Below are 58,536 nucleotides of genomic sequence, written 5' to 3' on the forward strand. Positions count from 1 at the left end.
AAATAGTAAATTCTCTGTGAAGCAAATCTCACCTGCCCAGTTCCACGATATCATTTGGGAAGAGGCATTTTGCACTGCAAAGGCAGCCGGGGTTCTAAGTGGTTGCAGCTTGCGTCTGGGAGAAATCCTGATCCGTTTGGAATTTTAGCAGGCAGAATCCCAGTCTGTGAGAGATAAATGAACGCCATGTGTTGGGCAGGAGGCACAGAGCCTCTAGGAATAAAAGTTTTGGAGTGCCAGAAATCCCAGAGACAGAGCGGGAGGGAAGGGGGAGGGGAAAGGGCTGGGACCATTTAAAAATATTGCCTACTCCGTTCGCACCAGTTTTCTCCAGCCCCGGTGTTTGCTGGAGCCGAGCCTCCGGTGCCTTCCCTGGCTTCGGTCCTGGTTGCTGTGATTTTTCGCCGGCCGTGGCCCCAGCCGCCCCGCTCCAGCTAACACACCCCAACTCTGTTTCCCTGCCCGATTCCCGCCCCCGCCCGTGCTAACACACCGCACTCCGTTTCCCTGCTCGGTCCCCACCCGTGCTAACACACCGCACTCCGTTACCCCGTGCCATCCCCGTCCCCGCCCGTGCTAGCACACCGCGCTCCGTTACCCCGTGCCATCCCCGTCCCCACCCGTGCTAACACACTCACCGCACTCCGTTTCCCGTGCCATCCCGGTCCCCACCCGTGCTAACACACTCACCGCACTCCGTTACCCCGTGCCATCCCCGTCCCACCCGTGCTAATACACTCACCGCACTCCGTTTCCCGTGCCATCCCGGTCCCCACCCGTGCTAACACACCGCACCGGGTGCCGCCGGCCCGCGCTCCGTGGCCCACGTGTGGCCGGGCAGTTGCTCGTTAGGTTCAAACAAAAGCCCCTTCCGGCGGTTCCGGGGCGGGGCTTCGCCCCCCGACCGCTCTAGGTTTGGAGGACCAAATCTCGATTTCCTCTCTTAACACTTTATCGACCAGGAAAGGGAGTTGGGGCCATGACATAGTCAAGATACCAAGAGCAAGCTAAAGATGACTGTTTCTGCTGTGGAAAAAAGAAAAAAAAAGTGCTAAAATCTCGGATACGTGAGGCAGACACGCGTGCTGTTCATAAAAAGAGGCACGTGAGGGGGGCTAGGTCGGTAAGTACGGACATTCAAGACCCAGGTGTTGGCATCTGAAGCCCACCATACTTGGCTACTTGTGCAAAAAAGAGAGCTACGATGACATCAAGCCGTGAGGAGGGCCATGTGACGCGGCACACTGAACTCTAGCAGCACACCTGCCACCGGCCGACCGCCTCCGGCAGCCGCGACCGCGGACGCGCACGGGGACCGGACGCGCCGTGACGTCACTGCCGGAAGCGCCTTCCTGCTCCCGGAAGCGCCTTCCTGCTGCCGGAAGCTCCCGCGGGCGCTCGGTGCCGGTGCCGACCATGAGCAAGCGCAAAGCTCCCCAGGAGAGCCCCAACGAGGGCATCACCGACTTCCTCACCGGTAGGTGTGTGCGCTCGGTCGGTTCCGTGGGTGGGAAGGGCCGCGGCCCTGCTGCTCTCACCGCGGTTCTCTTGCAGAACTGGCCAACTACGAGCGCAACGTCAACCGCGCCATTCACAAGTACAACGCGTACAGGTACTGCCTCCCTCCCGCCGCGCCCCCGTTCCGGGCTCCAGCCCGCTCGGGCGTTGACCGGCACTGTTTCGCAGGAAAGCGGCCTCTGTCATTTCTCGATATCCGAGCAAGATACGGAGCGGGGCTGAAGCCAAGAAGCTGGTAGGTGGTCGTGCCCGGGTTGCCGGCGGGAGGATCTGGGACAGCCGGAGCGGGGACGAGGTGCCGGGGGTTCCCGAGAAGCATGGGGGCAGCCCCGCTTCTGCCAGCGCCTCTTTCCGGTACCCGAGCCAGAGTTCGAGGACGGGTTGTGGCCACTTTGGGGGTTTCAGAGCTGGAACTGGGCATCCCATCTGTGTCTCTGCCTGTAAGAATATCTTCCCTCTTTATTCTGTTGCCCTTTGTTAATTCAGAGATCTTGAGCAGCAAGAATCAAAGCCTGGTTCAAACTTACTGCTTCGGGGTAACTTGATATAGCCGTTGCATTACAGTGTTTATGCTGTTTACATTGTACTCTTGAATTCTTGTGCTCTTTTATGATCCAGTAGAAGATCTGAGTGGTCTTGGGTGCCCCGTAATTCTTTTTTGGTAGTTTTCCTTGCTTCCCATGTATAATGACTTCCAAGTGATTTTGAAGTTAATCTGTTTGTATTCACCCCCCAATATTTAGGATGGAGTAGGTGCTAAAATAGCTGAAAAGATAGATGAGTTCTTATCCACTGGAAAACTACGCAAATTGGAAAAGGTGGGTTTCTTTCTCCTGTTCTGTGTTTCTCAATGGTTGCCTTTCTTGATAACTTGGAAGGTAGCCTGCTTGCTCTGCACATTTCTGTTGTTGTCCTGGAGAGTGTTAGGAGGATGAACGCAAGGGTGCATGGTAGGTAGAAATCAAGAATTGAGAAGCTCAGCCAAAGCCTCAAAACTGTCTATTTATGAAAATATTTTAGCTAACACAATCAACATGTGCAGGTCTTCTATCAGGAGTGGAATTCTGTTGCTGGAAGGCTGTGGAGTTTTGTGCTTTAGGCATGCTGTTAGCCTTTGTGTGGCTAGTTGGGCAGTTCTCAGGCTAGTTAGGTGTGGTGTTATTGTGATATGCTGTACTACCCTTGGTACTGTTTTGCAGTGACTTATGGTGAACCTCCAAAACAGAGCCTGACTAAGCTGTTTTATCTTCTCAAGACTCCTTTTTGTTTGTTTTTTTTATTGCAAATGGAGTAAAAAAGATTTGGGTTGCCTTGTTTTATTTTTGTAGATTCGACAAGATGATACAAGTGCTTCTATCAATCTCCTGACACGAGTTACTGGCATTGGGTAAAAGTTTCTCGGGGTGTTTTTTGGGTTTTCTTTTTCCCTTCTTCTGTTCATTTGATAGACTTATGAGCAGAATTTGGGTGATTGCAGATAATGAAGAGAATGAACCTGAGCTGATGATGTAATACCCACACTGACACACACACTGTAGTTGTGATTACAGGATTGAATGAGACAAAAGGGTATGTAGAGTCATGAGTTACACACTTTGTGGTACAAAAGTGGAAGTGGGAAGCTCCTGTGTGTGCAAGCTGAGAGGGGAAGGAGAGAGATGTGGGTCAAGAATGGAACTGTGAAAGTCCAAAGTGGAAGTGAGACTCTGGCCTCAGGGTTTTTGTAGAAGGAAGAACAGAGCCTCGAAGCGGGCAACAAAACAAAAACAAGGAAACGAAAAAGCCCATCAGAACTCTGGTGCAATGTTATCATGCATTTGGTATTATTGTCTGAACCAATATTGCCTATTTAGTGTGATTTAATTTTTTACAATTATGCGTTACTGTATAGTTACATCAGTGCTAAAAAACGTGCAGGCCGAGCTTTGGATCTCTGCTGACTGAAAGCATAAGCTGAAAATGAGTATGATGAAAAGATATAAACATCTCAAGTAACCTTAGTCTCGGCCTTTAAGAACCTACACGGTTATAATTCAAATATCCTGTTCAGTGTTGTAAGATTCTTGCTGTTCCTGATGCCAGATTGCCTTGTCTCCTTGCAGTCCTGCTGCTGCTAGGAAGTTTGTCGAGGAAGGAATTAAGACTTTAGAAGGTAAGCTTAAATATGGGGCCTTGGTTTACATTCCAGGAATCTTTTTTTTTTTTCTGTCAAGCTGCCTCTTCTACAGTGATACTGTGGTAGAATATATGCCCTAGGCTTTGAGGAGGGTGTGTGTGTAAGATGCTAGAGCTAGTACACAGGCTTAAGGCATTTTGTACATAACCAAAGTAAAGTTATGTGCAGGTTATGTGGAAGGTGACGAGGATTTTGGTGGTTTATTGAGTCTCTGTTGGAAGTGCTCTGTGCGTTTGTGGTCATCCTATCGGGTGTTGTTAAGGTAGTTTGAAATTCCCTCCTTTGAGTCTGTAGTCTCGTTACCTGTTCTTTACATGCATCATCTTTGCATCGGTGGAAACTTACTGAAAGATTTTTAGTTCTTGGTTAACTATTTTGTATGGATTCTTTTTTTCTAGATCTAAGAAAAATTGAGCACAAGTTGACCCATCACCAGAGAATTGGGTTGAAGTAAGCTTTCTTGGGTACAAGTGCTTGGTGTTTTCAATGACTCCTTCAGACACCAGGCTGTAATGGAAGGTTACCCAGACCGAGTAAGGTTGTATTCTCTCCGTGCTCTACATGCTTCTCAACAGTTACTTAGAGCTTTTGTTTCATTGGGGTTGGAAGGCTTGGTCTCCGTTCAGAGGCAAGTTAATATCAAGTGACTTCCTAGTTAGCTCATCTCCAGAGAATCACTTTAGTGAGGTTGTGGTGTTGTTTCTCCACAATCTGCATAGAAGTGGCTCGGGCTGTTTTTTTATGAGCTGTGAACAAGGTAAGACCTTTGCATGTCTCAGCTTGAGAATGCCGCACAGAGTGTGCTTGTCCCTGAGTATTCATTAGCTTAAATGCTGTTTGTTGAGTGTCTCTTTGGTGTGGTAGTTCTAGAAGAGCTATAGCCGTGTTTGTCAGAAGCTGCAAGTGAACCAAATAAAGCCAGATGGTGTTTCACTTGCCCTCTTCTCCACAGTCAAGCAGCAGGCTGACAATCTGAGTTTTACAGTGGAAGGCAAGTATGTCTGGAGCTGTGTTTGAGTTGCGAGCTTCCATTTAGCTCCTTCCAACACAGGTCACCTCTGTGTGAGGGACCGGTTCTTCCTGCTCGCTGATGGGCTGAGTTTTGTCAGGAACGTTTAGTATTTTCAGAGGACTATGTAAATATTAAGCAATTGGTTATATGGTCATACTCCTCCCACCTCATAGCAGCTCTGCGTATACAATGGAAACACTGAGACCACGTTCTGAGCGTTGTTGGGAGTTTTTACCTTGCGAGATGTTTTCTAAGATGTTTGATGAGAGTCAGGAGCTTTTTGTGACGTGGCAGAAGTGTAAGTTAGTATTCTTTCCTCTGATATACATTTAATTGACTCAAATTTTAAGAAGTTGCTCCCACCACTCTTTCAGATACTTCTGTTTTTATATTTGCAGATACTTCGAAGATTTTGAGAAGAGAATCCCCCGGGAAGAAATGCTGCAAATGCAGGTAAGAATCCCATTGTTAAGAATGTGAGGTACTGATGGCCAGTGAATGAATGACACCTCACACTTCTTTCCTTTTTACATAGGAAATTGTGCTCAAAGAGATAAAGAAGCTGGACCCAAACTATATTGCTACAGTCTGTGGTAGTTTTAGGCGAGGTTGGTACTCTGTGATCCTGTTATTTTTATTTTGGGGTAATAAGCAAGACAAGTTACTATGTATGTTCTTCTCCACAGAGTCTATGCTGGAACCTGGCCTTTCCTGTTAGTATTGTCTTGAGTAGCTAGTTCAGTGATGAGACACCCACCTAAATCCTTGCTTCTCCACCCTTCCCCCATAAAGAGTAGTATGTTGCAATGTAAATCTTTCTGTTTTTAGATTATCATCATTTGTTCTTCATTGCTACAGAGTACAGCAAGGAATTCTTGGATATTTTCTTTGGTATGGGGAATATAAACTTTTTGATGAAAAAACAAGATTCTTTTACTTTAAGATTATTTTTTTGTTTGCTAATATCTCAAATAGTGACCATTTTCTGCTAGAAAAACATGTTTGCAAGAAGAGGTAGGATGTATGTTCACCCAAAATTCGTATACATTGCCACACACAGAAGGATTTTTCTTTGCTTCTTTCTTGCCTAGGTGCAGACTCAAGCGGCGATATGGATGTTCTCCTAACCCATCCCAGTTTCACATCTGAATCGTCCAAACAGGTGTGTTTCTCAGATTGTGGATCAGTACTGTACGTTGCATATAGTCTTAGACTTGCGTTGCAGCTTTTTGTGGTTTTGTATTTACTGTAATATTGAACTTTTCTCTTGGATCACCATGTTTATTTTGAAGAGTTACAATTACTTTTGAGAGCCTTGAATTATGTTGCATTTCTCTTGCAGAGCTAGTCAATATGCTTATTTTTACCCTTCCGTCCTTCCTCTTCCTGTCACATGTATTCCCCCACCCACTTGAATTCGTGTGCTTTTATAGTGCAGAGCTGTAAAGCTAGCTGGTAGACTGAGTATCTCTTTATGTAGCCATAATCATTTAGATGATAGCAAACTGTCCTGCTGCCCTTGTAATCTTTAGGTACTAACTCTGAAGTAGTATTAATGACAGTGGTTTTTTTTGCCTTGTGTTCTTTTTATAGATTCATTGTTTAAAAGCTGAATTAGATTTGCCATTTCCACCTAAAGGCAACCTCACGCTGGGTATTGGTGGAAATTGTTTTTATGTTGCACAACTGTAATTTTATTAGCTTTTTCCCAGTATTATTGTTACATTTTTTTTCTGTTTGGGTCAAATTTTATCTAGAATAGTACATGTAATTATGATCATGTCCAGTACTTATACAAGCCTCTGTCTAGCAAATATGCTAGGTATTATTGTTATTTGTGAAGTAATTTCTTCTTTATTATCATTGTTCCTAGTCAAAACTTCTGCGTCAGGTTGTAGAACAACTGGAAAAAGTCCACTTTGTCACAGATATGCTATCTAAAGGTGACACAAAATTCATGGTAAGAGCTTTTTTGGTGGCGAAGGATGTTGTGGAAGAGTTCTGTAATCCTTCCTGGTGCAATAAAAATTTAAGAAGCAGTTATATGCTGCATTGAGCAACAGTTCTCATAACAGTGTAAAATAGTGATTTGCTGTATTCTGTTATCTGGCTATTCTAGTAAAATATTTATTCAATTCAGCTGGGATTTAACTTTGCTTTCCAGCATGACTGAGGATTATTTAGAGGTTGTTTAGGGGTGGGGGAGGTAAAGATGGTTCTCAAACCTGTTCAATTTCATCTGAATTTCTCACTTGCCTTACTTCCTCACAGGGTGTCTGTCAGCTGCCAGATAAAGAAGATGGAACAGCCTATCCACATCGGAGAATTGATATCCGGTACACATATCAAAACTCCCCACCCACACCCCTAGTCTAGCTGTCTGCTACAGAATAGGCATTTGCATCAATTTTTGCTTTCAAATCTCTACTTCCATGCTCAGGACGTGGAATTTACTAGGTTTCTAATGCCTTTGCAGAGTGGCAGCCACAGGACAATTGCCAGTAACTACTGGTTATTAGCAATGATGCTGTGCTTCACATCATGGTATTCTATTCAGATTCAGAATTGTGTCCTTTTTTGTGTCATCCTGCTTTGATGTTGATTCTCGGCAGGAGTGAAAAGTACCATAACCAGGTAGTGGCTGAGCACCAGTAACTTCTGGGTAAGGGTAGATATGCTGAACCTTTCTTTCATATGCAGTTCCTTTCACTCTCGCATCTGGCGTGTGGGAAAATAAAATGTATGGAGTTGCAGAATCTAGATGCATAAATACAAAGTAAACCTACTTGTGTCTGAATGCCTGAATTCTAAATAGCTTGTTTCTTCTTAGTTAAATATTTGTTCTAAATCTTCACTTCTACTTTTTTATTCTAGGCTTATCCCAAAAGATCAGTATTACTGCGGTGTACTGTATTTCACAGGAAGTGATATATTCAATAAGAACATGAGAACTCACGCTCTGGAAATGGGCTTCACAATCAATGAATATACTATACGCCGCTTGGGTGTTACTGGTCAGTCTGGGCTTTTACACAGAGTATTCTTTCTAGTTATGTACTTTGTGTGATCTCCTTCAATTGGTTGCAATGTTTTGGAAATACTGATAAATGCTGTAGTTTGTGAAATTTTTCACCATGTCCCTTTTTTTGTATTGGGCACCATTATAGCAAGAAGGGGCAGCCTGCTTACATATAGGCAGCTCTGTGGCACAAAGTTAACTCTGGGCCTCCTAATCTACTTAATGTCTTACCAATTTAAAGATTTTTTTTTTCTGTACTGTGCACAGCACATATTTGGTTTCCTACTCTTTTCACAAGGTATGTCATGTCCTTCAGTTGCTTTGCTTTGGAGGTGACTGTATATACCCACAATTATAAATGTATTGAACTGCATAACTACATGGCTCCAGAGTTGATTCATACCTTATTTCCTTGGACACTAATAAGAATCAGTATGTAAACACTATGAAAATTTCTCAGAGGGTCGGGAGGTCATTCTGGGTGGGTTTTTTAGGTCTTCCACCTACAGCAGTTTTGCCTTAATCTTGCAATGCATTTGTCATTTCTGAATGGTACAGATTTTCCACCTTTCAAATAGCCCGTGTAATTTGCTTGCAGGAGTCGCTGGCGAGGCCCTGCCAGTAGAATGTGAAAAAGACATCTTTGACTATATCCAGTGGAAATACCGAGAGCCAAAGGATCGGAGTGAATAACTAACTGCTTGTCTAGGTTTCTGGCCTAGAGAGATGTTTTCGTAGCTTCTTGTGAACATGTGAAAGTGCATAGTCTTACTTTGGATGTTACTTGAGAAACTGTGTATTACTGATGCTTAAAGCAAGTCTGTGGCACTCGAACAGAATGTGAAGATAAATCCTGTGAGATTTCATTTTCATATAGCTACAGAATAATTTGGGTTGCTAGGGACCCCTAAATGTCATGTAGTCTAGTCCCCCTGCCATGAGCAGGGCCATCTTTGACTAGAGAAGATTGCTTAGAGCCCAGTCCAATCTGACCTTGAATGTTTCCAGGCATGAGGCATCCAGCATCTCTCTTTGTATCTTATATAAATGTAGATGCCAGAATGAAAAAACAGGCTGTATCATGAAGTACTCCTAAAGAGTACCATTTTCAACTACTGTCTGTATCTCCTCATAGCTGTGTTAAGTGTCTTGGTGCAACGCTGAAGCTTGTGATGAGTTCTTCCTGTGTAGTTACTTCTGAAATCTTTCGGTATGGTCTATATGCTAAGGTGGGCATTCTCCTGTTGCATGGGACCTGTGAATTTTGTTACTAGAAATGTTGTAGTACTATTGATTGCAGTGCTCTGTGTTTCATTTGGCTTGGTCTGATTAATTGATGCACTGCTACCACTCCTGTAGATTCAATCTGCCCTTTTTTATATGCAAACCTGTCAGATCTTATTTTATACCTCCCCTTTAATTGTTGGGAAAAGTAATGAGTATTTTGGATGTGAGATGAGGTCTCTTCAAGTGTGCATGTGTTTGGGACAGGGATTCTGTTGGTAAACTTAAAACTTATCAAAGTAATAAACTACTAGCTTCCATGTGTTACAGACCATGAGCGTGGAATATATTGCTGCTACTGTGTTTAAATACCTTGTAGCAGTAAGGCAACTGTATTACAGAACTGCAAGCTTGAAAAGATGAGACTTTTGTACACAGTCGATTTGACTAATGCTAACCATATAATACCTCTCTTGGTTTCTTAATGCCTAAGTTCTCTATTGGCATCTATGAGGGCAGAGAGGATTTTGTATAGACTACTTAACTTGAACCTGAATCATGAAACAGACATAATACTATTTCTTATTTTTATCTTATTTAAGCCTGCAGAACAAGTACATTTTTAGTTTGTTCTGATACAAGGAGAGTTGATCAATCTTAGTAATAGAGATTATAGGCTAATGTTCTCATTTATCCATTTCTTTTCTTCCATTTTTCTTGTTGGAAGTTTTAATTATTTTCTGGGAGTGTTCCCTGGTGCTAATGCATGCAACAGTATGTAAGGTAACTAGAAGTTAACTTGGTACTATGTGAAGTATTTTGATGACTCATTGTAAAAATAAATAAAGCTGATGTATTTAGTATTCAGTAATCAGTGGGAATAAACAGTTATTTCATGATGAATATGTAATGGTGTTTGGTTACTATTTTATTAGCTGTAATTTTAGAAGATCAAAAAGCAGTAACACATATTTACCATGTTTGCAAATGTTTCCTGGGCAGCACCTGGCATTACACTGATGCATTCTCCAACAGGTAGTCCGGAAGACTGCTTTGTCTTGGGCCTTGAGATGGAATTTGTTTGCTTTGCAGTCTCTCTGCATAATGTTGTGCATTCATCTATGTGCAAAAAAAAAAAAAAAAAAAACCAGCTTAAGAGAGCTTGCTTGTTTTTTGTGAACTATGCAAGTGTACATTGTGTCTTTTTTTCTCTCCTTTCCCTCTTTGCTCTCTAGATCTGTTGACTGGCTTTTCTTTTAGACTTGTAACTAGACTGCAAGATTTTTGATAATCATGGGAGGCAATAGCTGTGAACCTTGTCACAGGGAATCTGCATAACTGGGCATGTACTATAGTCTTGCTTGGGTGCATAGACAATCTTATTTATGTGCAGAATAACAGCTGGCCTTTGTCAATGATACTTCCTGCACCATTCTGTCAGTATTTGGTTTTGTCCCAGTTACCAAGTCTTGCCTTAGGATTGGGTGGGCCTTCCTTTGATTCAGGGCTTACCGGGGCCTTAAGGGGTTTGTCTGTGCAGAAGTTCCAAACGGGGCTGACAATGAGTTAAGGAGGTTTTTTGGTAAGGTAGATGAAGGTTTTGCGAGAACCTTTAGTGCACCCGCTGGAGTCTCATACCGACTCCGACAGGCTGGGTGAGGCAGGGCTGCCCTGTAGCTCCGTGGGAGCGGAGCCTGCGGCACTGAATACCGCCGCAGGCCTCCTCCATCCCTTCGAAGGACAACTTGTAGCGACCGCCGAGAGCGGAGGCGGCTCCGGCTGCAGCGCTGCCTTTCGTGGCGCCGGCAGGAGGCCGGGGCGCGCGCCGGGGCGCGCTCCCGCGACGCCGCCACGCCTTGACCGCGCGCGGGGCGGAGCGGGGCCGCGCGGCGGCAGCCAGCCCAGGTGGGCGGGGCCGGAGCCGAGGCGCGTGCGCAGCGGTGGCGCCGCGCATGCGGACAGGGGGCCGCCGAGAGCCGTACCCGGGAGCAGCGCGGGCGGCAGGTAACGCTGGGGCCGCGGAGGGGGCCGGGGCCGCGGCGGGCCGGGTGGGGTCGGGTCCCGCGCCGCTGTCCGGCTGGAGCTCAGTGCTGTCCTCTGGGCCTCAGCGAGGGCGAGGCGGGCGTCCCCGAGTCACCTTGTCGCTGCGCGGCTGGGCTAGAGGCCCGAGGGGACGCCGGCCGCTCGCTCCGGCGGCAAATCCTCGTCCTCAGGGCGACTGGCTGCCGAAAGGGCAGCCCCAGGACGCGGGCCGGCTCTGTCTCTGAGACCGGGCGACCGGAGGTCTTGCTAACCGCCTCCGGTTTCTCGGTTGGGAGGCACGAACTTGTGGGGCGGCTCCGACCGAGTGTTCCCACGGCGCCGGCATTTTGCCAGGGAGAGGAAGAGGCGCCGGAGCGCGCCCGCTCCGTTACCCGTTGCGTAACGCGGGCGGTGCCGGGGCGGGTGCGGCGCTCGCGCTCCCGGGGCCGCAAAGCCGCCGCCCCTCCGTCTCCGCCGTCAAAGGTGCGGATCATGATAATGCAGCGTTCTGTAATGTTTCCGTGAGGTACAGATCCTCTAAACCCACAGGTATGTATAGAACCGTAGAATATCCTGAATTGGAAGGAATCCGCAAGGACCACCGAGCCTGTGTACTGATAGATACATACTGCGGTTTAGTTATCAAGTCACTGCACAAAGAGCGTTTATATACTATGCTATGTAAAATTGCCCAGGTGCTTGATTTTAGGAAGGGCTGGCTGTCTGCAAGCACGACAGTAGTGTTGCATTCACGACAGAGAAATTAAGTACACCAGTAAGCAACTAAAATGGTGGAAGACAAGTGATAACTCAAGTACTTCCATATGTTTTGTTCATATCATTGCTTTTAAGATTAGTCTTTCAGTTTGGTATAAATAAATGGGAGATCAGAGATTTCTGGTGTTGGGTGTTGTAGAGAAGAGTATGAACAAATGTATCAGCAGCAGGTATGGCAAAGAATTGCTCTTAAATGAAAGGAACATCTTTGATAGCTCTTCTCTTTGGGAGCAGGCGTGCCTTTACATTTATGCAAACTTAGTTTAGAAAACAGAAGATGTTTTCCACTGGGAAAGAGTTTGTCTACTTCTTTCCTGCAGACTGTCTGACGCAAAATCCCTAAATTTTGGTAACTAACAAAACGTATCATCTACGCTGTGATATTACGTGTCCATCCCTTTGAGCTTTGTCCTCCGACATAGTTGCAACAGTATTAGGAAATGTACCCCTATGAGCAAATTTAGTTTTTGCTGCTCGGTGTGAGCAGTGCAGAAATACATCCCTGAAAAAGCTTTCTATGAAGTCATGAGTGCAGGTGGAAGTGACAGCTTCTTTCCTTTGGAATTGTTAACTATTGATCTCATTTACCACTTGAGGTCCCTTTCAGAATGGGTCTCATCAAAAAAGCAATGTTTCCTCGTTATCAGAACAGCAGTAAGGCTCCCCTGAGTTCCTTCTGCAGTGTAAGAGTGTGAGACCAGCATATGTAGTTGAATGTAACAGCTGGGGTTTGGTGATTCTAAATAATGGATTGGCTTTCATAAACTCTTTGAATCCAAGCTTATTTCTGACAAAGCAAGGATGACTTTGATGAACGTTCTTCGTAGATCTGACAGTTCCGTATTGGTGACGTACTTGGAGACTATTAATCATAGATATTTATTAATGCTTTGGATATAGTTTGGATTTTATGCTGTTACAGCTAAGATTCTTACAGCTTCCCGTACATTTCAGATCCAATGGCTGTCCCACCGTCATACAGTGACTTGGGAAAGTCTGCCAGGGATGTTTTCAACAAGGGATATGGTAAGTAAGATGAGGATGGTTTGATCACCTTTCATATTTTTTTCTTAGGTATCTTGAAAATGCCAGTAAGAACATGAGTACATCAGAGACTCCCTAATACCTTATAGGAGAAAATCAGCAGAGCCCTGGAGCATCTAGCCCCTTCTGATTCTGAACTTTGGACACATGTGTTATGAAAGTACTGCAGTGGCAAAGAGTTTGAGGAGAAAGTTACAAGTTTGACCTTGATATGCACTCCATAACAGTCTTTTTAACCTTCTGATTTTTCTATTTAGAGTTATTACATCAGGGATACTGATGTAGATTGCTGTAGGAGACCATATGTGGCAATAAACAGATTCCTGAGGCAGATTGATCTTTATGTTACTCAAAATAGCCTATTGTTAAAGCTGGAGTGCAAATATTTTCACAGTATTTGCATTTGTCCCTTTTCTGGAAACTACTAGAAAGTGTTGATTTTTTTCTATCTGATTCTGTGTGCAATAAAGATTTCATTTGTATCCTAAATCCATATGCTACATAAAACTTACATGCGCTGTGGTCTGGTCTCTCCCACCCTGGAGTTCAGGCTTTGCTGAAAATCAATTCAAGTTCCCTGCTTCAGTGTCAGTTACTTCAAGCTTTTTTACCTAGTGCAAGGGCCAGATATTTCCCTAGTTTCAGAGCAGACAGTAAAGGAAGAAAGGAATAGCACTTCTGTATATGGTGCTCATTGAAGTAAGTTGAAACATACGTTTTTCGGAGTAGAGGAAAAGAAAAATTTCCCACCCTGCAATCAGAAATAAAATCAGAAGAGATGGTTAACTATATCGATGAGTCCTAGACTGGAGGTAGCTTACAGAAGGTGGAGTTACTTGATGATTGGTGTCTGTTATGACTGTAAATGACAAGGCTACTTACTTTAAGTTGTCAAAATTCCTTCAATCATTCTTCTCATAATCCTTGTAACCCTCAGTATGATCAACTACTGTTTAAACATGAAAATAGACTGTTTCAGGCCAGTGTACCCTACTTGGCATACTTTGGCTATGTTGAAAATAAGCCTTGTTTGTCTCTTTCAGTGAGACAGGCACTGTGTGCTCTTTTATTTTCAGGATTTGGAATGGTCAAGTTAGAGGTGAAGACCAAGTCTTCCACTGGGGTGGTAAGTATTGGGGGCTTTCAACATCAGCAGCATAGCAACGGAAGGACAAATTCCTGAACTGGTAACAAGTATTAACTTGCTAGCAGGTGTTGCTTCTCTCTTTAATTTCGCATTTTAAAACTCATAGCTGACTGAGATATTTCTGCAGTAGTATGTAGCTGATGTAGCAGTACTTCTTTTCCTGTGGCATACAAGAATTTTTACATGCCTTGTTGTTACTTTCCTCCCTGTTCCACTGACGCATCTGAAACATGAGTTTCTTCACCTTACGAAGCTCTCATTTCTACTTAACAAATGCAGTTGAGTTCCCTGCTATTACTAGTTTTCATAGGACTTTTAGTCCAGAGAGACTTTTATCCAAAAGGTCAAGGGACAAATAAGCACCAGAGTTTAACTTAACTTGGTTTTCACTCATTTCTGCTGTGCTTAAAACTCAAGATGTAATTAAAACTGAGAATAGTCCTTCTGCAGCACCCTATATGTAGAATTTGAGAGCTTAAGTAAGGTTTAACATTCCAAGTAACAAGAATATTCTGTGATCCCCATTTTAATGATGGAGAAGTAGAGCTTCCTCGCCATTTCACAGGAGGGGTGGCAAAACCAGGAATCTAGGTGTAATAATTTTGATCTTTAACCACAGGCATATATTATTTACTAGATAATATTTTTCTTACGCTGACTCTGAATTCTGCACGTCTTACTGCTCAATGCTGTTCTGATTGGTAAGACGTGGTGCTTTTAAGCCTTTGTGATCGTATTTTCCTGAGCTCCCGCCTTTTCTTGCATTCCTGTCGTGCAACTGGTGTCTTTACTTTTGTATTACTGTATTCTGTCTCAATTGAGCTTTAGATGATAACTTGCATTGTGTACCAGGAATGTGTGGGCACGAGGAACTGTGTGGTGTCCCTACTGTGGCTCCCTCTGCTTATTGACATCTCTTGATAGGCAGTTTTCCTGGCTGGAAGTTTTGATTCTCAAATAATACGCTAATGAGTTATGCTGTCTTCTGATTGTGATGGAACATGAACAACTGTATTAATTTCTAAAATGGGCTTTTTCTTTTCCATGCAATATTCTTTGGATGTTTTTCCAGTTGGTAAGAATAGTGACTGTTTTGACATGTTGGCTCTTTATTGCTTTGTCTGACAAGGCTTTCTGTGCTGCATACTAACTAATTAGTAAACTGTTGAATTGTTTTTAGTTGTGTTGCTATTCGCATTGTACAGTGTGTCCATAGCTCTAGATCTGCCGTATGATCCATGTGCGTAAAGCCATTTGCAATCTTTGTCCAACAGTTCACACCGAGAACACTGTAAAAACAGCGAGTGGGAAAACAAGATAGATATGGTATTGGTACAGTTGTCTGTTGCTTCAGGTTTTGAGCTTGTTAGTGTTTCTGATGAGGATTCTGATGCAACAAAATAGAATTTTGGGGATGGAGATGAAGTTAGGAACAAAGCATGAGATCTAATTCATGCAAAGATACTCATAGTACCTCTGATTGTTATGACACAAACATTTGGGTGTTTTCCCATGGACTTGGAAAACAACGGTGATACCTGTAGACTTAGAGAACCATAATGATCGTGTCTATTGATTAAAACTGCTTCATGGATTGCAAGTGGTTTTGCCTGCTAAATGCATGGCATTCCTGTAGATGCCAGCCACCATAAACTAGAAGGACAATGAGAAACTACGCTTAACTGCTGATGCAGTCTGGCGTGTGACGTGGAGCCAGAATGAGTTTGATTCTTCAGCCACAAAAAGGTCAAGAAATTATGGAGAGATGTTCCAGTTTTCACAGATAAAGACTGATGGCAGCAGACTTCTGTCTCTGTGGCAATCTGCTTCCAGAACCAGATTGAGTTCTTGACGCCTGACAGAATGCTTTGGCTTTTGATCTATATGACAGTGCAGGGTTTTTTATTTCCTTTGGCTTTGAGACAAGTTTTAAGGTCTGTCCTTTGCTTGATCTGAGAAAAAAACCAAACTTTTTTAATCAGTTACCTGTTCCAAGATTAGAAGAAAGTTACATCTGAATTCTGATGCAGGTTTGAGATGTCTTTACAGTGAATTTGTGGAAGTCATGTAAGAACGCTGCATAGCAATTATGTCCTATAGTAGTCTTAACACATCCTGACTTCTGTCACATGTTTTTGTTAGCTGGCTAGATGTGTTTTAACTGCTGTGCTGTTGCAGTAGTGCATTAGCTGAAGTGTCCCCCTCCTGCCCCAGCAGCATCCCTCACTGCCCCAAGCTGCGTGTAAGGAATGTGACCTGGCTTCCTAGCACTTCGCAACCATTTAAAGGCAGTCTTTGTATCCTTGTGTGCTCTGCAAAGTCCAGAATTGTGAAAATAAAGTACATCCAGGAATACAATCCTGGAATCAGAAGGATGTGGAAAGTCAGGGTTCCAAAGCTTGGGTATGTTGGGAATGGATCCCGCTGTCACTTAAGCACTGTATCTTTCAATATTTAAACTTTAAGAGAGACAAAACTTGTAAATGTAGTGACAGATTATTTATCTTCCTTCAAGGGAAATGTTTGAGAGATGAGGATAATAAATGAGAGCAGTTCTCAGATGCTTCTTAAAACCTTGCTCCTCACACACCTTGAGCTTACTACTGTGGCAATATGCCTGTCCACTGCTTAATAACTCAGCTGTGCATGAAACACTGAGTAGGCTATCTCTTGAGCTGTTCCAGGAGAGATGTACACTGAGACTTCAAGTCCACTAAGTAACGGGAAGCTCTCATTTGTGGAGGACTGACCGAATAGCATATTAAAAAATCCATGTTATACAAAATTTAAAGCTGTTGCTTCCATTACACTACTCAGTGAAGGACCAGAGACATGTCAAGGTGATGGGGTCAGGTTACTTTCTGATACTGTAAAGGAGAAAAGGTGTACAATTTGAAGGTGCCATATGAAGAGTGACTTAGTTTCTGGAGTTACTGGCTGAGGTAATGAAAAAGAAGTTGTAAGGGAAAGTACTAATATCATTACCAGAGTATATGAAGAATATAAATGACAATGGCATAAATGCTACAGGGAACCACAATGTTAGGGTGCAGTAGTCGGTATGAGAAGCACTGGTTCTCCAGAAAATGTTTTCACTGCTGAGACATGGCGGGGGGAAATTATTACAATGAAGAAAAGCACAAGATGTTTGGAGAAATGTGAGGAAAAACTCCTTTTTTCTTTTTGCTATTCATCTAACAGTGTAACTTGTAGTATTGCTTTTATTAAGGGGGTGCAGATTTCCAGGACTCCAACAGGTGCTTTTTCATTCACAATTGGGACAGTACTAGTAAGATGGTAAAGAGAACTAGAGGCGATTATGAAAAAAAATCCAGGAACATATATAGAGCTTTGTATCCCAAGCAAGTATCTTTTTATATCTGGGTATGGAGTCATGTGAGGGTGCAGAGCAAATTGTGGTATGTTCAAATAACTGGCACTTTGGTAATGAAAGTCAGAAAAAGGATTTTTTGATGGATAAGCTTGGGAAAAAGTGTGGTAAAGTTAAGATGGGGGAGCAAATAAGCAAACTCCCACAGTGAAAAGTAAATGAAGGTATTGGGTCTTTGTGTAATATGGCTTTTGGCAACTTAGGCAAGTTCCAAAGCTCTATCAGTACACCTCAATAAAAGAAATATTCAGAACAGAGATGCCAGAAGGAGTAGCATGTTGTGATGCAAAAGAAATAATTTTATGTGGGGGGTAAGGAAGAGGAGGAGGATGATTTTGAGGGTTCTTCCAAAAGGCCTGAGGGTATGAGTGCTGGCACTTGACAAGTGGAAAAATTGAATTTAATTAAATACAAAGTGTGGTGAAACTCATGACGCTGTGATTAGCTCACTTGATTAGAGCATGGTGCTAATAATGTCAGGGTTGCGGGTTTGATTTCTATATGGGCCATTCACATAAGAATTGGACTTGATGATCCTTCTGGGTCCCTTCCAACTCAGACTGTTTAGTGATTCTGTGATATTGTGCTCTTGACAGGAATTCACCACAGTCGGTTCTTCCAACACGGACACAGGCAAGGCTTCAGGCAGTCTAGAGACCAAATATAAGGTCAAAGACCAGGGACTGACATTCATCCAGAAGTGGAACACAGATAACACACTGGGAACAGAAATTTCTGTTGAGAATCAGGTAAGATCAAATAGATACTTTGGAAATGTTTCTGCAAATGGTATGAGATGGTATTGAGTTGAACAGAAAACATTGGAGAATTAAAATTGCACGAAAGTATCTGGAGTATTAAAAAAAATTATATGTATTTGCAGAACATGCAGGCTGGGAGTGGGGGTGCTGGCATTTCCAGAGCCATGTGCTGCTAGTAATGATTAGGGGTACAGGTACTGCAGTTGCAGGTGTGGGGAATTACCTAGCTGGTTGAATGAGCCTAACTACGTAGAACTGTCACTGCTGCAGTCAGGCAGGGAAACCAAACACAGGTCTTGTAATTTTAAATGCTTTAATGTATAAGCACTCAAGTTTGGCTGCCTTGAGATTGAATATATTTTGTAAGGTTGAAGAGAAAGATGAGTGCTGCTTGGCACTGCTTGCACAAAGGGCTGCTCTCAAAACACAGTTCTTTTTGACGTTAATAGGTTTATGTCTTTCACTTAATGCCTCGAGTATAAAATAATGATGCCAAAGATAGTAAAAATTCTGTGGTGCCGTCTGCCATGTGTGGGCATTCATGTTTGTACTTTTACCTGTGCTTTAAAATGGAAAATGCTGTCTAGGTAACAACAGAGGTGAGGGAAAATGAGATAGGTATGTGCTTTGGCCTGTGAAGAAGTACTGTCTCTTAACAGAATATCTGTAGATTTTGAGAGAGATTTTTGAGCTACTGTATGGACTGTTTGAACTATAAAGAATAAGTAAACATGAAGTGAGTAGTGTTCTTTCTGTCATTATTCTGTGAATAATTTTCTTGTTGTCAGCACTAGATGTTTCATCTTCCCATATGTAAAAACATACCTACAAAGTCTGTGCTGTTAAAGGACTTCATTGTGGGAAGAAAAAGTCCTATTTTAATCCTTCATCATGCACCATCTTCAGATTTTGTTGTAAATAATGAGAGAGACATTGTGGTTGTATCTTTTTTTCTCTTTAGAGATGAAGTAGTGTTCTAGTAGTGGAATATAGCAAATTATGTTTCAACTGATTTTTGAGCAACTGTCTATTTTTCTTTGCAGTTGGTTGCAGGGTTGAAGCTGGCTATTGACACTACATTTGTACCAAACACAGGGTAAGCATTTTCTATTACCTTTATCTAAGGAATTCTGGAATTTCCCATAACTTCTAAATCTTCTTACTCTGCTCATTGTGTAAAAGCTCAGCATTTATTGGAGAAGGTTTTGCAGGCAGTGGATAATACTTAAATCAGAAGGACAAGCTCTGCTTGAAAGCATTCTTCAGCTTTTTGGCCAGTGGCAAATTTATTGTTTTGCAGCAAGTACTAGATCTCTCAGCTGTCCCCTTAAACAACTAGGTCTCCATGGTGTTGACAATCCTAAGGCTGTCAACTCAGTAAAACAATTTTTTTTTTTTATGCGTTTGGCCAGATGTCTGTGCACAGTTGAGTGAGGAGGTAGAATGGGCAGTGGAACAGCACTTAGCTGTCTTTCTCAATTCTCATGTACTTAAATTTGGTAAGTAGTAGAGCAAAGGAGGGGTGTTTATGTTTGAATAATGCAAAAAGAGATTGAGACTGCTCTGCAAGTAACGATTGACATTACTTTATTGTTGGAGAGAGCCTGTCAGAAGAATCTTGAGTTTGAAATACTGCTTGGATATGAGGAATTAGAAGCTAAGTCAAAAATGAGACCCCAGGCCTAGGTGTGAGCGACAGGCAGCACAAGTGTTCTGCTGTGTCTTGAGTGAAAGAGAAAGGAGGTTGGGGAGAGAATTAAAGAGGCGGTAAAGTTTTGTCATAGTTGAGTTTCAATTGGTAGCAAAATCAACAGAGACACGCATTGGAGAGAGGAAGAGGTATCACAAGAGAGACAGAAAAAGGCAGACTAAGTGGATGATGTCTGGAGGATGAAGAAACATGTTTTCGGTAGAGGAGACTGGTACCCACCAGTGAAGAAGGGAAAGCAAGCACAGCACAAGGAAGCAACACTGGAGAGAACCAAACAGAAAAATTAATTTAAAGACTGCTGTTGCTGCAGGTTTATGGATGCTCCTGAAAGAAACTGATGTTGCCATGATGCATTACACTTGCTGAGAAGAAAAATTTGAAACCAGATGGGTTTTTAAAGCATTAGGGAGAAATGATTTTGTCTTTCTTGCTTCTTGAGGATTGTAGGGAGTTTGAGGTGGTAGGGAGAAAAGTGGTGCCGTGTGAATATACATAACACCATTATCCTTATCCAGTGCCCTCTTTGGCAGCAGTTGAGTTCTGCGTAGAGATTACAGTAGTTTCATTAACTGGCCTTAAGGGACGTACATATTGGAATAAAACTACTCGCATCACATACTTGTATACTAGTGTGGATAAAACTGTGTTTTTGTCTCTGCAGGAAGAAGAGTGGAAAGTTGAAGACCTCCTACAAAAGAGATTATATACATGTAGGCTGCAATGTAGACATTGATCTGTCTGGACCAACCCTTTATGGCTGGGCAGTGTTGGGCTTTGAAGGCTGGCTTGCTGGCTACCAGATGGCTTTTGATACAGCCAAGTATAAGACTACACAAAATAATTTTGCTTTGGGATATAAGGCAGGAGACTTTCAGCTGCACACTAATGTGTAAGTATTATCTGAGCCTAGACAAACATTCTCAGAGAGCCGAACTTTAGGAATAGTTAGCAGCAATGGCCTTAGGTCAAAGGTGGGTGAAGGGAAGGGTGTACTGACTTGTTTAAAATTAATTTATATCCTGTATTTTTATTTCCAGTGCAACTGGAATAGGGGCAATTTGCCAGCAATTGGCTGTCTTGATACCTCGTTTCAGAGTAATTTTGGGGCTTGTACATCTAATATGGTGATGTAAAGGCACTTTATGGTAATTTGTAATTAAAAGCTCTGAGCTTTAACTTCTCTTATGGCATGAGACAAAACTGCCTTCAATTAAACTCTACCTTCTCACATCAAACAGAAAGTTTCTCCCTCAGAGATGCCCAAGTTGAAGGAGAAAGTCATGTGTAGCATTGTGTTTGTTTCCAGCTGTCATCACTGCATAGCTCTAGTCTTGGCATTCAGATGGCCTGAGATGCTTTTAGGATGGTGTATTTAAACAATTGTAATGCAACAGCATTGTTTTCAGTCTTCTCATTCCAGTAACTGAAGTCTCCTTTATGTGTTACTGTACACTGGCTTACTTGAGACAGACCGCCAGGTTATCTGGGTGGGTTGTTGTGTTTTTGTTTTGTCAGAACTGCACACTATAGGTCTCTGGCTGTTGGAAAGTCTTGCTCAATTCTGCAAGCAAAACATGTTTTGTGTAAAAAAAAAATAGGAGCAGGAGTCTGCCAGCTCCACCTAGAAAAGTAGTGAGCCTGTGTTCAGGGATGTATTGGATCTCTTGGTTCATTCTGGGAGATAATGATCAAATGATTATGGGGAAGGGTTAATCTAAATAGTTACTAAACAAGGCAAGGCTTGACACACTTGCATCTATTACAAACAGGAATGATGGCACTGAGTTTGGTGGGTCTATTTATCAGAAGGTTAATGATAACATTGAGACATCAGTCAATCTTGCATGGACTGCCGGCAGTAACAACACACGTTTTGGTATTGCTGCAAAATACCAAATGGATGAGAAGACTTCCATTGTGGTAAGAATTTTATTAGAGAAATGAGTGTTTCAAGCTCCCCTAAATACTGAAAATTTGTGTTAAGAAGCAGTTACTTTAACTGGTTACTGTGGAAGTACGGTGCATTGCAAACTGTGGCTTCTATTGTGGTTCAAAGTTGAATTGGGGCCTCACACATCATATTTGTGAAATTATGGGAGAAAATAAGAATTTTGTCCATAGTGAAATAGTCTTACTAGTGTGCTTGGAATAGTGTGCTAGTGTGGTGCAAAGTGTATTTTAAGAGGTAACAAAAGGACACAGTGTCCTTTTAATTCTTAAATCCATAATGTGAAGTCATATTATAGTTAAAATGGTGGAAGTTCAGCTGAACTTACAGCCAGAATTCTCCTGACAGTAAGTTAACCCTTGAAAGTCAGCTGATGTGTATGTTTTAATACTAAGAACTGATACAGCAAGCATTTATGTTTCAAAACAACAATTAATTCCTGGATCAATGAACCAAAATTAAAGATGATCAATACTATTGTGAAGAGCTGAAAACACTAATGCAAAACAGGGATTGCATATTCATGTGTTTCTAGCTCATTGGAAGAAAAAATCATTCCTGAGTGATATGAACAAGACAGGCTCTGAGGGATTGTAATAAGTAGCTCTTTAACAGATACAAAGACATACTAGAGGAGGCAGTGATGAACAGCATGGCATTTTGCTTAAGCTGGAACCTCCCTAGAAAGGAAAAAGATTGGAATATGTTTCTAATAAGAGACTGGTCTACAAGTAGCTGAAGAGCATAAATGCATAAAGCCACCTTCTCAGGGCACTGGGACACTTCTGTATGAATACTTAAAACACAGTTTATAAATACTGTGATTTTTTTATTTTCTTGTAGGCTAAAGTGAACAATGCCAGCCTCATTGGAATTGGTTACGCTCAGACCCTCCGACCTGGTACGTAATTCTCACTGGTAGCGTCAAATAGTATTAAGTACTACAGTGTGGTTTAATCCACTGTCATCTTAAGAACAGAACAGATGAACAAAGGAGCTAGAAGTCTTTATTAAGATTAAGAGAACTAAAGGATGTCTATGTATGCAAGTTCCTGTGGCAACTAGGCCACATTAGTGAGGTCAAGTACCTGAGGGGGGGAGACCACTCTACAGGGAGCTCGGTGTATGATGATTCTCATGACTTGCTTTTGTAGGTGTAAAGCTGACCCTCTCAGGCTTGATTGACGGCAAGAATTTCAGTGCTGGAGGTCACAAAATTGGGCTGGGATTTGAGCTGGAAGCTTAACACAGCTTTAAGTAAAACAACTGGTGGTGCTCTGAAAGATGAAGGAAAAGTGTACCCGGTGCATTTCAGCCTTAATACTACTCTGAAATGTGAAGAAGTGTGAACTTTCTACTCTTCCCAAGAATGACTTTAACCCAATGCTGAAGTCCAGAGTGTGCCAGCACAACAAAGGAAGACACTTGAAGGCATGCATGGAAGTTGTGATGTTTGTGCCACATTTCAGTTTCCTGTATTTTAAATCTGTTCCAAAAAAACCCCAAAACAAACAAACCCACAAAAAACCCCCAAAAAACAAACAAACAAAAAACCCCCACAAAAACAGAAGAAAATCTGACCTCTCCCCATTATTGTATTACATTTTGCATGTCCTATACTTCACAGGCTTTTATAAAAGGAGGTGCTGTAGTGGAAGTTTGGGGTTACATCAGAATGAAATAAATTGGTCACAGTCAGAACATAAGGTTGGTGTGTGTTCCATCCAGCTGGGTTTCTTGGTCTTTTTGTGCAACTTTAAGCACGGTTGATAGATAATCTGCAGATGTTCTGTTACAGAATACCTGTACACTGAAGATTTTCTTCTCCTGTGGTTTCTAGGATAACATTCTTACACCTCTCATGTTTTAGAGACCTGCACAGTGAAAGCAGCTTTTTCCATTATGTTATTGAGGGCATCAAAAAGAGCAAACCAAAAGTTTACACGTTTTAGATAATTTCGTTCCCATAGAGGAAACAAGTATTAGGTAAGTACAACCATTACACTTAAAGAAAAAAAGTGCAAATCAGCAAAGTTAAGAAATTAAGTTCACAGTTCAGTAGAAAGGTAACATCTACCACTGACTGGGTACATGTTCTTGTCCATTGTTCATGAGAAAGCCTAAAATGCAGCAAAATAGCCACAGGTGAGGCCTAAGGGAAGATATATCAGGATAGAGTATCTGCTGTCTTAAGGCACAACTAACATTTTCCAAGCAGCATCTTTGTGAAAAAGTGTCTGAGAAGTGGATACTAAAAGCTAGGTTGTATGTATCACATAAGCAGTTGGTGACAGTAGAAGGCAGTTGATGTTCCCTTCTGAGAGGCAGCAGCTTTTCACAGTTGGCTTCCCAAAGTAGCATGGCTTCAGAGGCAACCAAAGTGATTTTACATCTGGGTTTGTTCTGGACTGTTTGTTTCTTCTACCTGAAGCTGCAGCCAGCTCCAGTCTAGAGCCTAGAGAATAAATGAAGTTCAACACTAGCTTACAGTTGAGCTTTCTCTAGAATAAAGGGGAAGCATGCTAAGAGTTTTAAAAAATTTACTGTGACCAAGCTGGTCAGTCATTTCATGATGAGCTGTGTGACTGCTGTCAAGACTTACCCTACTTACACTCTTCAGTATTTCACTCTCTTTAAAATTCTGCATCATTTAACATCCCTGCCCACCACTGTACTGCCACCCAATCGCCCCAAATTTGCATGGAGTTTTCAACATTATTTTCTACAACAGCTAAGTGCTTTGCCCCTCTTTTACTGTTCAGTGCAACAAGTTCCCAGTACACGGCTCCCAGTCCCGACAAGCAGAGTATGTCAGTCAGCAGCTTGTGAGGGAATAGGTGTTTCCTATCTTGCACTCTACTCTCCCCTTGTCCAAGAGTAAACTGGAGATTTCAATTAGCTGTATTAGTGGTGGCAAAGTTGCACGAGCAGAACTTTGAAGCCATGCCCTTCTCCAGTCAACTTACAGAAGAATGAATACATTACCAAGAAACTCTGCTCTTGATCCTTCATTGTGTCATGCATCACGTTTTCTAGCTGGTTACAAAGTTTCCGAGATTCCAGCAGTAGCTCCTCACTGAAGGAGACAATTATTACACTATTAATTTCTATGGCAATTTAAAGAGATCCTGCCTCTATCATTAAGAAGTATTTCTGGTAGATACTCTGCAAAACACCAGTGTTGGTCAGGTCATAGACTTAAAATTCATACTGCAACTTGAAAAGTTGGTGCCAACCCTTGATTTATTGGACAGGGGAAAGGAAATATATCCCAAGATGGGATTGGGTTCTTATTAGGTGGAACCACTGTTGCTAGAGAAAAAGCTCAGAATAGCCTATAAACTTAAGGATGGGACAACATGCAAATAAACAAACCAATGTCTCTCATTCCAGGTGGTGACTCAGTTTCTTTAAGCAACTCAGAACTACACATGCTTGGTTACAACAGTCTCCTCAAATGATACAGCTTGACTACTATGACCTTACATGACAGTGCTTCAACAGTTCTTGCTGGCAGTGTACTTCCAAGTAAGCCCACCCATCTCAGATTTAAGGAAGAAAACCAAAAAACCATCTTTATTACTGAGGCAAGGGGAAGTGAAGCTATACATCATTCCTCATTTTTCATAAGGAAGTTCTGCAAGCTGCAGGAAATCTAACTACTAAGTAAACCAAAACTGCTGATGATGTAAGCTGAACACAAAGTGTGAAATACGAGAAACCCTGTGTGCCATTATTTCACAAAGCAGGAAGCCCAGCTTTGTAGTGCTGGCATGAACAGCTGAAGAACTCCAGACTTTGCCTCACCTTCTTCTTACAGATTCTGATAAATTATATGTTCCAGAAGGGACCTGCAGCGGCAGCTGACCCGAGCCACCAAGACGTGATATGTTCATGCTCTCTGGACTGCCAGTAACAGGACCACGTACTTTACTCTGAAGAAAACACAGAATATTCAGAGTGCAATATTTCCACTAGTTTTCAGCAGCCAGGAATATGAGACAACCTGGAACTTGGCTTTAATACTAATTCAAACTAAAGAAAAGAACCATAGGACATACTCAATTTACTATTATTTCAGTAACCTGTTCTACACACCATATTCTTGGGTTAAAGTGGAGTTCTTATTTTACTTACACAAGCAATTTTCAGCAAGTTCCACAGTTCTTTCTGTCGTTTCTCCTGAAGCCTAACAACTGTTTCCTCATCTTCACTCATCAGATTCATCACTTTCTCCACTTTGGGGAACAATTCCAAAGCCTTCTGTTTGCAAACTACGGTTTTGCTATTAAAAAAGAAAAAACTAATCAGATCATACATGGGCCACTGCAGTAAGAGAACATTTCTGAAGTTACTTATTTCCTGTAACACGCAGGGCAACATCTCCTTAGCTATATGCATTGAGTTTTAAATCTCCTCTTGCTGGGAAATGTCTTCTCTCAACTCTGAATAAAATCTACAAAGCTCACCTGAGCTGAGCATAAATGACTCGAACTTTTTTTTCAAAGGTCTGGATTGCCTGCAGGAGCAGTCGTACTATTTCCTGGCTGTCACCACTTGTCCTCTGATCTGGAATGAGAGTCAGTATTGCACAGAAAGGTAGGCTTATAGGACAGAGTAAGGAGTTTCTTAATGGTTTCAATCCTGAAACTGATCCAAAGTTCAGGATATGTGAGTTTGGGTGGAATGAATTACACTGAATTCTAGCCACCTTCTTCAAAATTTAAAGAACTTTTTGAAAAGGAGAGTTGGGGCTGTATCAAAGGAACAGCCATGTCCTTCCATCCTTCCTACACAGAAGCAGCAGCATATACTTGTGGCAACAGAAGAGAAGAGCTCTAGAGGAGTTTTGAGAACAGCTTACAAAGCACCAAGAAAGGAAGGCTGGCCTAGTGTGAAACTGACTCCCTGACTCCCCTCTCGAAAGAAAGGCAAGTCCAGGAGAATCCATGTGCTGCTAGTGTCTGGGCAGGGCCTAGAAGGCAGACAGTCTTCTTAGTCATCAGTACTACATCTCCAAACTTACTATCCGCACAAACAAGCTGACCTTGAGCTAAAGTGTCTTTTACCTCTTGGCTTCTCTCTCAGTCTTCGGTACAACTCTCTGGCTTGTTCTTCTCTAGAAGAAAAAAGCAGGGAAAAAAAAAAAGGATTTCCAAAGACTCAAAATTGAGAACAAATAGTTTGAGAACTCAAATCTTTTGTACACCTGTCTGCCATTTCAGACTAATGAGAGATGAGTCAAAAACCATCTTTAGTGTTAAAGTCCTCCCAGTCCCCCATAATTTGGGGTGGAAGAAACAGCCCTTTCATTGTCCTGTAGTGAGTAAGCTTAGCTAGAAACACTCCTGCATCTGAAGCTCAAGGTAGTTCAACTCACAAATCCTCCAGCGTTCCTCCTTGTTTACGACCTAGTGGGCTTCTCTGCAGGTCCACAATGTCTGTCTGCAGGGCCATCATCCTCTTCACTAACTGGTCCACATCATCCTCCTGAAAGCACGGCAGAACATAAGCAACAGAATAGTCTCATATGTAGAGACACTACCACTCACATTGGTTCTTCCTTTCTTATTCATATTTCTAAACACACCAGCAAGATGCAAAGAGCAGCCTTGGCCAAAGACAAATGAGAATGTGAGTCATTTCAATTCAAGGTAAAATTAGGTTGGTGCTCTTGACTAAAACAACTTCCAGGAAATTTTCGGGGTTTCCCCAAGATTTCCCTTTTTCCCCTAGGCCTTACAACAGAGTGAGCTTCATGTAGTACTAGTAATGGACAAAAATGGTGCCACGTGAACCAAAGCAATGTGAAATCTGGAACTGGTCCAGACACAAGGAGTTTGTATTTAAGGCAGGGACAATGAAGAAAAAGGGGGAGGAGAGAGATAATAAAAACAAGCTTCTTTTTCTTTATGATAAGCAGTTAGATTTAGAAACATACCCGCCCACAAAGTTCCACAGCTTGCTCCATCTCTTTCCAGGCAAACAGCAACTTCTCAGAAGCTACAGGAATCAAAGAAGAGTGACTGGTTTTCTCAGGTTCACAGAGAAAGAGGTAGATGTTTTTGTGAGGATAAAGGCATGAAAAGACCTGTTTGCCAGATGCTATACTCACCAATTCCAAATTCAATCTGCTCTTTATACTTTTCCAGATCAATTTGGATGCTTGTTTTAAAGAAGTCCAGTTTTGCTTTCAGCTGCTGAGAAAGGGAGGCCATAGAATTCTTCATCTTCGAGAGGGTACTATTGTAACGCAACAGATTCATCCTGCATGGACAAAAAGGTCCTATTAGAGTCCAAAACTAAAAATTCACCAGGCTTCCACTAACATCCAAAGTAGATACTTGAGCTAGCAGTGAGGACAAACGCAGTTGTGCCAAACGGCTAACTCTCAGCTTTTCATTAATTGCTAACAGCACCAATCATGGGCTTCCCCATTCCAACAGGGTTCCATTTCTGTCTTCCCTTTCATCAGAGCACAAAGACAGAGTTAAGTGTTCTAGAGAAACTGCCACCGTACATGGCTGCTCGCTGCCCCTGCTGAAGCCGGTTACAGTCCTCTTTCAGCATCCGGATTGTGTGCCAGATCTGACCCCACACTTTCCGCAACTGGAAAAAGTGAAGATTCTTCTTTGGATCCTGAACTGAAAACAGAGGAGGCAGGGGAAAGGGAAATGTACATATCACCATGAAGCACGAAAGTTGTGTTACCACAAAACTGACCAAAGCACTGCTCCTTTGAGGGGCATGCTACTGCTTACAAAGCCTAGAGCTGGATAATCCCTGTGCAGTTCCCCCAGTATATCAAAATCAAACACTTCCTTTTTTCAGTTATTCTGATAAATTGAATAAATGACAGTCCATTTTACTGCTTCTTCAGTCCCTATATGCAAAAGCTCCCTCTACTCCCTGTACATGACACAGACCACAGAACATGGACACTCCTCTCAACAGACCCCTCCCCTTCACATTCATGCCAGAGGGAAGTCCTTACGGATGCAGTCAACACTTTCTGGATGAGGACGCAAGGCCACCTGAGCCTCATAGGAAACCTTCTTGTTATCAAAGAGGAAGAGGAGGTCTGTGTCTGCAGCTGCAGTATCATTCACCTGCAGAAGACAAAAGACCCGACTAGGTTTCTCAGGAAAAGCAAACTCTGGTAATACCCTAAACAGAATAGTCCTCCTCAGCTAAACACACAACACCAAAGGCAATAGGGTGCCTACACTCCAATGCCTGTTAGGTCTGTGAGGATACCATGATAAAAGCACGCCACAACAGCAGGGAGTGCCATGGTCCCAAAATGAGAGCAGTGTATTCTGATTCACTCAAAAGCAAGAAAGGGAGTATGCAGACTCACCTTGCTATCACCTATATGTTTAGTGACCAACTTCTGAGAAAACAATGCAAGTCCTGCTTCCTGCAGTAGTTCCTGGTCCTGTTCTGGAATTCCTGTATCTGACTGAATCCTGGCCTTCACACTCTGCAGAGTCTCTTCCTCTGTCACAGGGTAGGTGTGCACAGTTCCCGTAACCATGTTCAAAACATGAAGCAACTACAAGAAGAGTAGCATGGCATGAGAAAGGCTGAAGATACATTGGTCATGCTGAGCAGTGATTGAAGGACTGAGACAATGACCACCAACAAACTGTTCAAAGCACTTGGCAGACTCAAGAAGTCACTTCACAGCTACTTCCTAACATTATGGCAGAGCTCTTGTCCTTCATCAGGTGGGAGAGAAGCCACATGGCAATTAAATAGCTTCAGCTGTAGAATCTTCTATCAGAATATGGAACTAAGCATGCACAGAAGCTATTCACTACTCCCAAGAAGCTCAGGGAGTATTTGTCCTCAAAGAAGCAAGAGGAAAGCGCCTGTCACTGTCAGGAGACAGCTCTACGAGTTTCTGCCTCACTCTTCCTCCTTAGTTTATGATTCAAGCCTCTCCTCTCATAGGCTACAGGCAACTACTCTCTAGAAAACTTTTCAGGGTCATACAGACCTACTGCTTACCTTCAAGTTCAAAATGTCATCCAAAGCTTTGAAACACCCATTGGGTCCATATATAGGATCTGTACCTCTCTGACGTGGGTGCCACATTAACATGAGTTGCAGCCATTTCTCCAGCCTCCCGGACAAAACACTGAGCAATAAAAACCAGAAGGAGATCAGAAGAGGTAAAAGTGCATTTCCAGTAACCATATGGCCTGTTCCATGTGGGAGGACTGACAAAACTCCCTTCTCCCTCCAACAGTCCACCTCTCCTCATCAAAAATGAGTATTTAGAAGGCAGAAACCAAGACTACATGAGTCTGACAAGTGACAGTAGTACTGCCTGTGTTATGCACTCAATTTATTCACAGATTAACACAGTAAGGCATATAATATAAACTTGGTCCTTTTGCAGAAGAATCAGTTTATCTCAGCACAGCAATTTCTAGTACTCACCTGTTTAGATTGTTCGGGCAGGGCAAACTGCTAGAAAACTTGACTTCTCCGGATAAATCTTCTGAAACAACAATATCCAGCTCGCTCTTCTGACGCACTTTTGTATGCCTAATGTAAGCAAGTGCAATGGTGAAATAATTGCCTGCCTTTTCCAGCCTGCATGTTAGTAGGCTCTTAAAGCTACTCCTGACAGATATAATACTGATGCCACTTTGGTTTCTGTTATCTGCCCTGCAGGAGTCAGCCCTTATCCCATAGGGAAAGTAACACGAATGCTGAACTTGCTCAAGTGCGTCAAACTCCTATGAAGGAGGTCAGTTTCCATAAGGGCAAGGAGCATAGGGATATTATCCTCAGAATCAAGGGACCACACTTCTACCTCCTGTAAACATGCCCACTCATCACCCAGCCACAGCTCACTCACCATTGCACTGGCTGCCAGTTGGGTAGGAATGGTCGGAAGCCGGTAATGCACTCAAAGGCAAGTGTGCCAAAGCTCCAGTAATCCACTGTCACCGTATACTTCTGCTGTTCCAGCAGCTCTGGAGCCTGATACAGTTTACACACATGAGACAAAGCCACCCAGCTCTTCACTTTCTCTATCCCTTAGCATCTCATTAACATTTGTACCAATGATTAAAGATATTACTGAACGGTGCCTCTCAATGCGCTTTAAGACCCTCTTGGAGGGAGCAGCACAGGTTACTGGCATTCCTGCTTATTTATAACAGAAGTAGATAGCAGAAAACCCAGTGTCAGCAAAAAAGCAGTCACATTTGCTAGCTTCAGCACCACAAACACACCCCATATCACTCAAGTACTTAATCCCAGCCCAAAGTTTGATAACAGTTAATCTATCCCACTAGAAAGCAGTAGCTGCTCTTCTAGCTGAATTCCTTCCTTACCAAGTACTGCAGAGTCCCAACAAAGGATGTGCATAGGCTACCCTGATCCAACTCCTTAGCATAACCAAGGTCAATGATTTTGTGTATTAACTGAAACATAACAGAGAACAAGAATGCTAGACTGAAGTCCTGTTAAAAGCACATCATACAACAGAATAAAAAGGGTCAGGTGTTCAAAGCTATGCAGGAAAAGTGTCAGTGAAGAGATAGAGGCAGAAATGGGAGGCTATTTGTCCTGGGGTGATGTTACGGTGCTTGTATCCCCAATCGCATGTTCTGTTTAAGTGAAGGTTTGTTTTGTCTGCTTATCAGCTGTCTCCCCTCCCCCATCGTCTGTGCTTAGGGGAGGCTAGGTTTGCTGGCTCTTGCTGGCTTTTGCTTTTGCTTGCTTGGCTTGCTGGCTTTGGCTTTGCTTGCTTTTGCTTATTAGCTAGTTTAGTTACGTAGTCCAATTTCTTTCCCTGGACTGTTTTTTTTTTGTTTTGTTTTGTTCTTTCTTTCTTTCTTTCCCTTTCTGAATACCATCTGAACCAGTTCTGGATCGGGACCTGGGAAACACCAAGGAACACTGAGAGTCTGCAATTTGTGATTTGCAGCAGTCATCTCCAGCACCGGAGACCGATAACTGGCCAACCACTCACAGGAGAGATCTTCTGAGTTTGTCATCCTCTCAGAGGGGTGAAAGAGTTTTTTTGTCATCTGGGGCTGTTCATTTTCTTTTCTTGTGTTGGGGAGTGTTTTGTTTGTTAAATAAACAGGTTTTTTCCACTTTTCCTCTGAGGAAATTCTTCCTGAACCCAGTGGTGGGGGGAGGAGTCGCGGGGGTTTTGTTTTCTGGGGGCTCCTTCCGGAGGTTTTCCCCAAATTTGCCCTAAACTAGGACACTACTGTAGATTCCTAAAACCATAATGAATTTGAAGGTGTTGTAGCACACTTAGCAGTTATGTGTCTAGCTCCTTCCCATCGTCGGTCAATCAGTACAGTCTGGTTCTTTCCTTAATAGTTGAAAGTCAAAATGTCAGAGGTGTTAGCAGATGTCTAATACAATGTCTCAGCTTTACACAGAATACTATTCATCCGAATAGTATTCAGTGACCTGAGACAGGCATTATCCTGGACTGAATGCTCTTGCAGAGGGACTGCATGAAGCACACACATGCTTACTTGTCGTGCAAGTAGAGACAACTACTTCCTGCTTACCCTCTGCTCTCCTTGCTGCAGCACAATGTTCTCTGGTTTCAAGTCTCTGTGGATGATCCTGTTCTCATGAAGGTATCTGAGAGCAGAAGCTGAGACACCGAAAAAGCCAGTTGTAAGAGCATAATTAAGAGTACCTAGCACAAACTCAGTAAGGATTCTGTTCTATCTAGTAATAAGCACGGCTTTCATATCAAACCTTGTACAACCAAAAGTACAATGAAACACTGAGTGTAAGGGGTAACGTCAGCATCCAGCATGATAGAACTTTGGATACAAGCTGAGTTCTCTCCTGGGTGTTCCCTCACATCCTCCCTGTAAAATGTAGTAATGCTGGCTAGCTTCCAGTAGGCAAGGACCTCCCCAGACTCCCAACACTTTTGGAAGGTGATCAAGATCATAAAAAGTCAGTCCGACATGGAGTCCCTAAGGTCACTACTGTATATTTGGAGAGTGGATTCAGGACTAAAAGGGTTTCCATAGCTCAGACAACTGAAGGTACTGCTACCACTTACCGATGTCAGATAATAAGATAAGAATAGCTTCTTCCCGCAAGCCACAGCAATTCTCCAGCTGGTTCAGGTACTGCAAGTAAGCAACAAAGAAGGTAAGTCTTTCCCTCCTCTATCCTGAGTGAGGCCCACAGCCCCACAAATTCTCAGGGATGCAAGAAGTTTCAGCAACAGCAATTAAATTCTCGAGAAGGACTGTGACCAGTGGTAGCAGCAATTACGACTCTGCGCCTTGATTTAATTGCACGGAGGATAAATGAGCAGACGAAAGAAGTCACTGTCATTCTCATCCTTCTATTTGTTCCAATCTATCTTTGCCATTTCCCCTGTGCCTGACAGTATTAACTCCAATCTGAGGCCTAAGGTCTGTGTTTTAGCTATGGATTATAGCAAAGGTCAGAAAAACCTTAGGATTAGAACTCTTATGTGTTATTTCTTCCTATGACAGACAGGATTCAATCACTTTCAGGAAGGGTACCACCTACAGATGCACCTACCCTACAATGGTCTTGGCCATACCCACATACTGTTGCACATCCCTTACGCTTGCCCTCATTCTTTATATGCAAGCTTCTCATGGTGTCACTTGCAACCAAAAAAATACAAAGCGTTTCACAAAGCACTTAAGTCTTCAAAAGCTGAACATAATATCAAGGACCAAGCCACCAACACTGGTTGATGCCACAAGTAGAATTAGGAAGCATCATGATGTGAAAGCAAGGGTTTTAAGGGAAAACTTCAGTGGAAAACCTAGGATCAGATTAGAAGCCGATCCATTCCTTGATTACCACCCCAGGAACTTCACCTTGCGGAGGTCTCCGCCTTGGCAGTACTCCATGGCCAACAATGGCAAGTCATTTGGTGCGAGCTTCTGCATCCCTTCAGGGACATCACGGGCAGCCACCACATTGGGATGGTTCAGTCTGTGGAACAAAAATTAGGCAAGTACATGTGATATTCTTCAACTGCTATACAGCATGCTCCCATGCTCACTGTCATCACTCAAAGTCCTACATGGTCATAAATCCGTTTAGAAACTGAATTAGTGAATTCTAAAGGTTTGCATCTTTCACGGATCTAGACTCATTCCAACTCCTGGCATTTCACATGCAAGACAGTGTGTTTCTTCAACATGTATGCATCATAGATCTGTCTAGAAGGTACGGCAACAAGCCTTGCAAAGGAGTGCAAGGGAGTCTGTTACCACCGTCCAGAAAAGACTCAAACTGCATTCAGATCGCAGCACCCGAAAATGTTAATCCAACACCCCAAGGGACTGCCTCAGCACAGACGTTAAGTCAGGCAAAGCAGCGGCTAAATAGCAGCTTGTCGTAGCGCCGAGGGCACGGCAGACGAGCCGAAGACGGCAGTGTGAGACCCAAGAGTCTCACGCAGCACAACGTGAGGTTTTCTTACGCGTGAACTTCCAGGCACTTGCCGCCGCAGGGGACCGGGCGCCTCCCGGAAGGGAATCCCTTGGCGGCCGGCGGCCGAACGCCTCTCGCACCATTTCCCTGAGCGCACCCGTCAGATCCGCGCTCCAGGGCCGTCTCCGCCAAGCGTCGCGGGGCACTGACGCGACACCGCGCAGCGACCCCTCCGCCTGGCCCGGCCGCACCGCCGCCCCGCCTCACCTCTTCATGATCTGTATTTCCAGAGCCCAGCGGTCGCGGTTGCGCGGGCTCAGCTCCTGCCGGCACTGCTTGATGGCTACCTGCTCGCCGGTTTCCTGTGGACACAGCAAGGGTTGGGCTGAGCGCGGGTCCCGAGCCGGGGCGCCGCGGGCCCGGCCGCCTCCTACCTTGTTGTGCCAGCGGATGACGTTGCCGAAACCGCCGGTGCCGAGGCGCTCCCGCATCTCCCAGGGCCCGCAGGTCAGCGCCTGCAGCGCGGGCGGCCGGCTCATGGCGGGCCCGGCTCCGCTCCGCGGGACTGCGCTTCCGGCTCCGGCGCGAGCGCCCGCCCGCCCTTAAAGGGGCCGCGCGGGGCCGGCGTTCGGCCCGGCCGGGGCCGCCCCGGCGAGGAGCGGGCGAGTTGCGGTGGTCGCGGCCGCGGTACCGCATGGAGGGGGACGGGATGAGAGGAGAGTACAGCTCGTGGGCTGTGTAAGTAAAATTGCAGAGTTGCTGTCTTCTTCCCACAGCATCTCCAAAATTTGCCAATCCGGAATGCACCATTTGCGTTTCCCACCGCACCGGCCGAGCCAAAGCGCTATTCTGGGCATGACATCGGGTTTGGATACTTCTTCCTTCTGGGCTGGCTGGCGTGAGGTGTTTTGGTGCCATTGCAAAGACGCACAACAGCACGGGGGTGGAAGGTGCACTCCAAGACCTACCACAGCTTGAATCGCCCGCGCTGGACCTGCCAAAGCCGCCGGGGTCCCTCAGGGTGACATGGGCCTGCTGTGTGATGATATCACATGATGTCATGATGTCACATGCCTGTCATGATGTCACACTTCGTCACTGATATTAAACAGTCGTGCTGCAATTTTCCCGAGGATCAACTTAGGGAAAAGCCAGTAGATGGTGCTTGAGAGAGCAGACACTTTTATTGCTGGCTTTCCTAAAAAATGTTAAGCCCTACAAATGGCACCACACTCTGTAGACAGCTCTATAGTTGTCCTTAAGCTGTGGAAAGCCAGGAAATAATTTTTGAAATCTTCCCCCATGGCCATTAGTTTGTTAGCATCTTTAATCTAGAAGTCAAATGGCTGTTATCCTTAAAAAATAAAGTAAATTAGCCCCTGCTCACTGAACAGTGTTCAGTCTCAACAACTGGAAGTCCCTTCTGGAAATGGCCAAATGCAGCTACACTCAAATCAGATTTATGGCAGTAATGTTATCACCAGCACTGTGACTCTTGTAGAAATACATTTGATAATCTTGACATAGATCATGCAGAGAAGAGCTAAACATACAGAGTACGCAGTGTTTCGTCCTTACCATTATGCAAAATAACCAGCGCCGTGCTTTCCAAATGAAAGCTGCTTCCTGACAATGGAAGTCCCTCACATGCTGGTTCTTATGTCTTACACTAAATTCTGTCAGGAACCTGATTGCTTGTGAATCTGCTCCAAGGTGGTAGGACATATTGCACCACTGACTGTTTTTGTAACAGTACCCCAAAATCAGCTCTAAAACCAATCACCACATTTATCTGCCACACTTTGATAACTGAATACCTCATGGCCACATCCTGTGAGTAGAATTTTTCATTTTCTAGGTTGAGTAGGATCAGTAAACATTTAACTCTGGCCCTCAACATGCTGTTCCTTATTTCTATCTAAAGTTCATTTGAAGTTTTGTTTATTTAACTTGCAAGCTCTCCTGACTCCTTCTTCTCCCATGGCTCTGTTCAGGGCATGCTTTGCTCCACATGCCGGTCATGTCCTCTCTGCCAAACATCTTAATTAGGAGTACAGCACACTACACTCGTCCTTGAAACGGGAATTTCTCATTATTAGGACTAAGTCTACATACTGCAGACTTCTAATTATATTACAAATAATACAGCTGTGCATTCACAACACTCCTAGAAGCATAATGGGACAAGAAGTATCCAAGTATCCAAGAAGTATCTATTCTGTCATTGAACAGCAAGGTGTTCAAAGGGGAAAAATTATTTTGAAGACTGAATCTGCCCTCTGACTCGAAAAGAGAAATAACAAAAAAACCCCTGGCCGTAAACTCCAGCATGCCAGCAAGCAGCTTTCCTCCCGTCCTGCACAGGCTCCCTCCCCGACAATCCGGACCATCCCCTCGTCATCCAGGGGAAGGGGTGGGATGCTGCAGCACGGCCCACGGCCCGGGGAGTCTCCACCCCCTCGAGTGGCGCTACGAGTAGGACAGAGATCAGAGCAGACACACAGGAAACACAAACCCAGCGTGGTCTGGAAAGAAAAACATCCAGAGAATACAGAAGAGAAAAAGCAAAAAGGTAGGCACTACTCTGCACCTGTTTCAAAAAGGGCATTTCCTGTTTCAACATCAATGGCATTGTCATTAAATACTATTAAATATTATTATTTAATAAACCCCACTGAAGCACCATGATAGTTAACTAACTGAGCTATTGCCTTCCTGCTTTTGAAGAGATTCATAGTATGGGTAAAGCTGCTAACTTTCAAGTTGTTTCAAGAAAGCTGAAGCTTTCCAGGGAAGGGGCTGACAGCCTCAGGCTCTGACAAGTTAAGCAAGGATGAGTCTCCTGCACAAAGGACATTAGCAAAAGAACTTAAAGAAAGAATTATGGACAAATATCTTGATAGTAAGGTAAGGAGACACAGAAAACTAGCTGCAAAACCAGAATTTATCTAATCTTCCCAGGAGGAGACCAGACTGTGCCTTTCACCTCAGGTTCCAAAGCACGATAATGGAGGGACACAGGGGAGGAGGAGGAGGGTGGGTCATCTTCAGATCTCCCTAAATATGCTTCTCTTTAAATGTGGCCAAAACCACAGGAAATACTGAGAGTGATTCCCAAAACAAAGTAAGACTTTGAAATACTCATTTCCTCCAATGTCTTCAAAGACTACAGCATCTTACTTATGTTTTCTTTTGGATTTTTAGCTCTTTCCCCCAAAACCAGATCTGTTTGTTATATTTTTACGGAGAAAGAGTTCAAATCTGCTATTCATCTGCTCCATTCAGAAAAGGCATACAGAAATGCTTTATCCAGAAGGGAGGAAAAAGCATCAAGGGTCTGCAGTCTGTTGCTTCAAGATAGCTGATCATCATCAAGAAAGCTATTAGTGCTGTAGATTAGTGCTGTAATTTGGAATGGACACATGTCATTGGAAGGAAGGAGAGCTGCTTTTAATTTCTGTATCTATGGATGTGGCACTGAGGGACAGGGTTTAGTGGTGGATCAATATGTGACCCAAAGATAAAGCATTGACTAATTAAGGTGACATACAGAAAGATGCTGCAACAAATAAATGAGAATATCAAAACAAATGCTAGCCTGCCATACTCTGCCTTTTAAGCAAAATCATACGATAATAGGAGAGGTTCTTGTGAATCTTTTCAGTCTGACTTGCAACTTAAGTCCCTTCTTTTTGCAGCCCAGTGATGAGAAATCACATCCTAAACTATCCTGTTGTACTCCTAGTTCTGCTTCAGAAACTGGACTATTTGTGCCTTCTGCTTTGAACAAATTTTAAAACAGACAGAAAAAAATCTCAATGACAAAACTACTAAAAAAACCCACAAAGTCTTTCTACATATTAGCCTTGCATCCCAGTTTATGACTCATCTATCATACTCCAGTTTCACCATCTGTTATCCAGCTGCATTCTCTGGCTTTATATAAACAGGGTCTGAGCTACTGATTTCTGGAAGTAGTTGTTTTCTCAAATAATTGGGTTAGCTTTCTGCATATAGTATAGATGATAAAAAAGGTGATGGTGTGGGCAACAGTGCCTGATTATTCCAAATACTTGGAACTTAAGGACAATCCTAGAGACTGGAAATTAAATTGTATCTTCTTGCCTGTGTCTTGTGCTTACTGCTGTATCTCACTCCCAACTCTTGGTTTGGATAGGAGGCATTATATTTTAAAAAGGAGAGAGAAAATGGACTTCTGGTGTGGGACTTTTTCAAAGCAGGGGGGCTCCACCACATCTACATCGCACCTTCACAATGTCCCACTAGGGATCAATGAAGGTTCTCTCCCAAGACTACTGATAGAGGAGTCAGACTGTAAATCAATTTGGAGAAAGTAGAAACTCTTCCTGGTGGATGAGGAGGGCTTTGAAGTGTAAAGCTGCTGAAGGACTAGAGGGAATAATGTATGGTTGTGACTGCACAGAAGTGATATACTTAAAGATAGTGCAACAAATAAATGAAAATATCAGAACAAAAGCTAGCCTGCATACTCTGCCTTTTTAGCAAAATCATATGATAACAGTAAAAACTGAAGGCTCAGTCGGGGAGAAGCAGCAGAACTGTTGAAGATAAGAGATAGCAGTACTGTCCTCACCTATCATCAAAGAAAGTCATTTTGCCCACACATCCTCTACACAAGAGAGAAGCCTTCACTGTAACTCAAAGCAGCAGTCGTACAAAAAATGCAAATCCTCATAAACCACTGTTACCACAAACTGACCCTTCACCTGATGTCTGTGCCTCTGAAGGAGATCTCTTAAGTAGGTGTCAGTAATCTGAATTTCAGCATATTCAGATCACCACTACACTGCATCGTCAGACAAGCCCATCTCTCTAGTAGCACACATGGTATTGTTGGCATCCTGCAGTTTAGGGAAAAAGTACTTGGAATTTACTTCTGTCTTATCCCCCAGGAAATACCCTCTCAGTTTCCTTTAGACATCAGAGAGTGTGCTTTAGCTTATCAAGTTTCTAAGTTTATCAAATAAAAACACATCTGGGTCTAGCCCGGCAGACCCTGGCAGGAAGACCAGAACAGCTAGACCAGAAAGCTGAGAGGCGCCAAGTCAAAAATGTGTAAAAAGAATGTTCATAATTTAAAACTTTCATTTAAAATTACACCTTGAACTCCATTTATACTGTTAACCTCCTTTGTTCAATATCTTACTTTTTATCTCTGCAGATAATTTGAGATTTGGAGCTGATGTGGAAGACACTCAGAATGGAAGGCAAACTCTCATGTCTCCTTGTGTTGGTGGGAGCAGTCATGACTGCCCAGTGCCAGGTAAGAGGCTAATGCGTTATATAGTTCTCTTGCCATCTTCCTGTATTTTCAGCAGCATTTCCTTACCGTTGAGTCCAGCTGTCTTGCATGAGGCAGAAGAAGAATCTGCTTAGCTCACTAGAAATCAGAGGAAGAAAAATGGTGCAAAGTGGTCTACCTCTTGGTGTGGATATATTATGTGTTATCCTGTCTGTTTTTTATTTCAGTAAGAAAGTCTTCTCCAGGTATTCTTGGTGTAATCCGTTCACTGTCACCTTTCACTGTTAATAAGATTTCCATTGTAGCCAGCCATTCCTTTTCCATGGTCATCATCTTCATCACTACTCTCACTTAAAACTGGACATCACTGGTTACCCGGTCCCCTCACTTTAAGCCTCACACTGCACACAGCTTGAGTAAATGGTACACAATTGTAAAATATTTACTCCCTTTCTCAAAAAATTGCTATCCAACCCATCCTTCTTCTTTTTATCTTCTTTCTCTTCTGGCCTAATCTAAGAAGCTTTCTAAATTGGTTTCTTCCATAAAACTTTATCCAAAATATTTCATTTCATTGGCTGCAGGAGACATATCTCCTAAAGATAATCAAGCTATAAAGTCTTATGGGGAAACTGCATGTCAGTGAGCAAGAGTAACTTCTTGTTGACTTTACCTTGGAAATTATTTGTTTGAGCCTCCTTCAAATAGCTGACAAGCTTTAGTTAGCATTTGTAATGTGCCAAGAGCACATAATGACTTCACACACGATGTGAGTACAGCACATCCTAAGTTCACGCCACTCAGATGACAAGCAATCACCAGATCATCCATGGCAACAGAATGATTCACAATTCTTAGGAACCCATACCGAGTTACTAGAGGCACTTTTCACTGTACTGTCTGACAAGAGGCCAGACAGTTCCTCAGAGCTTCCCTGATTCATATGACCTCAAGAAAAGGACTGACTCTTTGAAGGTACTTGTTCTCTCATCTTTTTAAAGAGAGCAGTTACTCAGAGAATTAACCTTCTTTGCTTGCAGGGCTTACACCTGCGTTTCAAACGAGGAGCCAGATCTAGAGGTAAGCTAGGCTAACTAAAACCATATTAACTGGACCATTATGAACATGGGAGGGGAAAGCAAATGATGCTGAGGAAAGAGCCTGAAAGTTTTTTGTCATGGTTATGTGGATGAGAGATTCAGAAGGCAAAATACCAGACTGTTAATACCATCTACAACAAAGTTTTCCCCTCCCTCTGCTCTTCTGGAAAGAAAAAGAGGCCAGTCAATAGTGGAACAGTACATCCAGCAGCATACCAGTGAGAGAGATGGGACAATTGTGGTCTGAGAAGGAAAAAAGGCAACCCATTAGACTGATGTTCCCATCACATATATTCTTATCCTGGAAATACAAGGGAGTTCTTTGGCTCAGCCAGGTCTTTTCCCTGAATCTCTAAAAGAGGATTTCCTTTCTCCAATTACAGCCATTTGCACAGATAATTCATCTGCAGAAATTTACCAACACAGGGGGACCTGGCTGAGGCTTTCAGGGAGCAGAATAGAATACTGTAGGTGCGACAGTGGTCGGAGTCATTGCCACACTGTACCTGTCAGAGGTAAGTATGACCAGTGAAAAGGAAATGGTGAGAGATTGTCCGTCTAATCATCCTGAAGAAGAACGCCACTGTCAGGGACAGAGTTACTGCATAGAGAATCTGTCTGGGAATAGAAGAGGATAGAAATTAAAATACCAGTGTACACTGTCTTGGGCAGAGCTCAGTGGGACTGGGCAAGGGGCTGAGAAAGTCTAATAGAATATATGGAGAGAATGAAACAAAGAAAGAATGGAAATGCTACACAAAAAGGTTGTAAACACATGGCAATAACAGGTGAGTAGGGAAAAGCAGAACAGGCTAAAGGAAAGAAAACGAACAGGAAAAAGAAAGATGTGTATATATTGCCAGTTTCTTGCTTCTGTGAAATCTAACAGTATTTCCTGGCTTTTGCTTATTCCACAGCCTGCACTAGAAATAAATGCTACAATGGAGGCCAATGTTCACAGGCATATTACTCCCCACAGCTCTTCATCTGCCAGTGCCACCAAGGTTTTTCAGGGAAGCAGTGTGAAATAGGTGAGTATACTACATCAACTGCTATGAACAGTACTATTGGTGTTAGCTATGCAGTACCCAAGGATGAGGTACCCAGAACCTCCTAATGTAGCCTGGACTCTCTATTAAGTTGTCTTTTTTTATTCTAGAGCTAATGCTACAAAGAACATTTAAGGACACCTATGTGTCTCTTAATGAAACTCTGAATTCTGTAACTGAAGACCTTCATATACACTTACAGCCTGCCTGACAGGGCATTTTCACTGACTTACTAGACAAGACATCTGAGAACCAAGTTTAAACAGAACAGAGACTGAGGAAGCTGTCTGGGAAAGAACTGGCATGCTGTCCTTACATTTTGTTCCCTTTTGTTCAGATACTCAAGTTAAATGCTACAAAGACACTGGAGTAACATATAGGGGTACCTGGAGCATGACAGAGAGTGGAACTGAATGTTTAAATTGGAATAACAACGCCTTGGTGAACCGGATGTACAATGGCCAAAGAGAGGATGCTGCTGAGCTGGGATTGGGCAATCACAACTATTGCAGGTGAGGGGCTGGTGGCACACAGGTCAGAGTCACAGGAATCAACCCATTCTAAGAGCCTGGAGCAAAAAAATGGCTGCTTGCTGTAGTCTGATACCAAGCAGGGAACACTGCACAGGTGTAGGTATTGTGCTGCCTGTGAGCAGTAAAGACAACGTCTGTAGACATACCTGAACTTCATATCTTCCTAGACTGGGTGTTTATGGCCAACTACAAAATCCAAGTATCTCTCACGCCACAGTCTTCCCCTTGCTCCTTCTCAATCCTCCCTAAACTCCATTTGCAATTCAGTTTCTTACAGCTTCAAATCCTGATCAAAACTAAAAATATCATGCTTCCTGTACATGACCTAAACTGCACAAACATGCTGTCCACTCCTGCTAGCTACTGGCCATCTCATCTTCACCTCAATGTACTCCACAGTTTTAGAATTGAAATAGGAATTACAGCAACTTCTGATGGTTCAGTCCACATCTTCATTGCAGAGCAGGACTGAGTTAGGGAATTAGATGCCTACAGGACACTGTTGACAATAGCTTTATAATGATTCATAATACTGTTAACTCTTTCAGAAACCCAGACGAGGATTCCAGACCTTGGTGCTATATCTACAAAAGGGGAAGGTACACCTGGGAACACTGCAGTGTGCCCCCCTGTTCAAAAGGTACATACAAGGGACAGGGAATGGACTTTGGAATGTCCATTATTCACTGCATATATAAGGGTTCTTCGTGGACTTGGGCTATTTCTGTAGCCTAAAAAGTTGAGACTCTCATATAATTTTTAGGCTGTCAGTATTTATGACACTGAGAGAATGAGATACATATAGGTAATATAGAGATGCCTTGACAGAAATCACACCTAGGAACAACTGACAGGTTCGCATCAATTGGTTAATGTCCAGCTTTCTTATTGAAGTTAGTAACATCAACTGCAGATCTGGAAGAGGCACAGATTACCGTGGCAGCCACAGTGTTACCAGTTCTGGAGCTACCTGTTTGAAATGGAATTCTCGAATCCTTGCAAACAAGCTATATACTGCTTGGAGAAGAGATGCTTACCAGCTGGGCCTTGGCAGTCACAATTTCTGCAGGTATGTAATTGGTTGTAGAATTTAAAAAAAAAAAAAAAAAAAAAAAAAACCTACCAAACTGTCTTGTAGTATTCTTTAAGGCAAGGCTCTAATCTTTTACACAGATTAGTAAAGCACAGGAAATGTATTACTGGTAGCAATGAAGCTCACTACCAATAGTAATTTTATTCCACCTGACCTATTTATGCTTCTTTAAGATCAGACTCCACGAGTGCAAATTTCATATGTCCTTAGGGCCCTCTGTATCTCTAGAAAAATAAAAAAAAACCACACTCGGGGCACAGTCTGATAGCTTTAGGTCTCTGCAAACTCCCTGCAGATCTGATAATACAAATAGCTCTTCTCTTTCCTATGCTGCAGGAATCCTGATAATGACAGCAAGCCTTGGTGCCATGTCCTGAAAAGAAATCGGCTCACTTGGGAGTACTGCAATGTGCCTACTTGCTGTAAGGATACTGGCACTCCTGATTCTTCTCTTTCTTTGAAGCATTACTGTCCTGCATATCATCTCTAGTAAAATAAAATCTTGAGAAAAAAATCTGTATTTCACTCAAACATCTTCCAGTAAAAAAAGAGCTGGAGTTAAACAAACAAACAAAAAAAGCTTTGTGTAGCAGAAAGGCATGCTGTAGCTCCACTCTCACAGAAATGCCTTTTGCTCTGCCAGAAGGGAAGATTGCAGAAATGGAGGACAGGAAAGGCAGGGTTTCCTTACTGTATTTTTCAAATCAGAATACAAGTTTCCTAGGAAACAGGGATGAGTCAAATACTAAACAGTTTGTGGCAGGCTGCCTCAGCATGTAGTGGTGACCAGCAGACTCTTAACCCTAACTCCAACAAGAGTGCCTGAACAAAAAGCCTATTTCTGGGTTTGTCATCCACAGCCACCTGTGGCTTACGGCTGCGCAGAGTACACCAGTACAGGATTAAAGGTGGTTCCTACGCAGACATTGCAGCTCATCCATGGCAAGCTGCCATCTTTGTGAAGTATCACCGAGTGCCTGGAGAGCACTTCCTCTGTGGAGGAATTCTGATCAGTTCCTGCTGGGTTTTGTCAGCTGCTCACTGTTTTGAGGAAGGGTAAGTTGAGGATTCAGTACTATCTGGGTGGAAAAAGTCTGGAAAATAGAAGCATCCAGTATAGCCTCACTGGAAGGGTATAAAAAACCCCTCTTTATCCCAGTAAGCCTGCACTAAAGATTATAGTTACATAATTGTGCTGAGTATTACAGAGAGGAATTTAATTGGGCAAACTAGGATGGCATTAAGGTACCACAGGAGAGTATCAGATACCTTAAGAACAAAGTTGTCAATACACATGCAGAACCATCTGAAACTTGAGAACAGCAAGGGGCTGGCAGAGGAGCTTTGCCTTGATGGCTGTAAGTATATGGAACAAAAATGAAGGCAAATACGTCACTCTGAAGTCAAACTGCCTGGGTAACAAAATAGTAATAGAGTTAAAATTAAAAAAAAAAAACAAGAACAGACATTCCAACAGCACATCTTAAAAGGGAAGGGTCCACTCTAGTTAACACAGGAATAGAGACTCTCTTGTTCTTCAGCTTTAGTACAAATCAGCTGAAGATTGTGCTGGGTAGGACTTCCCGAGCAACTCCCGAGGAAAGTGAACAGACGTTTCAAGTAAAGAGCTACACTGTGCATCAGAGATTTGACTCAGAAAATTTCAACAATGATATTGGTAAGAACTTTTCTGACTTTGTGACTGGAAGGTCATGGTTGGCTCAAGTTTGTGATTAATGAAGTGGGGGTATTTTTTCCTTGTTCAGCTCTGTTGCAGTTGAACTCAGATGCAGAAGACTGTGCTGTTGAAACAGGCACTGTTCGTGCTGCCTGCCTCCCCATGACAGAGCTGCAGCTGCCTGACTGGACTGAATGTGAGATCTCTGGTTATGGCAGAAATGAAGAATGTAAGTAGAAGATAGTATGTCCAGAGCGTGAGTCATCTGCCCTCAAAGAATTCAAGCCTTTAGTGTCACTGAATGTGAAATGTATCATATTGGCTTATATGAGCACTACAAAATGTATCTAGAAGTAGGAGTTACTCAAAACCAAATTTTGCTGTAAGTTATTCATCTGAGTTCTGTCAGATGTATGGTCTAGTAGGTTCTTCTTTGATACTCTTCACAGTACAAAACTGAAAAAAAAAAGGCACAATGAATAAGGTAGAACAGACATAAGATTTGCAATCAGGGCTGCCACATCTGCTGTACTCAGTACATTGAGGTACTGTAATTTGGACAGAAATCCATTTCTGTCAAGGCTATACTGTTGCAGGTTGATGCATTATTCTAAAAGAGACATTGTGTATGCAGAGATAAGCAAAAAAAAAAAAGCTAAAGAAATAACAATCCCAGATATACATTAAAAGGCTGGTTAAATTGCTTTTAAAATGAACTATAACAAAAAGAAATAAAAGCTGTCTGAAAGTGTACACAGGCAGACTTGTATTTAAAGCAAAGAAACAAACAAAAAAACCCCACCTCTTATTTTATTTTCTTCCTTTCCCATTTTCTTTAAATTCTCTAACTTGTAAACTTAGTAAGACAGAAACTGTGAAGCTTCCATCATACAAGACCTAATCACAGTTTGGACCCATGGGGGTTTTGGAAAAGACCTAAAGACACAGCATGTAAGTCTGGCATAGTGTTTTTAATGTGCTTTTAAAGCTTGTCCTCAGCATTGCTCACAGAGAGTACAAGATAAACTCTGAGAAGGAAAAGATGCTGCAACTGTAATTCAAAACTCTACTGAATAACAACAATCCTGCCAGCTTTCAGTTTTGTGCAATTGTAGCTACACAGGAGAATAAAACTGGTATCCAAATCAACCAACCAAATCTCTTCTGTTCCAACCTAAGTGTTCCAGTTACTCAGTATTACGTATGACAAGGCATCTAACTTTTGTTAGTGCAAGTCTTAACGTTAAAAAGTTAGGATCCTTTTTCATACAGTTAAGGCATAAACATTTCATAGACATTTCCTGTGACTTCATTTTGATTGATGAAACTATGCAAAGATGACTTATCCACCCAAGAAACCCAGCAGTCTTTAATTTGGAGCCTACGTAAACCTCTCCAGCTTACTGAAGAAAAAATATTCTTTCTCAACTAGATTCAAGCTGTTCTGATTATTGAAGTGGAACACCCAAGATATAAAAGGACCCTTTTGCAAGGAAATTTTTGTTTAGCCATAGAGCTACTTCTGTTCACTCTGTCCTAAACTATGGAAACTGAATTGCAACTTTTAAAAAACCCCATATCGATGCACATACGCAGACATAAATACGTATTTATATTGTCATTTTTCTTCCAGTTTCTCCATTCTATTCAGAGCACCTGAAGGAGGGGCATGTCAGATTGTTCCCAGCCAGTCGGTGCACAGCACAGTATCTAGACAACCGGACAGTTACAGAGAACATGTTATGTGCAGGAGACACGAGGCACCTTGATGATGCCTGCAAGGTAAACCCAATTCTGTTATTTTTCCTTTTCCTTGTCTCTTGTCTTTTTTCTGTACTTTGAGCTGACTAAACAAAAAGCTTCAGGAAATAGTTTAAAGTTATGTATTTGCCTACATGGCAGTTCTAGTAAACTTCTGATGAACAGAAGAGAACTGGTGGCTCCTCTTTCATATCTCTTCCCCCACCCCTCACGAAGGGGGAGGCAGGGAACACTTAAGCAATCAAACCAGAGCAACACAGGCCAAAAACCCCAAATACAGGAAATACCACAAAACTGAACAGGAAAATCCACCCCAGCGTTTCCTAGTATTTCCTGTTACGTGAGCATGCAAAACACTCAGCAGGAGGTTCTGTAGAAGGAAGGGGGTGCCCCTCTACTGTAAAGTAGAGAAAATAAGAAAAAAAGGCTGAAAAATGGTGGGGAACAAGCAGGTATGACATGAAGAAAAAGGAACGCATGCATTCAATCGACATCCTTTCTGTTTAAACAGCAATTTAATAATTTTGCTTTACTGTTACACACAGCAGTATAAAACTCCTTGGATCTTTATAGCTTGAATAAGGGCCTTCCTTTCTTTGTTCTCTTCAACGTTTTACCTGCATTTCATAAATGAGTTCCATACAAAGTTAGATACTTTAGTGTTACACTTTTCTGTGTCTCTCCCCATAAGAGGAGCATTGAGGGAGTCTGGAACATAAAAGTGACTTAGGTAAAAGTACCAAGAGCTCTTGATTTGTGAGCATACTACAAAGGGTGTTCCTGTAAACACCTAGTGCATCTCTAAAGCCAGTCGGGGTGGGAAAAACAATGCAAAACCAAACAAAGAGATTGTTATTAATCTGCTACTTCTCTGCAGGGTGACTCTGGAGGGCCTCTGGTGTGTATGAAGGATGATCGTATGTATCTGATTGGAATCATCAGCTGGGGAATAGGCTGTGGCCGCAAAGACATACCTGGTGTTTATACAAATGTGAATCGCTATCTTGACTGGATTCAGGACACTATGAAACTCTGAGAAAGACAAATGAACCCTTTGCAATCCTGCAACCATGCCCTCACAGCTTCCTTCTGGGTGCTTTAAGTATGCTGGCAGGGCTTCCTGTTTGTCCAGATGCTTATGACTTCTTGTACAACAGGAAGACAAACTGCAATGTGTGGGAAGGGCATGTTCTCAAAATACTCTCCCTTCTTTATTACAGATTATTAGAAGCCAATCATCCTTTTCCCCAACATTACCAAACTTTCACCTTGCATCAAATCACATAAGTACAATAAAAAATTAACTCTGGCCCTGAGTGAATAAGAAAGAACATCGTGCATCTCTTTAGCAGCTGTACTGTTTTTGGAATGGGTGTGAACTTAAGGGGACATTTAATTTCCTGAAAACTTCATCTCCCTCCTTACTTGGCTGTACAATTGGAAGACATTAAGCTCTGTCCTTACACCATTTGACTTTGGTAATTTAAGCTGGTTTCAATAGAAGCTGGTTTCCAATAGAAAGAACTAGAAAATGCTCTAGACTTGGGCTGCTTATTTCCAGATTAATATACTACTTGCTTCTTCAGTTTCTAACCGATTAATTAACTGAGTTTGAGCTTAAACTCTCTGAGCAAATTCAGGATGGCATGCTTATTAGAGCATTATATTCTTTCACTTGGTTTTTGCTCCTGATAATGAAATGGGCAAAAATTTTAACACCAGCCTAATCTGCTACAGATTCAATGCATATTTTTGACTATTAAATTTCTATGCATTATCATCTGATAGGAAGCAAAAGCTGTCTCTTCTGTGCAGCAGGGCAAAACAAAGGACAAGCATATTCGTATAAGAAACCTTTCAATATCTCGAGTAGCATGAATCACTATAGCAGTAAATAAAAGATCCTTTAAAAATCAAAGCTACAAAGCCAAAAGACAGTATTAATACTTGAGGAGCAGGAAGGTGGTGAGGTATTTGTCTTCATAATCAAAGCACTACACTTAGCATGCTACCCACCCCAATATAGAAAAATGGTTCAGGTGCATTCCTAAAGACATTTTCACTTGAGGTTCTAGCAAATGCTCAGCACTCCTTTTAGGAAACACTAAGAAAAATTAACAAGAAATAAATTAATTTCAGACAGAGATTAAGTCCCAGGTTTACAATGCCAACTGCATAAAGACATTTATCTCGCTAAGGCACCCACTACACATAATACAATTGGCGTAATTTACCTTCCTCCTCAAATACGAAACTTTATTTCTTGTAAAGCCTCCACAAACCACTCTGAAATGACACAGATGACATGTAAAAATTAATTTTATTGATGCCCTTGTTGAAGGTTTTGTTTGCACTGAACATGCTCAGCAGTTATGTCACCTCAGCAGAATGCCAGCTGCTGTGGAATTCTTCGGCTGCACTGAACTTGCAATCCCACAAGCAAGATGCCATTCATCCACTGCAAGTATCCACCACGTGCAAGGTGGAATGAATGCTATCCTTTGTTTAGGGTCACCCTGTTCTGTTCACAAGCATGAGCTGTACTTGCTGGACTCCACAGCCACACGTGTGTGGTCACGTGTACAGCAGCTTAGGTGCAATTTCTGCTACCAGGAGAAAACACATTGGTATGTAGGGGCCAAAGACCCTGTTACTGACAATATGAACAGTGCAGGTGCCTCTCATTTCCTTTGCTCTGCTGTACCACAGGCTGGAATGGGCAGATATAGCAACAGCTCCTGAGGAAGAGATGATCCCAGTGAGAAATCTGGCATAGGTTTGAATCCATCTGCACAGCACCTGACTGGTACAGGAACTGAAATGAGGTAGGACAGGAGGAACACTACAAAGGTACCAGGTCACAATTATCTCAATGAAACAACAGTGAGCAGGAAAACAGCAGTATCCTCATTTGCAATAGGCAAGGAGAGGCAAAACCAAGTTCCAGCAAGTTACTAGGACAGTGGTTAACTTCATGTAGCCACAGTTTCAAATTCCATCAGTGCTGTCTCCACAAAAGTTCCTCTATCTGACTCTTCAGAGCACCTGAGGGAAGGCCATGTCAGATTGTTCCCAGCCAGTCTAAAATAAGCTGATTCCCCAAATAAGCTAGGAGAACTCCTACCTTCAAACACTGATGAAATAAGAGGAGAAGCAAAATTACATGGAGATACCATCACTCATCAGTTAAAAGATCTGGATGTATTTCAAGTCTGTATTCAATGACTCAAGATCCTTAATGACCAGTGTGCCTTATGAAATATCTAGAGAAAGAATGCACTTTTTCTCTTCCTCCCTTTGTGAGACCATTCCTACTCTCACACTGCTCAACTTCCCATCTGGGGTGGAACAATCTACCTTCCACTTCTTCCAGTCCTTTTGAGGCAGAACAGCTAGATGTTCTCCCTGCTGGCAGGAACTACACAGCTCTCCACCTTAAAGCCCAGTGATACAGAAAGGAAGATGCTGGATCATCACATTGAAGTTTGTGGAAATTCAACTTGGTATCATCTATAAAGGGATAAAAGCCAAACAAAATACAGGGAAGAGGAGCTACAAAGGGCCATAAATGCCTAGAATTTCCTCTAAGACAGCAAAATGAAGGTAATACAAGCTTACATAGCTGACTCACTAATCCTAAGGGACCTGAGCAACTCTCCCATCTGCTATTGTTCCAAACACTTCAGACTCAGGTAGGGACAAGGTGGTTTCAGGTCAACCTTACTGTTCTCTGCTTTCCAGCACTCTGAGCACTGGCTGTCCTGCTTATGCTACTAAAGACAAAGGAGCAACCCTAAAGAGATGGATGGGATAAGAGGCAGCATCCAACAGCGAGGGACTGGGGAAACAGAAAACAGGCTCCTCACTATCAGGAGCCTCTAGGTTCGGACTTGGAACTTGCCAGCCTTGGTCATGTATTTTATCCCCTTGAATGGCTTGTACTTCTCCCCATACATGTCCAGACGATTCACCTTCAGTCCTAAAGGCAAACAAACACAGCATAAGACTGACTGTTGCCACAAACAAAGCTGACAGACCTTTGGGATAAAGGGACAGAAGATCATACTAGTGGTACAGAAAGCACAGGGAAAGTTTCAGCAAGCAGTAGACAGAACGGAGAATCATTCTTTACAAACACATCCATACCCTAAATTTCTTTGTAGATCTGTAAGCACAAAATGCCAGAAAATGTAGGTAAGTTGTTTCACAGAGCACCAGCAAGAACAAATCCATATATCTGCAGTCAAAGCAGACAACATTTTTGCTTAAAGAACATGTTTCAGGTGGAATGTACTTGGAAGGTTTGTGAAGTTACTATATGCAGCTATATGCAGAATGAGCACCAGCACAACAGAGAACATTCCACTTCTTTACCTCACAGTCACTTTACTTACCAGATATAGCCAGCTGCTGAATTTTAAACTGTAGGTTAATGGTGGGGTTTTCATCTGGTTTCGATGTCCCAGCTTGCAGGCTCACACTCCCCTTCAGACTTGGCAGTTTCTGGGGGTTTATTTTCCCAACATCCCATGACAGTAACTTTAAGGAGCAGAAAATGCAGCAGTGAAACTCAAATGCTCTAAAGAAGAGTCCCATTCCAATGACAGCTTTTAATGTTTCTCTTTTTCTTAGTATCTTGCCTTTCATATTAGCCAGACACAGGATTAAGGAGCAGATACCTCAGAACTTTTGTTCTCCCCCTCTTTCCATGAGGCTCCCCAAAAGCCTACTATGAATGTGGTATTTCCACTACTTGAGCTAAAGGCCACATGGGTAAGCCCATCAGATTAAAGTTTGCAAGAAGAAAAAAAAGTTAACTCCTCAAGTTTAAACAACAAAACCAGAACACCCCAAACCAAATCAAAACCATTCATCAACCCTCAGTGTTTGCAAAAGACCAACGTGCAGCACTGGGTATGACAACTACGTATGCAGATGTTTGTAAGCTGTCCACCAGACTGATGTCCTATCATACAAGACCAGTGCTTAGATTTTCTTCACGTGCCAAGTAGCCAGAACTACAATCTACTCAGACACCAAGTATTTGTTCTGGGGATTAAGAAAACTCTTAGTATGCAGCTGTTCAGAAAAAGTTCTCACCCCAACATACTGCCTTCAGCAAGGCAGCGTACATGGAAGTGTTCATGTAAATATGAACAGGTTGACTGCATTTTCTGATAGATAAGAAAGATTTAAAAAAAAAAACATTATCTGATTTCTCTCTTTCCTCTTACCTTTGTAACTGGATCGAAGACATGTGTTCCCTGGGAGGGTGTAAGTGTCATATTTAAGACACTTTTTGGCATCTGGCTAGTGACCATCACTCCCTCTACGGTCTTCCCCATAGTCTGCTTTGGCCCCACTGTGATCTCAAACCGCCCCAGTGAGCTGCTGTCACGAAAACTGATGTTGTGCTTAACGTAGACGGGAATTGCCACAAGACTAGAATAAAGACACAAACAGAAAGTCCTTGTTGATGCCCTGCCTTCACATTTGCTTGAAAGAGAAGGAAATTCTACACCCATTTGTTTGACCTAGGAGCAAAGTTAGGATTTCCTTCTCAAGTCTTAATTACACTTTTTGTAAACAAGCTTGCTGTATCCTGTTTTCTCTATCAGAACAGGGAACTACATCCAATAAAACACCAGGCTTAAGCAAAAGGGAAGTAATGTTTTTTGCATGTCACAACCAGGTGGGCAAGTAGTTCTTGACAGTGCAGCAGCACTTGAACTTTTGTGCTTTTGGTTGCATTTGCCACTCCTTTTTACCTACTAGAGATAAATCTGACAGAGGTCCAGCAAAATTCTTTAGTAACTGTAACCCCCAAATAGTACTTGGCAAGCTGCTTCTAGAAAAGAGTGTAAACGTGGACAAGAACTTGTGGTTCCATTAAGAGAGATGTCAAAAACCTAACAGGACCACCAAACTACCGTGTTTTATTCTAGGAAGTTTTTATAAACATATGAAATCACCAGCTTGATTACTTCACACTGTCTAGTTCTTTCCCTATCTAGTTTGTTTATCTGCTAGTAGTCTTTGAAAAATGTTGGCTGGCTAAAAAGAAATTACAGAATCACCGCTCCAAACAAGGAGAAAACACGTAATTTAAAAAAATAGAAAAGAAAAATGCAAGTCATCATGCACCTGTACTTCACTTGGCTCAACATGCCACCTCATCTTTAAAAGTTCCTTCTTTTATCCTCTTCCTAGCCAGAAGGATCCAAATTTCATAATTCACACCACCAGACTCATCACCTACTTCTGAGCACTGACATGGTAGGACAGCAAGCGGAAATTTCCATCAGGTGGAATGAAGGAGAGTATTCTCTCTGACTCCCAGCGCTTAAAACGCACACATGGGTGAAAGCTGACGTCATCCAATAACCGAGGGTTCTGAAACAAAAAGTCACAAGGTTTGTGAAGGCAGTACAACTCAAAATGACCTCCTCTTCATAGCAACCTTCTATCCATGAAGGGCCTACCATTTGACACACTCTTGACCACTTGAAGGTGTCTACATTCAGACATGTCCGATGCTGTTATATCCATGTGAAAGCAGTACTCAATAGCCTCTATCCTTTTTCAGGATATTTTTAATCCTATTTTAGAAAACTTAGTTATGTCACATAATTGCATTGGTGCATACTCATAAAAGTGGTGGCCCTTCAGGATATCTGCTGAAAGCACCACTGTATCTCAAAAACTTAAGACACAGCATTACTTGTGCTTTTAAACAAATAATCTGAAAGAGCCCTTTAAGGCTTTAAGTTGCTGAAGTTCCCGATGAGTGCCCATTGTCATTTCTTTCTCTTTTTGTCTGGCATACACAGATTCTGATGAACTGGGATCCATCATTGCGAGACCACGATCTTAGCAGCAGGGCTGGGAAACCCCTTTCAAAATACTTAAGTAAAGATACATCCTTGAGCTTTACCATAAAGGAGAGGGTAAGGTCTGGCATCCCAGTCAGCTTGACACAAGCATCAATCACTCCTTGGATTTCAGCAGTGATTGTGGAACCTGTAACAATAAAGTAAACACAGGTGATTATGTGAACCTGATAAAAAAAATCCTAAAGTGGAAAACCTATCAGTGAGGAGGAAGGAAACCTGTTTTCTTAATGAAATTCCACAGCTCATTATGTTGCCTGTTCAACATTTGTATCATTCCTAATGACTCCTCTGGAAGATTTATTCAGTTAAGAACCATGGACACCAGCAATGGCCATTTTAATGGCCAAAGACCATAGCTCCCAATTCTAATAAGATTAAGAAGCACAAATACTAAAGAGAAAGTGCTATGCACAATTTTTATTCATCTTCTATTTTCCCAATATAGAATTGCTTATGAGACTTCACGAACAAAATGAAAATCTCGGTAACTGCTTAAAATTTTTGACTGAATAGCACATACAAGTTAGTGACATTAAAGAGTAAAAATACGAACAGAGCTTCCCACACTTGGATGAAGATGCACCTATTTCAAAACCTAACTCTCTCTTCAGGCACTATCAGGACAAGTTATCCTATTCTTAGCCAGGAGCAACTTCCGTACCCGATTTGTCAATGATTGCATCTATCTCCTCAATCACATCAAAATAGGCCTCGTTGTTGGTATATTTTACACCAGTACGTCTCCAAGGCACTACTGAGAGCTGTCCAGTGGGGAGCTGGTCACCCACATTAGTGCTTCCTGGAAAAAGAAAAGGGAATCAACAACCACAGAAGTTAGGCAATGCTGCAGAACAAGTCTTTGGCCTTATAGAGCTTAATTACAATTGGTCCCCAAGAACCTCTGTTTCTTTGTAGGAGAGCAATTACTCTTCCAGACTCCCTATAATCCAAAATGTACATCTCTCTTACACTCTGCTCTAAAACATACAGTAATGCATGGGGAAGTGTCTACACATGGGGATGTGTAAACTCACATCAAACTAACTCATCTGATGCTGAAATTGTAAGGAACCTCAAACATGTCTCTCTAAATACACTCTAATACCTGTGCTGCATGAATGGTGTGGGACAACATAAATTAGGAAAATTTATATTATTTAAATTATTTAAATTCTTCTTAGGACCCATGTCCTAATTTACTTAGGCAAGAATATTGCCACCTGTACCAGTTTATCTTCTTGTTTCCCTGTACCTGTGATAGTGTTGACGACTGTTCGCAGAATAGTAGGAGGCTTTATCAGTTCCTTAAGAATATTAGACTCTGTTGCCAATGGAAAGCCATTGTCCAGCATCTCCTCCAGCACCTCATAAACCACCACAACGTTGTCCTTGATTATTACTTCTGAACAGACACCAAAATAATCCTGTGCAAAAGAAAGAATTACTCAACAATCTCCAAAAGAGAATCTTAGTGATCATTCAATTCAGTGCTCTCCCACACAGGAATAAATTGAGCCTCTTCTTGGAGGAGGCAAAAAAACACTGAAACTCCCTGTACTACAAGTACATGACGCATGCCACTCCCACAGACAACTCTGAGCACACCTCAGCCACTGCTCCACTAAAGTGGCAAATTCCCACATAAGCAGCCCCAACTAATTTAGCAATTTTTAAAACGGAACAATCTATTTTCTTACTGTCTTATTCTATGTGGACTTCAAGCGTCTTTTAGGAGAGATCACGTACACATGCAAAACCACAAACCAGAGCTTCTAGTTACTTACAGCAGTTAAAGAGATCAGGCGTTTTCCATAAAGAATGAGTAGACAGTAGAGAAATCATAGTTCTGCATTACAAACACTCTGGTTCAGATATATCAGATTTTAATACACATCTAAGCCAGTGATGACACACTTCTGCCTCGTACCCTCATAAAAAATGAGACCTAAGGGTCTGACACAATCCACTACTGGCCTGAACGGCCAATCCACTCTCTAAAGTCAGAGGAACATAACTCAGAACACAATCAGGTTCTGACTGACATCTTAGAAGCAAGAGCTCCCATGATACTTGTTTGGCCAAGCACACACATTTCCTGTATGCTGGCAAGATGCTGGTCACAAGACATTTCTAATCCAGACAACAATCCTGTTGTTGGCAGGCAGAAGACAGGCATCTTTACCGTTTTCCTAAACTGATCAGAAGATGTGACAACCATAGTACAGAGGAAATACAGCTGCTCTGGGGCAACTCCTGTAATTCACTGCTTTAGGAAGCTTCCAAGAAGCATCACTAGATGTAAAGGCACGGGCAGGTTGTCACTAATTCATTAAAGCACGTGGCTATGAAATGCAAAAGCTCCTTGTGAGAACAAGGCCAGTTTGGTCCCAGTTCACAGTTCCCAGAGCAGGTAAAGCAGCAGAACAGAAACACTGATTGCTGAAAGGTTCATCCTGTGAGCACAGGTAGATCCCGAATCCATTGTAATCCTAGGCAGTAAATTCCCACCTACGGCGAGCCCTGTCAACATCCTCACAAACGCAGGATGAAAATCACGTAATAGGAAACAAAACAACTCCAACGGCTGCAAACGAGAGGGGCTCTTTGCGCCGCCCGCCCGTTCTGCCCCGCAGCGCTCTGCCCCGCAGCGCTGCCCGCAGCGCTCTGCCCCGCAGCGCTCTGCCCCGCAGCGCTGCCGCGCCGAGGCTCCCCCGCCGCAGCAGCGGGGCCCACGCCCCTCGGCCGTACCTGGAACGTGTCCACGACGCGGTGCAGGAACTCGATGACGAAGAGCGGCGGCACCTCACTCTGGATGACGGCCACGAAGAAGATCTTGTGGCGGTAGACGCTAAGGAGGTAGTGATGCGGAGTGGGGATCACTGGCGGCACGTTCTCCGCCTCCGAGGCCCGCTCCTGCGCCTCAAAGAAGTAGTCACAGACGGAGCGGCTGACGACGCTCTTCCAGTGCTTCTCCAGGAAGATGTCCCCCGAGGCGTTGATCAGGAACAGACTGTGGATCATGGCTGCGGCGGGGCCGGGATGCGCCGGAGCGAAACCCCCGAGAGCGCTCCCCGCACAGGCCCCGCCCCCCGCGCGCGCAGCAGGGCCGCCGCAAGCACCGCCCCCGGCGCGCGGACAAGCCCCTCCCACCCCTCGGGGCGGGGCGCCCCGCCCACCGCCGCGCCCCGCCCACCGCCGCGCCCCGCGGGCCGGTGAGGCGCGCGCCCCGGGACGCTGCGGAAGGGCGCGCGCACGCTCCCTGTCCCGGCCGCGCGCACGCTCCCTGTCCCGGCCGCGCGCGGACGGGCATCCAGCCGGGTACGAGATCGCGCCCGCAGAGCCCCGCGAGTCATATAGGTATCACAGACAGAAAGCAGCAGGAAATAGTTAAACTGGCAACAGAACCTTTATACTTTTGGTTCTCCATCAAACACAAAATGGTTCTGTTTTTAACCTGGACTTTAAAATCAACGGTCACGGGGTATGTGTTTTCAATTAAGAAATATCTTTATTGTCTCATGAAATGCAATTCAATTTTGACAGTATATTACGTTATTTAAATCCTGCCAATTTCCTCTGATTTCCTTTACCCATCATCAAAATTTTATTTTATCCAGTTTATTATATTGTCACTTCATATTTTTCCTACTGTTGCTTCAGCTTCCTTAGCCATCAAGAACATTGATGCTGATACAAAAGCAACCACATGGTAACTTACTATTTCTGCACACCAGTGGAAAAGGTTGTTGAGGGAAGCTAGTTGCTTCCAAACCATTAGACCATGCTTTGTTCTGAAAGTCTGCACAATGGTTTTGGAAGCTTACAAAACTGGAACTTAAAGGTAAACATGACAGAATATGCTGCCAAAACAGAATTTAATTTTGCTGGTGAACTTAGGGACAGCCTGAAAACTGCTCAATTGAAGGGTACTTTACGTTCATTGTGTGAATCTCAAGAGAAAACTGTGCACAGTCAAACAGCAGTGCTGCAAAATGGTGCTGCCAAAACACCACTGTCTTTACGATAACACAATTCCTTACTGTCTGTAGTTTGCCATATGCAGGAACTCTGATGGTTTAGCTGTTAGCCTGTGTTGTGAAAATATAAGACAGAGTTGATGAAAACAGGCCATTTTTTAGCTAAATCGTCCACAAAACCAATTAGTTTTGCGAGATTGCTAATAATAACCTAGTGCTAATTCTGAAACAGAGTCTACAGATTGACACTTGTAGGGACACAATTGGGTTTCACTGACCTGTACTGCATCCTCTTAGTCTTGTTTACTTTCTCATCTGGAAATTCCATTTATGTCTCTATTAGCTTTTCTGAATATAGCACCACAGCCTCGTAATTTAAGGCAGCCCTATAATTTGGAAGCCTTGCAGACTTGAAGACTTGGGAAGAGGTATCAGAAGCTAATTTGTTGGGAGAATCCAAGTCTGACAAGACAAGGTCAGACCTCTGCCATCTATGTGGCAGAAACTGAACTGTTTGTACAGCACCTTGCAAAATGGCACCTCAAACTCCATTTGCTTCAACTATAAGCAACTCACTGTGAATATTTACCTTTCACACTGAAAAACTTATTGTTAAAACATCAAGGTAATTCCTCTTGCTAAAAAGAGAAAATTGTCACCTTAAGACATTAAACAAAGTCATTCAGAAAACACCATGTTTGTTTTATCAACTCTGTCTCTAGAATATTTAGTAAGATTTTGTTTTTTCTTTTATAAAGACAGAAGAGCACAAGAAACTTTACACAATAGCTGCCCTTTAAAACAATGGTGAAAAAGTCTATGATGTGTAAACAACTGGTAAGCTGAGCCAGAGGTTACAAAAGGTGAGAGAATTGCATGTAGCATAAAGCCAGCCAGAATGCCTAACAAAATGAGATTCTTTCAATTCAATATAACCTAAGAGAGAAGGCTGTTAAATGAGAGCCTGCTCTTTGCTCATGTCTGCCAAG

At 42.8% G+C, this 58,536-nt stretch overlaps 5 protein-coding genes across 11 annotated transcripts; 3 read left to right on the forward strand and 2 right to left on the reverse strand.

Moving 5' to 3' along the window:
* The first annotated feature begins 1,338 nt into the window (after positions 1-1,338).
* Positions 1,339-9,852, forward strand: POLB (DNA polymerase beta). Of its 2 annotated transcripts, XM_033081227.2 has the most exons (14): positions 1,339-1,477; positions 1,555-1,612; positions 1,687-1,753; positions 2,262-2,336; positions 2,847-2,905; positions 3,621-3,670; positions 4,093-4,144; positions 5,105-5,159; positions 5,242-5,314; positions 5,798-5,868; positions 6,580-6,666; positions 6,978-7,042; positions 7,581-7,720; positions 8,324-9,852. In XM_033081227.2, the coding sequence occupies exons 1-14, from the start codon at positions 1,417-1,419 to the stop codon at positions 8,416-8,418; spliced, it is 1,008 nt and encodes a 335-aa protein (XP_032937118.1). In that variant the 5' UTR covers positions 1,339-1,416; the 3' UTR covers positions 8,419-9,852. The 2 variants fall into 2 exon arrangements, with proteins under 2 accessions (XP_032937118.1, XP_032937120.1); XM_033081229.2 differs by lacking the exon at positions 1,339-1,477 and having other exon boundaries at positions 1,580-1,612; positions 1,687-1,958.
* A 1,018-nt stretch (positions 9,853-10,870) lies between these two features.
* Positions 10,871-23,456, forward strand: VDAC3 (voltage dependent anion channel 3). Of its 2 annotated transcripts, XM_033081211.1 has the most exons (10): positions 10,871-10,953; positions 12,703-12,774; positions 13,869-13,918; positions 15,012-15,014; positions 17,927-18,079; positions 19,135-19,187; positions 20,464-20,691; positions 21,572-21,722; positions 22,594-22,651; positions 22,905-23,456. In XM_033081211.1, exons 1-10 carry the CDS (start codon positions 10,902-10,904, stop codon positions 22,994-22,996), a joined length of 912 nt encoding a protein of 303 aa, XP_032937102.1. In that variant the 5' UTR covers positions 10,871-10,901; the 3' UTR covers positions 22,997-23,456. The 2 variants fall into 2 exon arrangements, with proteins under 2 accessions (XP_032937102.1, XP_032937103.1); XM_033081212.1 differs by lacking the exon at positions 15,012-15,014.
* IKBKB (inhibitor of nuclear factor kappa B kinase subunit beta) lies at positions 23,201-34,755 on the reverse strand. The gene is made up of 21 exons (XM_033081209.1): positions 34,614-34,755; positions 34,447-34,541; positions 33,618-33,735; positions 32,816-32,885; positions 32,304-32,392; positions 31,104-31,193; positions 30,623-30,747; positions 30,199-30,306; positions 29,764-29,893; positions 29,111-29,305; positions 28,745-28,859; positions 28,271-28,394; positions 27,866-28,017; positions 27,692-27,753; positions 27,131-27,240; positions 26,820-26,869; positions 26,220-26,319; positions 25,888-26,035; positions 25,558-25,685; positions 24,736-24,826; positions 23,201-24,205 (listed from the first exon to the last, which is right to left on the reverse strand). The coding sequence occupies exons 1-21, from the start codon at positions 34,716-34,718 to the stop codon at positions 24,137-24,139; spliced, it is 2,274 nt and encodes a 757-aa protein (XP_032937100.1). The 5' UTR covers positions 34,719-34,755; the 3' UTR covers positions 23,201-24,136.
* A 50-nt stretch (positions 34,756-34,805) lies between these two features.
* PLAT (plasminogen activator, tissue type) lies at positions 34,806-48,025 on the forward strand. Of its 5 annotated transcripts, none has more exons than XM_033081214.2 (14): positions 34,806-34,917; positions 39,383-39,484; positions 40,504-40,543; positions 40,947-41,078; positions 41,481-41,594; positions 41,950-42,124; positions 42,694-42,785; positions 43,040-43,214; positions 43,575-43,660; positions 44,099-44,294; positions 44,780-44,916; positions 45,005-45,145; positions 46,550-46,698; positions 47,555-48,025. In XM_033081214.2, the coding sequence occupies exons 2-14, from the start codon at positions 39,404-39,406 to the stop codon at positions 47,711-47,713; spliced, it is 1,677 nt and encodes a 558-aa protein (XP_032937105.1). In that variant the 5' UTR covers positions 34,806-34,917; positions 39,383-39,403; the 3' UTR covers positions 47,714-48,025. The 5 variants fall into 5 exon arrangements, with proteins under 5 accessions (XP_032937105.1, XP_032937104.1, XP_032937108.1 ...); XM_033081215.2 differs by lacking the exon at positions 34,806-34,917 and adding an exon at positions 36,663-36,751; XM_033081213.2 differs by lacking the exons at positions 40,504-40,543; positions 40,947-41,078 and adding an exon at positions 36,174-36,751.
* A 953-nt stretch (positions 48,026-48,978) lies between these two features.
* On the reverse strand, positions 48,979-56,669 carry AP3M2 (adaptor related protein complex 3 subunit mu 2). The gene is made up of 8 exons (XM_033081219.1): positions 56,319-56,669; positions 54,823-54,994; positions 54,232-54,369; positions 53,612-53,697; positions 52,937-53,070; positions 51,912-52,119; positions 51,072-51,216; positions 48,979-50,656 (listed from the first exon to the last, which is right to left on the reverse strand). The coding sequence occupies exons 1-8, from the start codon at positions 56,589-56,591 to the stop codon at positions 50,556-50,558; spliced, it is 1,257 nt and encodes a 418-aa protein (XP_032937110.1). The 5' UTR covers positions 56,592-56,669; the 3' UTR covers positions 48,979-50,555.
* Between the last annotated feature and the right edge of the window lie 1,867 nt (positions 56,670-58,536).

The sequence above is a fragment of the Catharus ustulatus genome, chromosome 27, assembly GCF_009819885.2.
Source record: "Catharus ustulatus isolate bCatUst1 chromosome 27, bCatUst1.pri.v2, whole genome shotgun sequence".
Taxonomy (NCBI): Eukaryota; Metazoa; Chordata; class Aves; order Passeriformes; family Turdidae; genus Catharus; species Catharus ustulatus.

What these genes read in the sequence shown, in the direction of transcription:
- POLB (XM_033081227.2), top strand. Translation starts at nt 1,417, where the DNA reads ATGAGCAAGCGCAAAGCTCCCCAGGAGAGCCCCAACGAGGGCATCACC. An exon ending in ACACGAGTTACTGGCATTGG is followed by an intron (nt 2,906 to 3,620) that starts GTAAAAGTTTCT and finishes GTCTCCTTGCAG; the next exon opens with TCCTGCTGCTGCTAGGAAGT. An exon ending in CATCGGAGAATTGATATCCG is followed by an intron (nt 7,043 to 7,580) that starts GTACACATATCA and finishes TTTTTATTCTAG; the next exon opens with GCTTATCCCAAAAGATCAGT.
- VDAC3 (XM_033081211.1), top strand. Translation starts at nt 10,902, where the DNA reads ATGCGGACAGGGGGCCGCCGAGAGCCGTACCCGGGAGCAGCGCGGGCG. An exon ending in GGGAGCAGCGCGGGCGGCAG is followed by an intron (nt 10,954 to 12,702) that starts GTAACGCTGGGG and finishes CGTACATTTCAG; the next exon opens with ATCCAATGGCTGTCCCACCG. An exon ending in CGCTCAGACCCTCCGACCTG is followed by an intron (nt 22,652 to 22,904) that starts GTACGTAATTCT and finishes TTGCTTTTGTAG; the next exon opens with GTGTAAAGCTGACCCTCTCA.
- IKBKB (XM_033081209.1), bottom strand. Translation starts at nt 34,718, where the DNA reads ATGAGCCGGCCGCCCGCGCTGCAGGCGCTGACCTGCGGGCCCTGGGAG. An exon ending in AAGGCGGAGACCTCCGCAAG is followed by an intron (nt 32,886 to 33,617) that starts GTGAAGTTCCTG and finishes GCTTACTTGCAG; the next exon opens with TACCTGAACCAGCTGGAGAA. An exon ending in TGCCCGAACAATCTAAACAG is followed by an intron (nt 29,894 to 30,198) that starts GTGAGTACTAGA and finishes TTTATTGCTCAG; the next exon opens with TGTTTTGTCCGGGAGGCTGG.
- PLAT (XM_033081213.2), top strand. Translation starts at nt 36,598, where the DNA reads ATGCTGCAGCACGGCCCACGGCCCGGGGAGTCTCCACCCCCTCGAGTG. An exon ending in GGCAATCACAACTATTGCAG is followed by an intron (nt 42,125 to 42,693) that starts GTGAGGGGCTGG and finishes TAACTCTTTCAG; the next exon opens with AAACCCAGACGAGGATTCCA. An exon ending in ACCTTGATGATGCCTGCAAG is followed by an intron (nt 46,699 to 47,554) that starts GTAAACCCAATT and finishes ACTTCTCTGCAG; the next exon opens with GGTGACTCTGGAGGGCCTCT.
- AP3M2 (XM_033081219.1), bottom strand. Translation starts at nt 56,591, where the DNA reads ATGATCCACAGTCTGTTCCTGATCAACGCCTCGGGGGACATCTTCCTG. An exon ending in GCGTCGTGGACACGTTCCAG is followed by an intron (nt 54,995 to 56,318) that starts GTACGGCCGAGG and finishes TCTTTTGCACAG; the next exon opens with GATTATTTTGGTGTCTGTTC. An exon ending in TCTTCGATCCAGTTACAAAG is followed by an intron (nt 51,217 to 51,911) that starts GTAAGAGGAAAG and finishes TGCTCCTTAAAG; the next exon opens with TTACTGTCATGGGATGTTGG.